Genomic DNA, 72,089 nt, shown 5'->3' with positions numbered 1-72,089 from the left:
ATTCCCCGTGGGACCTTGGGCCAGTCACTGAATCTCCCTGTTCCTTGGTTCTCTGCAACTGGGCTTAAGAATGCTTTCTCCCTCCTACCTTTCCTCAGTCTTGTCTATTACAATGATCGGCTCTCTGGGGATGCCTAGCCCCTCTTGTTGTAACCAGCAGGCCATTTTCCCTGCTCAAGCCCAGCTCCCATTTGCCTGCTCTAAGCACTAGACTGTGCTTCCCTGGCGCACAAATAGAAAAAGCAGTGTGTAATATTCTCAACTGCTAGGTGCCCTTCTTGTCACTTGGTTCATCTGGGGACTGAGTGAGCCACAGCCAAAGGTCCTGAAAACCCACCGCGGTCTTTACAAAGAAACGTCTTTCTATACAACCCCGCCCCCGATTCACAGTCATTTTGCAACCGCCTGTGATGGATCACCCCACTAGGCAGCTAAGCAATGTCCCTCATTACTGAGAGCCCTGGTGGCCAGGGTACTTTGCATGGTACCTGAGGCTACTTACCAATTGACTTCACAATCAGCCAGCAAAGAACTTCCAAGACAATGTACTCTATAAAAAAGAAGGCAGGGGTTTTTAAGCATTTTTAAGCCAGGCTGGGCTTCGCATTTCTTTCAAGAGATCCGTGTTGGGGGTTGTTATAACGGATGTAAAGCTGCCGATTAATGGGATAGCTTTCGCCACCAGAATTCTGAGGGGAAGAAATGCGCCTTTAAGCCCCAATAGACACAAAGCTATTCGAAAGTCTTCTCAGCGGATGCGCTTCCCGTCTCGCCATTTCCTCAGCATTAATTATTATTAATATTACTTCCCCCTCCCCCCACCGCTAACAAGAATTGGTATTTTTCTTGCATGTCTCCTGAATTACACACAACAACGAAAAAGTTAAATCGGGGGGGGAGGGGGAATACACAATGGTGCAGTCACTTTGCTTATTAGTTTACTTCCGCCCACCCCCCCGCTATGGGTGAAACTTATCCCCCTGTTCAGAGGGGCCAGGGAAAAAAACGGTTAAGTCCAAAGGGTTTAAGTGGGACGTGCCTTGGGCTGACTTGCTGTGCAGGGATGAATTTCACCAGTTGTGTGAACAGTGGTAATTCACTGACAGCTGTTCCCCACTCGCAGTCCGAACGCTGTTCTAATCACAGCAGGCTTCAAACCACAGAGCAGCTGGACAAGGCAGTGGGTCTTAGAAGAGAGCAACGTTCAGCCCTCAGCTCTGCCACTGACCTGCTGTGTGGCCCTCTCACCTTTTGTCCAGTTAGACTGTAAGATGGTTGGTGGAGGAACTGTCTCTGTTTCTGTACCGCACCCAGCAGAATGAGGCCCTGATCCCACCTGGGGCTTCCATGCTGCTACTAGCGACTCAGGATCCCATTCCTGGCCCTGCCACCGGCCTGCTGGGTGACCTTGGGCAAGTCACGTCCCCTCTCTGTGCCTCAGTTTCCCCATTGGTAACATGGGGATAATGATACTGACTCCCTGTATAAGGTGCTTTTAGATCTGCTGGGTATCATTACTGTTAAAAACTCATCTCTTTTTTCAAACATGATGTTCTGCACGTGCTGGCCTATCTTACAAAGGTGAAGCCCCTAAAGGGCCTGTAGCAAGGCAGGGCCCTCACTGGCACGGCGCCTCCTGCTGGTCAGTCCGGGAATTAGCTCACCCAGCTCCGGAGCGCCCTCCTCTGGCTGGTTTCTGCCCTGCCCTTACCTGTCCCTCTGCAGTCCCTTTATCTCCACCAGTTCAGGACCCGTGTCCCTCCTGGACCATGGTGCCCTTTACCTTGGGGTGCTGCCCCAGGGCAGTGTCCACACACTCTGGGTCTCCCCTCCCAGGGGAACCCCAACCCCTATACCCACCTTGCCTCAGTGGCTACTGTCAGTTGTCATCTAGCCCCTCATCACTGGCAAGGGGTTGGACCTGCTGCCTTTTCTGGCCCTGGTTGCCTCCTTGCAGACCTAGTACCTCCTCAGGCCTTTGCTACAAGGTCTCAGCCTGGGAGGTCGCCAGGCCAGAGTTCCCCAGCTCAGCCTGCCCTTTCCCAGTACTGTTCTGTCCAAGGTACCCCTGTCTCTACCAGGCAGCTAGGTCCTTACTCCATTGTTGGAGCAAGATAAGACTTCCTTCTCCCCAGGAGCCCTTCTTATACTGGCCCAGCCAGGCCCTGATTGGCTGCCTCAAGCCCGCTTGTGATTGGTTCCTTGAGGCAGACCTTTTCCAGGGCTGTTTTTAACCCCTTCCAAACCGGAGCGGGGTGATCTCCCTGCTACAGGGCCCCGCAGGGATACAACATGTGTCTTTCTCTCCAGTTGGATGGGAAAGACCATCATTAAAATGGGGTCAGCTGAGCTCTAGGGCAAAAGGAAAAGTGCAGGGTTGGCAGTAGGCATAGGCCATGAACAAGCACGCCAATAGGGGGCATGTGACCCACACCCATTCAGTGTGGCGCTCTGTCACCCTCTAGTGGTGGCTGAGCCACATTTCGAGGTCGATGAGCCTTTTACAGAAGGAGCCCAGCCATCGTGAGAGCAGGGTACAGTGCCATGCTGTGTGGGTCACAGACACCAATCAGAGAACCCCAGACAACACCTGCTGAGAAGACACAAAGTATCAGTGACGTGGCCTGGAACTGAAAGGTGCCCAGCAGACAACCGTGTACACTGCTGTCCCTTTGGACCATGGAGTGCGGGCGCCAATAACATCAGCCATGCAGGCTTCCGCATGCCGCCTGCCTAGGTACACAAACCCTGCATGGGAGGAGCCGTCTCTAGGGGCGAAAGAATAACTCAGATGCCATTTGATTTTGATGAATAGGGAGGAACCAGTTGAGAATTTGAAAGTGGAAGGCAGCTTGGGTGAAAGTGATCGTGAGATGGTAGAGTTCATGATCCTAAGGACCAGTAGGAGGGAAAACAGCCCCAAAAAGTTAATGAATTTCAAGAAGGCAGACTTTAGCAAACTCAGCAAGTCGGTAGGCAAGTTCTAAGGGGGAAAATAATTCAAGAGAGTTGGCAGTTTTTAATACTTAGTCCTGCTATGAGTGCGGAGGACTGGACTAGATGACCTCTCAAGGTCCCTTCCAGTCCTATGATTCTATGGACGCTTCTGCTTTCTGTTCTGGATGCCATAAATGATTAAGGGCCCAGTCCTGTAGGGTGCTGACTACCCTCAACTCCTAGTGAAATTAATATGAAATGAGGGAGCTCAGGACCTCACAAGATCATGGCCCTAAATTAGTATTGATTTATGGTGGTAGCTCTTGTGCTGTGAACACCAGTCCATTAGAACCTGGACTGGAGTCCCCAGCCCATTCTGACAGAAGTTAAAGAATCAGGCATACATGAAGCCCCTGCATGGAAGGGACCAGATCCCCCAATGGAGTAAAGTGATGTGGTTCCGTCAAATTGCCTGGAGCTCTGCCCAGATTAGAACAGCCATTTCTCACAGTGAACATTTTCCGTTTGAAATGTTTTGGATGAAAATTTTTGTTTTTCTGCTGGAACTTTGAAATGAAATAAACCTTTTGTTGTTGTTGTTTTGGTTTTAAAAAGTCACCTTTAAATGGGAATTGGCTGTTTTAACTTAAAATGTCATTCACAGATTCCAAGGCCAGAAGGGACCATTGTGATCATCTAGTCTGACCCCATGAGTATAGGCAAAATCCCATGGGAGACAAGGCTAAGGGGAAAAACAATTGAAGACAGTTGGCAATTTTTCAAAGAGACATTATTAAGGACACAAGAGCAAACTATCCCATGGCATAAGAAAGATAGGCAGTATGGCAAGAGACCACCCTGGTTTAACCAGGAGATCTTCAATGATCTAAAATTCAAAAAAGACTCCTACAAAAAGTGGAAACTTGGTCAAACTGCAAAGGGTGAATATAAACAAATAACACAAGTATGTAGGGACAAAATTAGAAAAGCCAAGGCACAAAATGAGATCAAACTAGCTAGGGACATAAAAGGAAACAAGAAAACATTCTACAAATACATTAGAAGCAAGAGGAAGACCAAGGACAGAGTTACTCAATGATGGGGGAAAGACAATAACAGAAAATGTGGAAGTGGCAGAGGTGCTTAATGACTTTTGGTTTTCACCAAGAAAGTTGGTGGCAATGGGATGTATAAAATAGTGAATGCCAGTGAAAATGAGGTAGGATCAGAGTCTAAAATAGGGAAAGAACAAGTCAAAAATTACTTAGACAAGCTAGATGTCCTCAAATCACCAGGGCCTCATGAAATGCATCCTAGAATACTCAAGGAACTGACTGAGGAGATATCTGAGTCATTAGCAATTATCTTGGAAAAGTCATGGAAGACGGGAGACATTCCAGAAGACTGGAAAATGGCAAATATAGTGCCCATCTATAGAAAGGGAAATAAGGACAACCCGGGGACTTACAGACCAGTCAGCTTAACTTCTGTACCCAGAAAGATAATGGAGCAAATAATTAAGCAATCAATGTGCAAACACCTAGAAGATAATAAGGTGATAAGTAACAGTCAGCATGGATTTGTCAAGAACAAATCATGTCAAACCAACCTGACAGCTTCCTTTGACAGGGTAACAAGCCTTGTGGATGGGGGGAAGCAGTAGATGAGGTATATCTTGACTTTAGTAAGACTTTTGGTACTGTCTCGCATGACCTTTTCATGAACAAACTAGGGAAATACAACCTAGATGGAGCTACTATAAGGTGGGTGCATAACTGGTTGGAAAATCATTCCCAGAGAGTAGTTATCAGTAGTTCACCGTCATGCTGGAAGGGCATAACGAGTGGGGTCCCACAGGGATCGGTTCTGGGTCTGGGTCTGTTCAATATCTTCATCAATGATTTAGATAATGGCATAGAGAGTACACTTACAAAGTTTGCAGACGATACCAAGTTGTGACGGGTTGCAAGTGCTTTGGAAGATAGGATTACAATTCAAAATGATCTGGACAAACTGGAGAAATGGTCTGAAGTAAATAGGATGAAATTCAATAAGGACAAATGCAAAGTACTCCACTTAGGAACGTCAGCGTGGGAACTCATTACAGAAAGACGATCTCACATATGAACCAAGCATGGCTGGGAAATATGTCCTGCTGGTTAGGACACAGGCACTGGGAATTGGTAGTTCTAATCTCAGCTCTGTCCTTGGCCCTGTGTAAGTCACTTTATGTTTTTTTTTCCCTTCCTGCCCTTTTTCTGTTTCATTTGTAAGCTCTTTGGGTTAGGGATTGTTTCCCACTATGTGTCCATATGGCCCCAAGGGCCCGCTGGATGCCATAATGATGATTATGTCCTTTCCCACCTAGGATCGATTCAGATTTATGACCTAGCGGCGAAAGGCTTCACACGTGTTCCACAAGCCCAAATGCTCTCTCCTTAGTATCGATATTTTCATTCGTATTGTGCTGCTCTGGACAAAACAAAAGCAATAATACAATAACACAAGATGCTTGGTTTTGAAATCTCCATAGATGGCAGAAGCAGAGACAACCATAGAATAAAGATATCCCCTTCAAAGGAAATAAATAAGATGTTGATTGGCAAGCTAAATCCTCCACAGCCTCCCTGCTTATATGATTGGAATTCCAAATGAACCTAACTGCATCATGCTGTCTGCTATTCCCAGACTCTAAATGCATTTGTAAATCTATTTCCAGGACCACTACCTCACATTCCACTTCCCATTTCTCTACCTGGATAGAAACACTCAATCTATTACTAGCCCTTCTCTATGCTAGCCCCTTTCTTTCAGTGTCTAAGCACATAGGCAGGGTTAGCTTGTGTTAACAGAGCCATTGTCAGGAGATAATGTGCTGCTATTAGAGCATCTTTTTGCTGATGGCCGCAAGCCATTTCTCTGTGATAGAAAATAATAATGGCTTGAGGTACCTGGATACATTAGTGGGAATCAACATTCTCCTGTCTCGCAGTTGTACAGCACAATCAATTCCTCGCCATCCCTCATGGGAGACAAGGTGGAAAAAAGTCACTAAGGGGTGACGTTATCGTGGTAAATTGAGGATGTTTAAGAGGGAACAACTGAACTGAGGCTGAATAAACTCTGGAGCAAAAAGTTAGCATCTTTAAAGCAGTGTGGTCCAGAGGATAGGGCACCCGGCTAGGAATCAGGAGACGTTGGGACTGTTTCCATCTTTGCCACTAATTTGCATTGTGACCTTGGGCAAGTTACCATCTCTGAGAATGGAGATGATGTTACTTGCTCTCCTTTGTAAAGCATTTTGAGATTTAGGGGCTCAAACGTGGTGTAATTATTTAAGCAAATAGACTCTGAGATCGAAGACCAAAAAGCTTATTATCTCAGGGTGTGGGTAGAGAAGACCCGCTCCTGTTGATAGTGGAAGGGCAGGGTGAGGGCAACTGACTGCAGCAGTGTTACTGAGCGTGCTCAGTATAAGTCAAGCAGCAAATCGGGAGGGTGCATGACCCCACATGCCCCCCTCATGTGTCACCTCTGGATCTGGGCTCAGATGTTCACCTCTAGGGGGAAAAAATATTAGATGACTGGGAAATACTGAAAGGCTGAGATAATCCCAACTACACATATACAATGATGGAGTCTAAAGTAGCTGTTACCACTCAAGAAAAAGATCTTGGAGTCGTTGTGGATAGTTCTCTGAAAACATCCACTCACTGTGCAGCGGCAGTCAAAAAAGTGAACAGAATGTTGGGAATCATTAAGAAAGGGATAGATGATAAGACAGAAAATATCATGTTGCCTCTATATAAATCCATGGTATGCCCACATCTTGAATACTGAGTGCAGATGTGGTCACCCCATCTCAAAAAAGATATATTGGAATTGGATAAGATACAGAAAAGGGCAATACAAATGTTTAGGGGTATGGAACTGTTGCCAAATGAGGAGAGATTAAAAAGACTCTGACTTTTCAGCTTGAAAAAGGGACCACTAAGGGGGAATATGATAGAGGTCTATAAAATCATGACTGGTGTGGAGAAAGTAAATAAGGAAGTGTTATTTACTCTTTCTCATAACATGAGAACTAGGGGCCACCAAATGAAATTAATAGGCAGCAGGTTTAAAACAAACAAAAGGAAGTATTTCTTCACGCAGCACTCAGTCAACCTGTGGAACTCCTTGTCAGAGGATATTTTGAAGGCCAAGACTATAACAGGGTTTAAAAAAGAACTAGATACATTCATGGAGGACAGGTCCATCAATGGCTATTAGCCAGGATGGGCAGGGATGGTGTCCCTAGCCTCTGTTTGCCAGAAGCTGGGAATGGGTGACAGGGGATGGATCACTTGGTGATTCCCTGTTCTGTTCATTCCCTCTGGGGCACCTAGCATTGGTCACTGTCAGAAGAAGGATACTGGACTAGATGGACCAATATGGCTGGTCTTATGTTCTTACGACAGACAGGCAAACATCCATTAGCTAGACAGAGGGGGACATATGGTGAGAAATAATTTAGACCTGTCACAGTCAACATCTCTGTAGTTTTGCCTGTGCAGGTGGAACATCGGTTGCATGTGTTGATTGTGTGCTCATCTAGTGGCTGGCCCACGGGGAGGATACGAGTCTACAACTACTGTTTGCTAATAACGTTGCTCCTTTAGTTCAAGTGGTGAAGGCCTGTGCTTTGGTACTGAAAACCCCATGTCTATTTCCTGCTGATGGCCCACGACAAGGATCATTATACAAGTAATTGATGTCATCACCATGTCAAGGGGAGTACAGAGAACATTGTAATACCATTAATCCTCTTGCAAGACCCTTTAGGCAAAATTTCTCAAGGATGACAGCCAGATAAAAGAGTAGCATAATGATCAGAACGGCAGTGGCAGCGCGACAGTCTGCTCAGTTCTGTTCCTGGCTCTGACATCGCCTCCTTCTATGGCCTTGGGGAAATCACTTAACTTCCTTGCCTCAGTTTCCCTATCTGACCATTTCCCTATCATATTACTACACACCAGTTACACACCAATGCAGAGCTGTAAAGAGCAAGCTTCATACACTCCCAGAGAACTGCCCGCGGCAACGCTTAGCTCTCAAAGAGTTAAAGGCGAAGGGGCTGGTTTTCAAAGGCCCTGGGATTTTCTGAGAAACTGAACGGGGCACGTCAAATTGGAAACCAGAAGTAAACATTCGCACTCATGGCCTTGGCCTGACCCTCCTGTAGCTTCATATTATCCATGGCCGCTGTAGATTTCTTGTTTGGTGGCTACAAGAAAGAGCATTGCACACACTGCGGAGGTTTTGCTGTTGTTTTTTTGATGCAAAGGTTAAACAAATCAAACATTACTGATCCCGTGCAAATGACAGAAGGCTAAACGGTGTTCTTGTTAATTACTGTCAGTGTCAAGGCAAACGCTGGAGCAAGTTGGGGGGATCCGGGCTTGCTGCCATCTCCAGCAGAGGTAGCCTCACCTCTCATTCGCATGCAAATGGGGACATCTAGTGTCCACGGTTGCACATTGCGCCAGACCCAGGTAATAGGATGCAGCTGCAAAGACAAGGTATTGTCAAAACAAGAATTAGAAGAGTCATTTTTTAAAGGGCCACTGACACTGCCAGGGAACCATCCTTTGACGTGCGCGCTCTGTCTCTCTCACGTTTGCTGTATCTCTCGCCTCCGGCGTATTATTCTTCAGAGGGCAGCGCGGCAGAAAAGTTGCTTCCAGCTGAGATGAACCAGCTTAGCCCTGCTGGTTTGCTCCATGGATCACAAGGGCCCCGCCACAGAGAGCAGCAGGGCCCAGGTGGCAGAGCTCCAGAATGTGCTCAACATGGAAAGCCCCATGATGGCTGGTCCTTGTCCAGGGCCACCAGGGACGGGAAAGAGGAGGAGTCCTCTGCCAGGCAAGGGCCGGACCGAGATTCAGCCCCTAGGAGCTGCTAGGTCCCCAAATGGTGAGGAGCTGGCCAGCCACAGGGGCAGGGCCGGCTCCAGGCACCAGCATTGGGGCGGCAATCTGCAAGGAACGGCACTCCGTGTGTTTTTGCCGCCCCAAGCAGCGCGCCGAATTGCCGCTGCGGATGGCGGGGGCAGTCCGTGTGCCGTTAGGGCGGCACGCGCGTTTCCACGGCGGCGGCAATTCGGCGGCAGCTTCTATGTTCAGCTGCCCGCGGTGGCGATTCGGCAGCTTCTGTCTTCCGAAGCTGCCCCCGAATTGCCGCCGCCGCGGAAACGCGCGTGCCGCCCTAACGGCGCACGGACTGCCCCCGCCGTCCACGGCGGCAATTCGGCGCGCTGCTTGGGGCGGCAAAAACAGTAGAGCCGGCCCTGCACGGGGGATGTGCTAATAAGGCCTAGCTCTTCGATAGTGCTAATTGTGCTTTATGAAGGAGGCCAGTACCAGGGCTGGTCAAAAAAATGGGGATGGCACAGGTTTTTTGTTGGAATTTGCTGATTCATTGAAGTCAAACTGTTCCACAGAGATGGTCTGATTTTGATGAAGCTCCTCTAGAAACCAGGCCGGGATCTGAAGAACAGAGGGGCTGGAAGCTCCCTGCTAAGGGAGGGCGGGGGGGGGTGAGGCATAGGAAGGGGTGCGAGGGGAGGTACTGAGACTCAGCTGGGGGGGGGGGGGGGCAGCTGGCTCCAGGCTGGGAAGGATGGTCCTTGGGGTTCCTCTGTGCTCCCAGCCTGTCCAGGTCCAGGTCCCGCTCCCTGTTCCCCAGCCCTGCGGTGGCTGCATCAGCCCCTTCCAGGTCCTGCTGTCACCTTCACACCCCCTTTGCCCCCAGCATGCATGCATTTATGTAGGGATGGAGCCCTACAATATTTCCATTGCTGGGGTGCAAGCGCTCCTCCCCTCTTCCCTCCCCCCCCCCCACAGTTCCCCACCCCTGCAAAGGAAACCTACCTTTCTGATTTCCTGCCACTCACCTACCTGGCTTCTCAGCAGCCCCGCTTCTAGGGTGCACAGTTCTGGGGCAGGGCTCCTTGTTCGTTCAGCCCACGGGCTAGTTTTTCCGAGGATGCCGTCTGCCAGGTTTCCCACTTTGAAGTAGCTCATTGTCAGATGGGCACCTAACAGGCAGGCCCCTCAGATACAACCAAGCCGTGCCTTTGAGCCCATCAACTGCTCAGCTGGGGGTGGTTGAGGAACGCGCGTTCTCACTACCAGCTCTGCCTAGATGTCCCCAGTGCCCTTCTCACAGGAAAAAGTGTCCGTTGGTTTGCTTGTTCGGAAAAAAAAACAACTTTATTTTATTAGCACCATGATGAAGGCAGCGCCAAAGAGCACAGGAAACTACCTTTCGTGTGTCTGTCTGTCTGTCTATCTCATGCTCATCACCATAGTATCCTAGCGCTCGTACCTACTACACACAGTCATCTCTTATGGAGACTTTATTTTTGTTCTTTCTTGCTGCTGGTTTTCCTGTCAGCTAAGATGAAAGTCATTCCACACTGAAATCATTAAGCTGCTCATTGTGCAGCAGACCAGGAAATCTCACAAAAAAACCAAAGAATGTTCTCCAGAGAGTCCCAACCCCGTCCTGCAAAGCTGTGAGGTTCAGATTGTTTCGATAAAGTCCAAATACTGCTGATTCTTCCAAGGCTTGCCCATTCCCCAGCCCACACTTTAAAAAGCTCGTGCGCTTTTATGTTCACCGTTACTCCTAGCGAGCAGGATCTCATGCCAAGAGGGATCCGATTGGTTTCATTGGGCCTGACTCATAAAGTCAATTCCTACTCGAAGTAAGAGCTGCAGAGGCAGTCTCTAAACAATTTGCAAGTACAAATCTGCGGCAGGTTGAGTGCAGTGCTAGCACTTACCACTGAAATGAGCACATGCCCAGCAGAATAACTTGAACGTGTTTTTTACTTTCCTCTGGTTTTTTATGATTATTTACGTGTTTTTCCTTAAGCTTTGGGGCCTCGGCTTTGTACAACACCTCACAGAGCTCCTCTGTCTCCCAGCATCCGGAGAACAGGGCCGGCTCTAGGCACCAGCAAAACAAGCTGGTGCTTGGGGCGGCACATTTTTAGGGGCGGCATGGCCGGCGCCAGAATGCCCCTAAAAATATGCCCCGGCCGCCCTAGTTCACCTCCGCTGCTGCTGCCAGGGCGTGCGAAACAGCTGATTCGCGCGCCGCTACTTGCCCTCCCTCCCAGGCTCTCAAACCTGGGAGGGAGGGGGAAATCCCGAGCGGCCGTTTCACGCGCCACTGCTCCCCCTCCCTCCCAGGCTTGGGAGCCTGGGAGGGAGGGGGAGAAGCGGCGCCCACGCCGCGGCCACTCGGAGTCTCCCCCTCCCTCCCAGGCTCTCAAACCTGGGAGGGAGGGGGAGACTCCGAGTGGCTGTGGCGCGGGCGCCGCTTCTCCCCCTCCCTCCCTCCTAGGCTTGAGAGCCTGGGGGGAGGAGGCAGGGCTGGGGATTTGGGGAAGGGGCGGAGTTGAGGCGGGGCCAGGAGTGGGGTAATTAAAGAACGGGGGGGGGTGGCCAAAATTGTTTTTGCTTTGGGCGGCAAAAATCCTAGAGCCGGCCCTGCCAGAGAACCCCCTCCACCGAGGTGGGGAGCAGCAGAGCACGCTAGGAGAAATGGGGGAGGGGAGAGACGATGGACCCATCAAGTGACCGCCATCCCTGCTGACTACAAGCCTCCCTATCATGTGACAGACAGGGCAGGAAGGATTGTGCTCTGCGGGGGCCAGGGGGAGAAAGGGGAGGTGGGGTCCGGGTGTGTAACAGACTAAGTGGAATGATCCAGACTGGAGCAGCGGTTGCCCGTCCCTAGTTGGCGCTGGGCGGCTTGTAGAGCTCCAGGAGGAGGTTGGAGAAGGTGTTGACTTTGTCGGCTCCTCGCACCTCGTGGGGCAGCAGCAGCAGCTCGACAATGTGGAAGTCTCCGTACACGTCCTCCATCTGGTCGAGATATTTGGACTGGATCCTGTGCCGGGCCTCGCACATCTTGCAGGACTTCTCAGGGTCCGGGAACACCAGCTGGTTGACGATGATGTTGTGAGTGTCGAACTTGGCAGCTCCTGGATGAGGCGTGCTGTCTCGGTGAGCGACATGTTAGCAGGCACAGAATTGCTTCTGTAACTAAGAGCTGGTCTACACTAATGCTGTAAGTCGACCTAAGTTACGCTACTTCTGTTATGTACAGACATTGACGGGAGACCACTCTCCCTTGGACTTGGCGTGTCTTCACCAGACCTGTTAACGGACACCGCTGCATTGATTGCAATGTAGACACGGCTTAATACTTTGGTTTTGGTTTTATTGATAAACAGAACTACGGTAATTATCAGTGTTTCCCTCCCTTCCCTTTTCCTCTTGTCCAAAACAACAAAAGGGCTCTCATGTCTCCAGAGTGAATTAGTCACTATTATGGGTTTTGTCATGATAATTAGACTTCGTTCATGAATCTCCATTGGTGGAAAGATGGGAACCTCCTAGGCAAGCCTTGTTTTGCATTTCCCCTCGTTTAATGACATGTTTGTCTTGGAAATAAATGCGCTGTGCCCTATGGAAAACCTCCCCCAGATGCTCCAGCTGTGAAGCCAATTTATGGAGCGAGTGATGTGGATTATAAAATGACACTGCTTTGGCAGAGTTTGGTCTCATAAAACACCAGGCGTTGCAAGGCTTCCGAGATGGCCTTGGAATTTTCAGACTGGCCTACGGAACTAATTTTCTCCACCGTCCCCATCACCAGTTCCTCCAAAATGATGCCAGCAAGTTCTCATCCCCCATATCCACCCGTCACAGATTATCTCTGTCCAGGGTCATGCAGAGGTTCTAGTGGGCAGGTCCATGACATGATTTTTTCGGGATACATCCCAAACATAATGGTCTTGTTATAGGCCAGGTTCTCAGCTGGCATAAATGAAAATCAGGGGAGTAATGCTGTGGAGCTGAGTCATGATATGTGGGAAGTGTTTGCGTGTGTGAGTAGTAGTGTGGGGGAGGGGTTACTTAGGTTCCTCCTACTGGAGAATTACAGTCCAGCCACTTGTGCTGATTGCCCAGTTCTTTAAAGAGTTTTGCAATGGACAATTATCCAAATAAAGTGAGAGTCCGAAGGCCACTGGACTCCCCAGCCATTGATGGGGTTTGGATGCATGTTGGTTCAATATAGAACCCTGTGCAAACATTATCTACTTAATGATCAGAAAACCCTACCCCACTAAACACCCCCACCTGACTCCACCGCCATTATAAAGACGGAACTAAGGTAGAATGCTAACATGCCCAAGTCTACACACACCATCAGTGTCAGAGCTGGTATTAGGAGTCCCATACTATCAGAACTATGCTTATTCTACTAGAGAGTGTCACTTGTCACTCGGTTGAACTGCTCCTCCTTGTAGCCAGTGGTGCTAATGCCATCAGCCCATGGCCACAAAGAACATCTGTAGAGCCCTGAAAATCTGTGGATATCCGCTTCATATCCGGGGACCATTTTTGTGGATCGGTGGCAGATACAAATTTTGTATCTGCGCAGGGCTCTACACTTCTGTAGAGACTCTCCCTGCTGGGGCATTGATGCAAACCCTGTCAAGTTTAGGGTGACCAGATGTCCCGATTTTATAGAGACAGTCCCGATTTTGGGGGGCTTTTTCTTATATAGGCACCTATTGCCCCCCACCCCCATCCCTATTTTTTACACTTGCTGTCTGGTCACCCTAGTCAAGTTGGGCATTGATCAAAATTTATGACTAGCTGCTCTCAGTTATGCCAGCTGCAAACAAACCAAAGGGTTTCTAGTGTTGTCAACTCCTGTGATTTTATAGTGAGTCTCACAGATTTTTTTAATCTTCCTTCAAGTCCCAGCTTCTTGAATCATGATCTGGCACATAAGAATCTCGGTGCTCATTTAAAAAAGAAGCAAGTTTGTAGCCCTCGTGATTTCTCAGACCGTGGGTCTCTAATACAGGTCCACAGGGCTCTGAAGTGCTAGAAAGTCCCAACCTGCCACCTAGTGACCTGCTAAGAGCTGGTAGAATAGCAGTTGGACTCTAACAGAGGACTCCAGTCCTGGGATCTGATTGGTGGAACCCCCGGAGACCTCATTGGTCCCCAGCCTCTATTTAACCCACGCCGGAACAGGATGTTGTCCATGCAACTGGATTCTCCCGGCTTTTGACTGCTTCCCCTGCGATACCTGCTCTTACTGTCTGCTGCTGATCTGGTACCCTGACTCTGCCTGCCTCCTGCCTGACTCTTGGTTTGCCATCAGGCCCGTCTCAGACTCTGACCTGCTGTTATTGGACCCGGCCTGACTCCCGACTCCTGGGCAGACTTCCCGCATTCTGGCGTGACATCGTTGCAGAGAAAAGCTTGGAAACATAAAGTGAGTGCGTCCTAAAGACTCAAAAGCCAGAGAGCAAAGAAAAAGAACCCACACATGTATTGCTTTAAAAAAAACCATGATATCTAAACCAATCTCATACTTCGGGGGATGTGAAGGCTGGATTCATGATTGTTTCCCCATTTGAGACTGGCACAGAATGGCCTCCTTGCAGCCAAGTACCTGGGTCCAGCCCCTCCAGTCCAGGTGTGAGGTCCACTGGTGGGTGGCAATGTGTGTGAGAAGGTTTGCCCACTCTTGGGATAAATAGGGGAGTTCAATGGCCAGGGCTGTTAATGGAGTATCTTTCACAAGCAGCAAATTTTCCCCTGCCTTTTCCTAAACCACCCTTTAGGCTTAACCAGCCTCTGATGGTTGGGAAAGTTTCATTTGTCTTGCATGAGTGGCTAGACCCAGGAATTTACCCTGCGTGATGTTCCGAAGAGTGACACTATAAAGTTGTTCGTACTGTTCCAGCATGATTTTAACCTGCCACCTGTTCAGACGGATGTGTCCCTTCATGAAAGGGGTGTAAAGCAAAGGCTGAGGGTTTCAAAGGCAGCGCTGGATTTGGGGGTGTCTCAGCTGTTGGGTGCCCAACTTCTGCCATCCTATAGGTGCAACACGAGGTCTGTGCTGGGCAACCATCCCCGGTAGTGTCTCAAGTTGGGCCCTGAAAAACAGGTATCTAAAATTACTCATCACTTCTGAAAAGCTGCCCCCGGAGTTCCTACACCAACCTGCCTGATCTGCTCTACAGTAAATCAAAGGGCCAAGGTCCTTCACGCTTGCAGCTGGGCCTTGAAATAAAACATCAGCTATCCAGGAGGAGGGATAGCTAACTGGTTTGAGCATTGGCCTGCTAAACCCAGGGTTGTGAGCTAAATCCTTGAGGTGGCCACTTAGGGATCTGGGGCAAAAATCAGTACTTGGTCCTGCTAGTGAAGCCAGGGGGCTGGACTTGATGACCTTTCGAGGTCCCTTCTAGTTCTATGAGATAGAGATTGGTGATAAACTCCTGGGAGTTGGCAACACTGGAACTACATATTTCGAAGAAAAAATCACTTTGGTCTTAACTGATCCCTTCGCATTTGCACCTGCAATACAGGCTGATAGACACAGACAGAAATATCCACCATCCCCAAAAGGTTACGTGAAAGATCTCACTAGTGTTACCAACACCAATAAGATGCGTCACCTGAAGGTGCTTTTCCCAGGCAAGACTTTTATATGACAACACAAGGCCGACAGCAATCAAATCAAACCCACTTAAAATTAAAAGTAAAGGCTTCTGGCTCGGTAACATCTTTCAATAGCACTTAGTGACACTAACGCTTTCTAATTGCTGCTAAAAAATGGTGAGCTATTGGCAGCAATATTATTTTCCTCAAATGAATGGTATGGTCTGAACCTTGTCTCAGAACTGCCATTAACTTACTGTCCCTTTATTTGAAGCAGCATCTTTCACCTATCTCTATCCTCAGCAGTAATTCACCTTTTAAGATGCTAATAAATTTATGTTGTGCAAATGACCATTTGTCATTTCATATCCGATTGGTTATCTGGAAAGATAATTCAACAGCCTGAAAATGATGATGAGAGTTATTCTGCATTTCCCTCTGTTGCCATATGTAATTATTTTAATGGTGAACTTTCTAAGGGTCAGAGTTCTGACAATACATTTAGAATGGCTTTATCATTTGGATTTTTTTTTAAATCAGTGCTAATGCTGGGAACTTGTGTATGTTTTTAGCAGTTCTGATACTGTAGTTTTCTGTGGCACTATTACAGTTTATTCTGTATATTAGACCAGAGGCAGAGATAATAGACCTGGACAGAGAAAGGTAATCACATTTTCACAAAGGATTTAATTATTTTGAAATGGAATGAAACCAAAAATTCTGGAATTCTTTGTGAAAAGGAATGGAGTCCCAGCTGCGGGGCAGTCTGCCTGTTGGGCTGCCCCAGAGCCAGGGACCCCAGAGCCCTAGGATGCACTCCTAGTTCCAGAACCTATGCAGGTAATTCCAGCAGCAAAGCACAGCCTTATGCTAGCTGGTAATAGTGGGTCACCTAGGGAGGTGGTGGAATCTCCATCCTTAGAGGTTTTTAAGGTCAGGTGTGACAAAGCCCTGGCTGGGATGATTTAGTTGGGGATTGGTCCTGCTTTGAGCAGGGGATTGGACTAAATGACCTCCTGAGGTCCCTTCCAACCCTGATATTCTATGATTCTTTGACCTGGTGCTTAGGTATTTGCACTCGACAGCAAAAGAGGAGGTGGTCTATTCCTAGTTCTGCTACTGTTTTGCTGTGTGACTTTGGGAAAGTCACTTCCCCTCATACTCTTTATTTATTTGGGGCAGAAATTGTCTTTTACTTTGCATTTGTACAGCTCCTAGCACAATGAGGCTGTGGTCCCGACTGGGATCTCTGCATGCTACCATAATATAAATAGCTGGCTCTTACACTCCATACACACAGGCCGCTAGAGGGACGTGTGACACATTCTACAAGCATGGTACACACCTGCACAATACAGGCCGCAGAAGGGTACATGGGGAATTCGCACATGTCAAGCACGGCCGTCTGGGAATACAAAAAAGTGAATATGCACTAGGGACTCACACATGCTGAAAGAGTCCCAGTGCCCTTTGGAAATTCACAGATTCTGTTGCTAGAGCGTTTAGGCAGGCATAAAATTAATAAACCAGACGCACAAGGGAAATGACTTTCTGACCTTTCCGGAGGTCAAACTTCAATTTAATCACTTGACACTTCTGTTTTCATCAACGTGCCTACAAATTAGTTACATCAGCTACCAGGAAGAAAGTAATTACTCGAGTTCCCACATAGTATGGAATGATAGCCAGGGCTATTTTGGGAAATAAAAGATTAATTTCAAATATATATATAGTAGGTCCTGATAGCAGCAGGTATAAGGGAAAAGGTAATTTGTTGCTTAAACCAGAGATAGGTGTGGGGAGAGAGATACCGTGTAAGGCGTGGAAGGAAATTTGGAACTAAGGACCAACCTTTGTTAAAATGTAGGGCGGTTAGGGGAAATGCCTTATCGGGGGTCATCTTATTCCATTAAAATTTCAGCAAAGATTATAAAACCAGCAATAATCCCTCTTGGGGAGAACGAGATGAACAAAGGAGATTTTTGCACCCTGGATGGACTTGCCCACATATTCAGGAATTCGATGGAAGTGAGATCTGGCCCTATGTCAACAAAACTATGCCTGGTTAAAACAGTGAATTGCACTAAGTGAGCATACCAGCTGAGGAGTTGCATCTCACTGATCCTGGATCATGGGGCAGATTCTGGCCAGGGTCCATGTGGCTGGACATGCAGTCAGTACAGACACTGTATCATAGTCCCTCTGGATTGCTAGGTGTCCGAAAGGGGGTGGAGTGAGGGTGTGGTCCTGGCTTCACCCTTCACACTGTACAATCTGTCACAGCTGGCTCCACTCGTTTGAATACAGATACATGTAAATGTATTCGTCTAGGTTCTCAGCCCTCAGGCCAGACTGACAGGCTGGGGGACTCTATCCTGGGAAGCAGTGACTGTGAAAAAGATTTGGGGGTCGTGGTGGACAAATCAGCTGGACGTGTGTTCCTAGTGTGATGCTGTGGCTAAAAGGACTAATGTGATCCTGGGATGCGTAAACAGGGGAATCTCAAGCAGGAGCAGATAGGTTATTATACCTCTGTATTTGGCACTGGTGCGACCGCTGCTGGAATCCTGGGTCCAGTTCTGGTGCCCACAATTCAAGAAGGACATTGATAAACTGGAGAAGGATCAGAAAAGAGCCACAAGAATGGTGAAAGGATTAGAAAACCTGCCTATAGTGCTAGACTCAAAGAGTTCGGTCTATTTAACTTAACAAAGGGAAGACTAAGGGGTGACTCGATCACAGTCTTTAAGTATCTACATGGGGAACAAATAGTCAATAATAGGCTCGTCAGTCTAGGAGAGGAAGGTCTGACACAGTAGTTCTCAATCAGGGCTACACGTACCCCTGGGGGTACTCAGAGGTCTTCCAGTGGTACATCAACTCATTTAGCTATTTGCCTAGTTTTACAACAGCCTATATAAAAAGCCCTAGCGAAATCAGTACAAACTCAAATTTCATACAGACAAGGACTTGTTTATACTGTTCTATAAACTATACACTGAAATGTAAGTACAATATTAATATTCCAATTGATTTATTTTATAATTAGATGGTCAAAAATAAGAAAGTCAGCATTGTTCAGTAAAAAAGTGCTACGACACTTTTGCAAGCAAATCGCTTTTAAATGAGGTGAAAGTTAGGGGTACACAAGACAGATCAGACTCCTGAAAGGGGTACAGTAGATTGGGAAGGTTGAGAACCCCTTGTCTAACACAATCCAATAGCTGGAAGTTGAAGCTAGACAAATTCAGACCAGAAATAAGGGTTACATTTTTAACAGTGAGTTTAATTAACCACTGGAACAATTTACCAAGGCTAGTGGTGGATTCTCCATCACTGACCATTTTTAAATCAGGATGGGATGTTTTTCTAAAAGCTCGGCTCTAGGAGTTATTTCGGGGGAGTTTTATGGCTTGTGCTATACAGGAGGTCGGACTAGATGATCACGGTGGCCCTCCTGGCCTTGGAATGTCTGAACTCCGATCTCATCTACATAGAGACGTAGGGCCCAGCTGGCCAGGGGGTGAATCTACAGAGCACTGGCTTGCCGTGCACTAACTGGCCAGGTGGACCTGTGACACCACACGGAAAGGTCCTTCGTGCACTTTGACCCACTCCCATTTGAAGGACGCTGTGGAACTTTAGGCTATGTCTACGCTGCACACCACTGGCGGCGGCAGCTACACGCCGCAGTGAAAAGCAGCTGTGTCCACACTGCAGTGTGTAGCTAGAGAGGTCAGTGAAAGGCTCTGCCAGTGGGGAGTCAGCGGGGAGAGGCTCCAGTAGCGAGGAGACAGCAGGATACTGCACTACTAAAATTAGCAGTGTAGAGGTGGGAGGCACTGCTTGACCATGTTGGGTACATACCCCAAGGTTCTGGCATGTCTGTACTCTACTCACCTAAGCAGTAACTCACTGTCTACACCGCTAGGTGGGCGGGCAATGTCTGTACTCTACATGGTGACGTAAGGCGTGTGCAGTGCAGACGTCCCCTAAGTGTGCCAGGGCAGGATCCATACAGCCAGTTATTGCGCTGCAAGCTAGTGCACTGGAAATTCACACGTTGGCTTGCCAAGCACTAACTCGCCGCATAGACCAGCCCTCTGTAAGGGGGGTGGGGTGGACACTCTGCAAGAGTTGTGCCGTGGTACATTGGTGTGTACTGACGGGGCGTATTCTGTCTGAGTCAGATTCTGCCTGACACTGCTCCACCTGCTCACTCAGTCATCCAGAATTTTTCCCAGGGACTCCATCCTCTGTGCAGACCCTTATCTTCTTTAGCAAGCCTGGTTCTACCTAAAACAGAATCCAACCATAGATAGACGACTTCTCTGTTAACAAGATTCAGCAGCGTGGAGACCCCTAATGGCTGCTAGCTTTGCATGCAGGCCGAGTTCTTAGAAATGGAGAGGAGCGCTACACAGAAACCAGAACATCACAGTTTCAGAGGGTTCCCTATCCCAAATGTCCTGCTCCCAGATGGGCTGGAAATACTTGATAAAATCTCATGGTGTTCCAGCCCTTTCGAATACAGCAAGGATGGTCCCACGCTCCGAGGAGACCTGTACAAAGGACCGGAATCTGTCCTCGCCTGAGTAGTTCTCACACACAAGCCCCTTAATTCTGTGGGGCTGCTGACAGGAGTAAGAACTGTTTGCCTGAGGGAGACCAGCAGGACCTTGATCAAAGTAACATGACTCCTCTCCTCCACCCACCTCTGGCTTCCTGTGGTGCCCTCAAGTGCCAAACCCATCACTTCTGGAAAAGTTCTACGGCCTCTGGAAATTCCCCATCTGGAGTTGAGGCAAAGGTGGTGGAGCAGAAACGTACCTTTCCAAGCAGGGAGATGCAGTACATAGGCAGGGTGTTGAGTCGGTGGGCATCAGAGTCACAAGAGATCATGGATGTGGAATGAGAGCTTTTGATCTAGCTAGCAGGTTGTGTATATATACACACAGGGCTCTAGAATAGCAGGGCCCTCTATGAATGTGATGGCCGTTAGTGCCTAAGGATACCACTGGGTACCAGTCAGTCCCTGCTTAATCCAGTACAGAGATGTGAGAAAAATAAAATGAATGGGGAGAAAAAGGTTCCCCAAATTTGGTTAAACCTCCTATCAAGACTGGTTGTCCCATCGCCATAATGTGTTTGAGCAGCACTGCCCTCTATTGGATGGAACTGAAACTGCTGCAGTGTGTCATAGGCCTTCTGCATCGAATAACTGCATCTTCTCTTTTAGCTCATGTGATACATCGTGTGATTTCAGAACTAGCAAATCTGAGTTCTGAATGGCCAACCTATAAAGTCCCAGGCATGCATACACTGTTTAGACATATATAGGAGATGGTGCAATGGTTGAATATGGTTTGGAGATGTGTGGAAAAGTCCAACAGAATTTGATTAACTCAGAAATGGGGTGGCTGAACCAGTTGGGAAAAAGCAACAAGCCAGCCCAGTCACTGAGCCTTTATGAAGGTTTAGATTTGATCCCTCCCATTCCTGATCCAAGATTTGTTCTTCCTGGAGTGAGAGATTTCTCATCTGGCATGTAATTCTTCTCAAGGTGAGCATGGGTAGCTTGGCCTTGCTATAGTCACTGCCCTATGTGTGTTGATGAATAATATTGTTACCTGTTTTTGACCTGAGCGGTTGGCTAAAACTCGGAGTACTGCAGATCATTCTAGATAATATTTAGTCCTGCCTTGAGTGCAGGGGACTGGACTAGATGACCTCTCAAGGTCCCTTCCAGTTCTATGATTCTATGATTTCCATTAGGAGGAAAACCTGATGCTGGAGTAAGATGTTTTCCCTGATGCAATCCTGTTGATTTACAAAGAGTGGACAAAGTTCTGTTTCCCTAAACCCAGGAGGAATCAAACAGTAGGAAGTAGTTTTTTTGCCCAAGTGCCACTTTTGAAAATGGGATGTAGGGTCCTAAGTCACTTGGAGCAAGATATTTAAAGGAATGGGTGTTAGGTGCCTAAATACTTTTAAAAATCTGGCCCTCGGGCATTTTGAAAACATTCCCCACTAGCAGGAGTAAATGACCTCTTACATTGTAGAATAGGGACAACGGTGCCTGCAGCACTCCACAAGTCATTTCAACCGACTCTACCAGCTACAGCACTCAAGCCAAATTCCCCTTTTATCTCTCGGTGTTAAAATTAGCCATCCAGTGATTTAAGAAATAAAGGTGCTAACTAGCGAGAGCCGCAATCCTATTGTTTATGCAAAAAATAATTATAGCTCAGGAGCTAATTGCTTTTGATCACACGACGGAGTGAAGGAAAAACAGCAATCCTGTGACGGGGGGGAAAGTGCAGCGAAAAGAGAAGCGCAAAAAGAAGAGGTAGGGGAATCAGGAAATGAAAGTGCACATTTCCTAGGGCTGAGTCGACTATCAGTCACATGTCAGATTCCAGTCGTGCAGTTAAATATGATGGGTCAGATTCTTGCCTCTGCTCCACTCTCACCCAATAAAAGACTTTTAAGGGGAAATGGCACTGGTGCAGAATCAGCGTAGGGATGATGTACGCAACTCTGTGCTGCCCTTCCGTGCAGCCCCAGGTGAAGGGGCGTGCTGGGAGCCAGGCTCGGGGAGGGTAGGGTGAGTGACCAGTGTTCTCTGCTCTGGCAGTTCTGGGCTGCTGAGAAGCCTATGACAGTTGAGGAAGGCTGCTGCTGGTTGGAGAAGCCTCTAGGATTATGCTAAACTGTGATCCAGAATCCACAGGGACCAACGGTGGCATAGAGCCACCTGTGTGCTTCTACCTCCAGCCTGTGCTTTGCCTCTCAGGAGGCACAGATAAGTAGATACTGTCTACCGATCCCCACACATGGGAGGGCAGGCACTGGCTCATGACAGGAACTGGTGCTTCCAAAAGGAAACCACAGCCTGCCTTGGGGAGGCATGGGGCAGCACCCACTAGCTCATCAATGGATGGTCTGGAGCAGGGCGCTGGGGCGGAGCCAACAAAGCCACCACATTGGTGCTGGGAAAGCCAATTTCATTTGGCCTATTGGAAAAGGGAGGCTTCACATCACCAGCCTGTATGATTTCCCCTGTATGGTGCGTTCCCCCTGGGTGGAGGGGAAGAGAGCTAGTTTAGACACTAGTCATGTGACCACAATTAACCAATGGAGTTTTAAAGAGATTTGGTCTGAACATTTTCACCATCATGTCATTCAAATCCCCAAAAGGCTGTTTTGTCAAAGCCAAAACGTTTCACAGAGACACGTTGGTGTTTGTTGGAGTCACACACACACACACACAGAGGAAGGGCCGCATCGCCAGTGCCAGTGCTACTCCTGTCTCCACCACCTGCGCCTGTATCCAGACAGACAACCTAGCCACGGATGCCTCTACCCAGATCCTGGTGTGGATTTGCCGAGACTGTGGCCTGCATTTCGCACTCACAGAAAGCCAGGCAGGGGGACCATCCAGTGTGTGAGGCGCCTGCTGGTGGAATCTCTCAGGAAGCAGGTGGGAGAGCTACAGGAGGAGGTGGCAAGGCTGAGGAACATCCATCCCATGAGGAATTCCTCGAGCGTATTTTATGTGGAGACATCCATGGCTGAGGAGGCTATCGAACTACAGAGGACTGCTGTCACGCCACCGGGAGAGGAGGATATGGCTCTGTCACAAGGACTGGCAGCTGGTTACTTCTGGCAGCAGGTCGTGCTCCACCCCTCCTCCCAACCCACCCACCATGGTGATGGAAAACCGATATGCTACCCTGGCAACGAGCGATGAGGAGTCACCCCCAGAGGAGGAGGAGAAGCCATGTACACCCAAGCCTGGGAAGATCGCAGCCACCACTGCCAGAAAGAAATATAGGGTAGTGGTGATTGGTGACTCTCTTCTGAGGGGTATCATGGAAAAAGTCACCCACGCATTGATTTTAGTTCAGACTCAAGCCTGAGGCCAGTTTATTGCAATACGTACCAACATGTTGGGGTAGCAGTCCAGAAACTACCACACTTTTTCCATCAACCAGCGGTTATCATGTTGCTAAGGCCTTTCACATAGCTTCCTTCCCCTCCCTCCTCTGGTCATGGCCCATGACCGTATTTGGCAGGGGATTGCACAGCCTAGTTTAGTTCAGGTTCTGGCCTGTACTGTTTTATGTAAAGGCCGTCTGTGTAGTCAGCTTCTGTCAGAGGGCCTGAATTTGGGCCTTCGGTGTTACTTTGGTTGTCATTAAGAAGGCTACCTAGTTCTTTTTCCCCACAGGGGGATGGAGGCACCCATCTGTCACCCTGACATGGCATCACGGGAGGTATGGTGCCCGCCAGGGGCCCATCTGCCACACATTATGGAGGGATTGTTGAGGATCATCTGGCCCTCTGACTACTACCCCATGCTACTCATCCATGTGGCACTAATGATACTGTGAGGGATGACCCTCAGCAGATCAGAAGTGATCCAGGGCTCTGGGAGTAAGGATGAGGGAGTTGGGAGCACAGGTGGTGTTCTCTTCGATCCTTCCAGTCAAGGGTAGGGACCCAGGCAGAGATTGATACATCCTGGAGGTGAATGCTTGGCTGCGAAGATGGGGTTTCCAGGAGGGCTTCGGCTTGACTACAGGATGCTGTTCCAGGAAGAAGGACTGCTATGGAGAGATGGGGTCCACCTATCGAGGAAGGGGAAGAGCATATTTGAATACAGACTGGCTAACCTCGTGAGGAGGGCTTTAAACTATGTTTGAAGGGTGCAGGTGACCAAAGCCCACAGGTAAGACAAAAACATGGAGACCTGGGAGAAGGGTCGGAATGTGGGGGGAGCATGGGCTGTTATAGCAGGGACAAGAGAGAGACAAGACAGAACTGCGGGGGCGGGAATCGAATCAGTATCTTAGATATCTGTTTATTAATGCGAGAAGTATGGGGAATCAGCAGGAAGAACTCGAAATGCTAGTAAACAAACACAACTCTGGCATAGTTGGCATCACGCATTACTGGAATATTGGAATAGAAGGTACAGTTTACTCAGGAAGGACAAGCAGGGAAAAAAGGGAGGAGGTATTGCTTTATATATTAAAAATGTATACACTTAGACTGAGGTTGAGATGGAAATAGGAGACAGACTTGTTGAACTTCTCTGGGTAAGGATAAAAGGGGCAAAAAACAAGGGTGATGTCATGGTAGGGGGTCTACTACAGACCACCTAACTGGGAAGAAGAGGTGGATGAGGCTTTTTGTAAGCGGCTAACAAAATCATCCAAAGCACAGGACTTGGTGGTGATGGCGGACTTCAACTATTCAGACATCTGTTGGGAAAATAACATAGCAGGGCACAGATTATCCAACAAGTTCTTAGAATGTATTGGAGACAATTTTTTATTTCAGAAGATGGAGAAAGCTACTAGGGGAGAAGCTGTTCTAGATTTGATTTTGACAAATAGGGAGGAACTGGTTGAGAATTTGAAAGTGGAAGACAGCTTGGGTGAAACTGGTCATGAAATGGTAGAGTCCATGATTCTAAGGAATGGTAGGAAGAAGAACAGCACAATAAAGACAATGGATTTCAAGAAGGCGACTTTAGCAAACTCAGGGAGTTGGTAGGTAAGATCTCATGGAAGAAAGTCTAAGGGAAAAAACAATTGAAGACACTTGGCAGTTTTTCAAAGAGACATTATTACGGGCACAATAGCAAACTATCCCACGACATAAGAAAGATAGGACGTATGGCAAGAGATCACCCTGGCTTAACCAGGAGATCTTCAATGATCTAAAAATAAAAAAAAAAGTCCTACAAAAAGTGAAAACTAGCTGGAGACATAAAGCGTAACAAGAAAACTTTCTACAAATATATTAAAAGCAAGAGGAAGACCAAGAACAGAGTAGGCCCATTACTCAATAAAAGGGGAAAAACAATAACAGAAAATGTGGAAATGGCCAGAGGTGCTTAATGACTTCTTTGTTTTGGTTTTCATCAAGAAGGTTGGTGGTGATTGGACGTCTAACATAGTGAATGCCCCTACTTCCCTAAGTAGTCTCTACCTGTGCTGATATATTTAGTTGCAGTATAATTTTTAACTACTCGATGTCACTCTTTGCTGTATGGAGACCCAAGCTGGGTGGGGTCCATGGTAAACAAAAGAGACAAAGCTGGGACTCAAATACTGTGAAAGCCTGTTTGATTGGCTACAATTGTAGCTGTTTTCTACAATAAATGACTCCTCTTTAAGACAGTCTGTGGTACTATATAGAATACTACCCAAGCAAGTAGCCCCATTGAAAGAAATGAATAGGGATTACTCATGTGATTAAGAGGGTTACAGGATTATTAGGGCTGGGTTACATGGGTATGATGCTGAAGTATGAAATCAGTGGAGTTACATCAAATTTACACCTGTATATCTGAGAGCAGAATTAGCCCTTTAGGTTGCAAGCATCTCAGGACAGGAACCTGACGTACTCTATAGACTTTCCCACACTGGAGCCTTTCCTGGGAGCCTTTCCCCTGACTCCCATTGGTGCTGGATTGACACCAAAGTCCAAGATGTCGCTATAAATCTGAGCGGAGAATCTGTCTATATGATTGAACTGCACATTTTTTGGCATTGAACAAATACATAATAGTATAAATAACCAAATAATTACAACCCGTAACACAAAACAGCCAGCCTTTCAAATTTTTGAGCAAACTTTTAATTTTTTCCTCCATCCAAAAACATCTTCTATGGTGACATTTCTGAACAGGCTTGTGTTATCTGAAAAGCTTTTTACATACTCTCAAGTATAAATATTCTGATAGGAAAAAAAATAATTCCCAAACCCAACCACTCATGCTCACATTTGGAGGGATGCGTAACGTGGCATGCGTCGCTGAGCCTGGATACTCCCTGCTTAACATCATCTGCCACGGAGACTGCGCCTGGGTGTGGCACGCAACGTCAGACACCTCTGGACCGTGCTGGTTGTTTGTATAGCCTGGGTCACCACCAGCCGGGAAGGGAAATGGGTCTAAACGTCTGGCACATTGCGATGAGATGCTCAATATAAGAAAAGCAGAGATGCCTCCAGACATGGGGCTGGAGAGGGAGCTGGTGGCCTGCAGGCAGACAGGGCACCATAACTGCATTTTTTGTGAACGCGGATGGAAGGAACCACAGAACCAAGCAGTCGGGTAGCGGCTTATCCCATGGGATTGGTGCTGGTAGCACTACCTTGGGTGACATAAAGCCGTGTATGGGCGGGTTCATTGTGCAGTTCAGGACTTCACCGTGGAAGGCCAAACATGGGACAGGTGCTGGCTAGCCAAAACACTGCAGGGGTATTAGTTGACTAGAACTGAGCTTACTTTCGTCTACTGTACAGTAGCTGTGGGTTGTACCTGGCTGCAGGAGTGTCCCATCCTGGCACATCTTCAATACCACACTCAGCAATCACTGCTTAGTTTCACCTACTTACTGATGAATGCTTTGTGCTTATCATAATACATTGGTTGTCTGTGAGGGCGGGTTTTCACACTCAGGATCTGAGTTGCTTTTAAACAACTTGATTCTTAAATAAAATTACAGTACGCACAGAAACAAAAGATGCAGAAGAACACAGCGAGGATTCACAGAACTCATAATCAAGTACTTAGTAACAACATATATATATATATATTAAGCTTTAGATTAAAAAATATATTTCTGGGTTTTTATATATGTATACTATAGGATGCAAGGGACGTTAACACATTTTGGCACGCAGTGATTCACAGTGCTTTGCCCTTTAATATGATGTCTGCTCTAACGTTATAATGTTTCCTTTTTAGAAGAATGCAGCTAGACTAGACTTTTCTTTTTTTTACGTAGAAAGCTGGATGGAGTGCTGCGGCTGAGTTGCTCCTGTGTATGCATGAAGGTCTTCTGGTACAATTCTGTTGCGTTAGGAAGGAGAAATATAATAGTGCTCCGGGTGTTTAGATGATCTTGTTTTCCAGGGCTGCGATCCTTTTTGTCACAGCTTCCAGTGAGCAAGAGTTAAGGGAAAAAATGGCAGTGCATTTCAGTGATTCACATGCCAGATCCTCAACTAGCACAACTCAAAGTCAATGGCGATACCCCAATGTATGTCTGCTGAGGACTTGGCCAATTCTGGTAATCTAGTCCATGGTTTCGCCACCTTTTCAGGTTGCTGACCCGGCATTCGAAGTCAAACATTTTTACAACTGCTTTACGTTTACTATAAAAAGCAAGAATAAAAACGTTACAATGATCTGTGTGTGTCTTTTGAGATGATGACCTTGAAGGATAAGGTTTTGTGGGGAGCACAAAGGGAGATTTTCTTTCTTTTAGATTCTCATAAAATTTTCAATGCCTCGCAACCCTCTGATTGCTTTTTGTGTCCCTTCTTGGGGTTGTGAGCCAGTGATTGAGAAACACTGATATAGTCCAGGGGTAGGCAACCTATGGCACGCGTGCCAAAGGTGGCACGTGAGCTGATTTTCAGTGGCACTCACACTGCCCGGGTCCTGGCCACCGGTCCGGGGGGCTCTGCATTTTAATTTAATTTTAAATGAAGCTTCTTAAACATTTAAAAAACCTTATTTACTTTACATACAACAATAGTTTAGTTATATATTATAGACTTATAGAAAGAGACCTTCTAAAAACGTTGAAATGTATGACTGGCACATGAAACCTTAAATTACAGTGAATAAATGAAGACTCGGCACCCCACTGCTGAAAGGTTGCCAACCCTGGATATAGTCTGACCTCCTGCATGACATCAGCCCTTGAATTTCACCCAATGATACCTACAGAGGGGGGAATTTATTCCGTAAGTGACACTGTGGGGTCTGGTAACTTGGAGCTGACCTATAACATCGGACTTAGAAAGACATCCAGGCTCAGTGGACAGACACCAAGTGGGGGAGAATCTACCTTATCCCTCCGTGAATTCTCCCAGTGATTTATCAATTACACTTACTGTTAAAAAGTTGTCACTTATTTCCAGCTGGAATTTCTCCAACTTCTACATCTAGCCACTGGCTCCTGTTCTGCCCTTGTCTGCTAAGTTGAAGGTCTCCCTATGATGCAGTGCAATGCTCCTGTTCTCACTGAAGTGAACTGGAATTCTGCCATTGACTCAGTAGGAACGGGCATCAATTGCTTACTTAAAGCAGTGTCTCCTTGTGATGAAGTGCTGGTAGACTTGTATTTAGCATGCACCTTGCAGCAGGGCCTCTTGTGAGCTCTCTGTTCTGCCCACTCCCCGCCTCTTGCTTTCTTCTGTCTCTTTCCCCCATTCTTGTGTGCTTCTTTACTTACCCACTCTTAGAGAGCCTCTCTTCTCTGACATGGCAGGAGAGGCTGAGGGAACTGGGATTGTTTAGTCTGCAGAAGAGAAGAATGAGGGGGGATTTGATAGCAGCCTTCAACTACCTGAAAGGGGGTTCCAAAGAGGATGGATCTAGACTGTTCTCAGTGGTAGCAGATGACAGAACAAGGAGTAATGGTCTCAAGTTGCAGTGGGGAAGGTCTAGGTTAGATATTAGGAAAAACTTTTTCACTAGGAGGGTGGTGAGGCACTGGAATGGGTTCCCTAGGGTGGTGGTGGAATCTCCGTCCTTAGAGGTTTTTAAGGTCAGGCTTGACAAAGCCCTGGCTGGGATGATTTAGTTGGGGATTGGTCCTGCTTTGAGCAGGGGGTTGGACTAGATACCTCCTGAGGTCCCTTCCAACCCTGAGATTCTATGATTCCTTAGTCCTGCTTCAAATCCCTCCTCAAACTCCCTTTGACTGTCTAGCTTTCCAGGCTAACTCCCACTCCACTGCCTCCTGTTCCTGTTCTCGGGCTGATGTGAGGCATGCCTCTCATGAATGGGAAAAATTCCCCATCAGTATCCCTAAAGGTGCCACCATAACCTCTTTCAAATCCCTCCTTAAAACCTATCTCTGCTATGGTGCTTCCACATCATTATTGGCTGGCATTGGTTCGGCAAGTATCAATCTATTTGTCTGTCTTGTCCTCCTGTCGTGTCCTGCCTGTCTCAGAGAAGGTGAGCTCCCTGTGGCAGGGACTGCTTTCTTTGTTAATGTCTGCACAGAATCTAGGTACAGAATGTGGTGTTTTTGAAAACAGTGTTGGAATTGTGTCTCTTTAATTTGTAAAGGGTTTCTTGGCACAATTTCCAGTCTAGGGGGCTCTGCAGGAAAGCACGAGATCAGAGTCAGTCTGCAGAAAGCCTAGAGCAAGGTGGGTTAAATTGTGCCACACCCTTTTTAGGGAGCAGCCTGCTTTGTCTCTCTCTGTTTTGCCATTCTTGTGCTGAATTCTAAGTATTAAAACAGTGTTATGTTGCTGCTTCCGGCAAGAGTATTTAATGTTTTTATCTAACTTCTCTGTGTACATGCCATGAATCTGAACACTGAAACCTAGTCTCCTGACTCCTACTCCAATTTCTTGACCACTGCACTAATCTGTCTCCCTGGTTGGAAGGTCTGGCTAATCTGCTCTCTAGAAAATGGAACCTGACATTGTGAAAATGAGCTTCTTCTAAAGGATATGTTTTCGTGTCAATGACTTTATGAGGTCTTCTACTTTTTTCTGGAACTTCACAATGGCTTTACATTCACATGGGTCCTCCTCTGTGGATAAGAGAACAAAGGTGATGATGAATCAGCCATCAGACAGAGCAAGAATGGAATATATCAAAACCTAAACCATGGTGACAAGTGAAATAAAGCGAAAGCCTTTTCTCCAGCCAGAGGTCTGGAGGAAATCAATACATCATTCAGCCAGATTCTCTGAATGGTTATTGCTGTGTTTAACTTTAAACTAACTAGAGGGTCGCACACTTCATTGCTTATGTAGGCCAAGCTCTGTGTGTTATCCAAATTTTTGTATTTCAGCAATGATTTACCTAAAACTGATTACCCAGATATGGCTTTTCTGATTTTCATCAGGGTTCTGTTTATTCATGCCTACGCCATTCCCTGTAATTTTGGAATTGATCAGCTGCAGTGTTTAAAAGTGATTGTGTTACAGACAGACAAACAGAAATATCGTCAAGGTGAATGTGGCGCCCCGCTTCTCTCAGCCAATTAACAGACCTAAGTCAGATACTTGGCTGTCGTCCAGTCTTTTTGTGCCACTCTGGTTGCAAAAGGGGTGAGAGGGCCAGTTTAACTGGCCAGTGATGGGGTGGTGCAGTTCAGGAAGGCTTGATGTTTTAATGAATTACTGTTTTAGAAGCGTGCTGAGACCTTTGGCTGAAAAACACGACGGCAGAAGTGCAAAATGCTATAATTTGGGCAGACTGACATTTTTTCAATCAAAGAATTTCGACCAAAAAAAAGAGAGAGAGAGAGAGAGAGAGAGAGAGAGAATCCAACAAAACCACACACCTACACAGAAACAAAAAATAACAACAACCCAACACCTGTGAGTGGAAACCTCGAGGTGTACTTTTGCCCCTTGCTTCAGGAGTCAAGTGTTTTCCACCTGCCCTCTGCCCCACTCACCGACACAGATTTTCGTTGGCAGTTCCTTCGCAATCTTGTTGATGGTACTGAAATCAGCAGTATAAAAGTAGTGTGCTGCCACTGGCTCTGAGGCAATTTCCCTTAATTCATCTTCAACGGCATTGCCCACTCCCACAGCGAACATCTCAAAGCCTGCAAGCAATGAGGAGTGTCAGTCCTACTGCGACCATCTCATTGGAACAGCAAAAGAACCCAGCCAGCTTGTAAATCCTTCTTTGCATTTACGTGATGTGCTGCGTACAAACGAGGACGCCCCCACTGTACGGAGCCATGGACCAAACGCTCAAAGATGGACACCCGAGAACACCCACATCATTTGCACATGGAGTCATTGTGCTTTCAAATCCCTCAGCTGTAGGGTCTTGTGGAATGGATGCGATTATGGCCATTGAATGCAGCGCGTGCATCCTGAGAATAGGCCACCTAAACTACAAGCGCACGTATTGAGCCATCGCAGAACCCCAAGGGAGAATTTATATGTTTATGTATTACAGGGACTAACTCAAACCAAAATCCCTGTAAATCTGGGAAAACGCAGCTCGGGATTTGTATCCAAGCTTCTCGCTACAGTGGGGCCATGCCGAAACTGCGGATCAAACTGCTGAACTCTGGGAAAGGCTGAAGCTAGATCTGAATTTTATTTGGATCCACCTCTAGGCTGTTCATAGGGCAGAGGTAGGTGGGTAAGTACATTTGCCTTTCATCTCCCAAGGCGGGTGTATTTAATATCCACTGGCAAAGGTTCTAAAGCGAGATTATATATATATATGGGTTGGGTGAAAAGATAAGGAAAAAAATCAAGAACTCTTTTAAACTGTTATCACCCCAAAATGACTCTGAAATGTTTGTCCCAGGCAACTGTGACAATCAGAGTCCAGACACTCCAGGAGGAGGATGGGGGATCTGAATGCCAAAGAATAAGCAATTGAATCAACTGACTTTATTCAATATTTATTGCACTATAAAAGAGCATTACGGTCTTTTATGAAAGCTGGTGACCCTCTGGTCATTAATATTATTGCATGATGTGTGTATGGCTAGTGTGTAAAGAGGTACATGTGCATGCTGGAAATATGTTACTAAAGTATGTTTGGGGAGCAGACTTGCTAAACGTTTATTCTAGACAAAGGAAGGTTGTTTTGCCCGTTTGCCTGGGTCTCCAGTGTAAATTGAGCAAGGTGATGCCAGAGACAATGGAAGTTACATTTACATACGAATCAACAGGGGGGTTGGGAAATCAAGAGGAAGAGACAAACAGCGGGGGAGAAGAATGCATTTCAAAGGTTTACTTTACTGAATTATAAAAAGAAGGGGAGCAAACCCCTTAGTTCTCCATCACTGAGGGGACAAAAGGGCCAGCACCTTTTGATTCTGTGAAAGTTGGCTCCCCTTTCCTGGCGTGTTGGAGATGCTAGTAGCTTGATGTAAGTAAGAAACTGTTTTAGGCAAAGACATAACTGGTTCAAATTACGTTTGAGGCACTAACAAGTGTGTGATTTTTGTTTTGTTTGTAACCCCGTTTTCTCTCTTTTATTCTTGCTTAGCATCACAAATCTGTGTTCTTTATTAATACACGTCTCCCTGTTTTATTTCAAAGCTATCTCAGTGCTGTATATTCAACTAAAATGTGGGACCTCAGCAAAACTAACAGACTGGTGGGTGCACTGTCTCCTTGGAAACAGCAGACTTAATAATTTCTGTGAGTGTCGAGTGAGAGGGACTGGACACTACAGAGAGACATCTCTGAGGGAACTTGGGAACTGGGGTTCATGGAATATTATCTGTAGGGCAAAGTTTAGACTGGCAAAGTCTCAAGGAGTTTGCTGGTAAGGCAGACAGACTGTTGCATCAGGGAGCTGACACACAGTTTAAATTCCAGAAAAAAAAAATTAAAAATCCAGCTCTCTCTTGCTGAGACAGAGGGGTGACACAGTGGCTTATGATTCTGGGCACCTCAAGCATAGCATCACAGGAAAGTTGCCTCAGCCTTTGTTCAACCTTTTCTAGAAGGGAGGATGTCATAATTCCTTTCAATCCTGTTCATTGCCCCCACAGAGGTCATGACCCCCCCGGCTGAGAACCTGTGGTTTAATAGGTACCCAAGAGGAAGATAGGGGAAGTTTTCAAAATGGGGCCCAAAGCAACTCACCATGTTCTCAATACTTATATCCGGAAGACAAAGTCACCCACTGAAAAGCAGACCAAATGCTGGAATAGGGGAGTAACAGGAGCGGGTCAGGAATTTTTAGATGAAATATTTTTGTCAGAAAATGGCAATTCATAAAAAGTGAAACTTTTTCCTAGGAAAAGGTTGATTTCAATCAATTTTTCAACTCACAAACAAAATTGAAGAAAAAAAAGGTTTGAAATTGTTGAAATGTTCCATTTAAACTTTTTCAAAATGAAAAATTCATGTTTTCCAGTTCAAAATGACTTTTGGTTTTGAAATTTAAACTAATGATGTAAAAAGAAATTGCCAAGTATAAAAAAAAGGCTGAAATAGAAACAAAATGTTTTGATTGACCCAAATTGATTTTTTTTTGTTCACAAAAAAGTTCAACTTTTTAAAACTTTTTTGTCCCAGTTTTGGATGGGACATTGTTTTTGAAATCTCAAAATGTTTTGCAGGCTGAAAAATACATTTCCTGACCAGCTGTAGTAGTAACAAACTGCTGGGTCTCCTTCCCAGGAAGACCTGTCACTCACTAGGGACAGGAGATCCTGTTGTGAGGGAAGAGGAGTTGTGCAGGTACTTGGGTGGTCTGCGGGGTCTCATATAAACTGTTTGAAGCCACATCTTGGGTGAAATCCTGGCCCCATTGAAAGTAATGGGAGTTTTGCCATTGACTTCAACAGGGCCAAGATTTATCCCCTGAACTACAAGATGCTTGTGTGAACTCTGACCCTATTTAGATTCAAGCATCGCTAACTTTTTCCCAACAGCGTTGCCTTAGTTCCTTTGGATCAAAACAAGCACAATATTTGAATTTTCAATGAGGCTTCTAAATTCCAGCTCCTGGAACATTTTCAGAGTGCAATAACGAGCAGCTGTTATTTTTTCCCCTGTAAGAAACACGATCACTGAACAGCTGGTAATAGAAAAAACAAACCAACCAGCCATAATCAAACAGAATTCAAGGCCTGTTACCATTATGTAAGATAAATTGTGTTGGTGAGTTACATCAAGATTTATATATACCAGCCAAACACACGCTGTACACGGCATCCCACGTGCCCTGGCAACATGCTTCTCAAATGTCAATTATTCTTGCCCTCATGTTTGATCTTCATTATTGGGCACCAGCCCTCAGTCAGGTCCAGCGGTCAAGACCAACGATTAAAAGAGGTGAAGCATTTAGCAACTCATGAGCATATCCCCAAGGGCCATGTTCATTTAACGCAGTAAAAAACAGGATACAAGGAACTTGGGCAGCAGTTGTTCAGCAAAAGGGGGCGGCTCGCGAAATATTTATGTTTCAAGGTCTTTAAAGTATCTTTTTCTTTTCTGGTTTTATTAACCCACTGGAAGCTGGCAGCAGAAATGTGTCTCCCGCTCAGTCCCCATCCCCCTTACATGTGCCTAATGGGTTATTAGTGTACGGTCCCTAATGAGTGCCGGCATGGTGCATACTTGGACGAAGTTCATCCATGTGTGAAGGGCAGGAGCACTGCCAGCTTTTCTGCCGCCTTAGGCAGCGGAAGGTCCCGCCCCGAAATGCCACCCTCCCCCCCTCACAGAGGCGGTGGAAGATCCCGCCGCCAAAATACCACCGTGGTCACCGCCCCCCAAATTGTAGCACCCTAGGCGACTGCCTAGGTCACCAAATGGGTTGCGCCGGCACTGGTGAAGGAACAACATAAGGCCCATGCATCCCTTAAGTGCCATTTAAGGCCTATTTTGAGGGCTGAAGTGGAATTAAAGTGGTGCTTGTTCCTTGTGCAGGTGTGATTTTTACCCATTGGTTCGTAATTGGACAGCTGGGCCTTGTGAGGGGACTTCATGGGTAGGAAGACCTTCCCTAGGTCTTACTCCTCCTTTGTGCATACAGGAAGCAGTACAATCTGCTACTTAATCTGTAGTACCTGTGGCACTTAGAGACGAACAAATGTATTTGAGCATAAGCTTTTGTGGGCTAAAACCCACTTCATCGGATGCATGCAGTGGAAAATACAGTAGGAAGATATATATATATATATATACACAGAGAACATGAAAAAATGGGTGTTGCCATACCAACTGTAATGAGAGTGATCAATTAAGGTGAGCAATTATCAGCAGGAGGAAAAAAAACGTTTGTAGTGATAATCAGGATGGCCCATTTCCAACAGTTGACAAGAAGGTCTGAGTAACAGTAGGGGGGAAAAATAAGCATGGGGAAACAGGTTTTACTTTGTGTAATGACCCATCCACTTCCAGTCTTTATTCTTAAGCCTAACTTAATGGTGTCCAGTTTGCAAATTAATTCCAATTCTGCAGTTTCTCGTTGGAGAAAAATAAACTTCAAAAACAGACTCCAATGTGGGAACTGACCATGTGAGGAAGTGCAACTGTCATGTGAGACAGCAAGAAACCAAACGAAGAAGTCAAAGCCCAGCAGTGCTCTCATGACTAGTGATGTGGTGTCCCTGGAGTAAAGACTGAGCCACAGAACTTCCATCCTCCCCGTGAAATGGGGGTCAGTAATCTGAAGCAAATTCCTTCCACAGCAAAGGCACCGAACCACACCCTGCTCTCAGTCACACCAACATGGGCCCCCAGTACGTCCCCTGAAGTTATCACAGTTACTCTGGTCTTACACTGAGGAAGGGTGTAGCCTGCAGAGCTTAGTTTAACTTTGCACTAGGACTGAGCACTGATAGCCAGAGAGGGGAGAGTTCACCGTTTAAAAAGGCTCAGAGGAACATAACCTCTATCATACAGGTGCTAACTGGCTCCTTTGCTGGTAGCTTCAGAAAGAGGCCCATGACTGACACAGAATAGAGACAGAGGATGGGCCTTCTAAAGGGACTATGAGAATTAGCTGTCCAGCTCCCATTGAAAGCCAAAGCCCCTTTGAAAATCTGCCTTGTCCACATCAGAGGCCCTCTAAGTCAGCACTGAAGCACGTGGGCAGGGGTTGAGGCAACTTAGGCCAAAGTTTTGCTCTACGGATGCCCATGTTCTATGGTGAATGGAGGACATCCATTTCTGGGACTGCCAATCAGCATCATACATAGACCAGTACTTGACCCAAAGGAAAACCAACGTCACTGAATTCTGGAGGCCTACCTGAATCCTTGGCTTTCTTGGCAGCATCGCTGATGTAATCTTGTGACCGTCCATCCGTGAAGACAATGCCCACCTTGGGGACGCCAGGTCTCGCTCCACTGGAGGGATCAAAGGACTTTTCAGTGAGGTGCCTCAGTGCTAGGCCTGTCATGGTTCCTTTCTCCATGTAGGACATCCTTTTCACTGCTGCCTTGATGTCCTTTTTGTTGTTGTACCGTTCCAGCGGGAACTCCTGCCTGACAGAGCTGGAGTACTGGACCAGGCCCACGCGAGCATTTTTATCGGAGACATCCAATGAATCCACAATCTGGTTGATGAACTTCTTCACAAGCTCAAAGTTCTCAGGCCGCACGCTCTTGGAGCCATCAATCAGGAACACAAGGTCAATAGCAGATCCACCACTGCAGGCTGGGGAGAAACAAGAAAACAGGGCAAAGGGAGAAATACAGCTCCCAATTAACCAGAGAGAGAGAGAAAACAAAAACCAGTATGGCTTTATTAATAATAATAACTCAACATCATAGTAAATCTCAAAAGCATGTCACTTCCCAGCAGATATAGCACCGCTGACATAAATCTTGACCTAGGTCCTTAAGTTGGTCTGGCTAAATATTCAGTTTACGCCATTGCTAGTGATTTTATCTCGCCGCCAAAGCTTTTGGTGACCATGTGGTGTCTGGCCGTGTAGCAGCATTCCTTGGTCATCATATAATAATAATTAATAATAGCTGTTTGAAAAAGGACAATTATTTTTCACACAACTGTTTAATATTATTTCAAAATTTCCCATGAACATTTTTATTTAAAAACCAAAAACCATTTTTTCCCCAGTTTTTGAAAACTGTTTTCAGTTAAAATTTTGGGTTTTAGTTAAAAAAAAATCAGTTTTCAAAACTCAAAATCCAAATTATTTTACTGGAATCCAAAAACTTGTACAGAAAAATTTTGGGTTTTTTGGTTTCCGTTTTTAACAACAAAAATTGATAAAAAAAGAATTTTTGTTCATTTTGGACAAAATTCATTTTTCCCTAAAACAAAAAGTTTGACCAAAAAATTCAAACGGACTCTAATAATTAATAGTAATAACACTAATAATAAAGCTTTTTACTGGCAGGTACACAGTGCCTTTCGTCTTGGGATCTCCATGCACAGTGAAGCCAATAATTGGTTGAGCCTCTGCGGTAGGCTAGGGAATGCAATTGGCTGAACCTCAAGACCCATTGCAAAGTCTATTTGTTCTCCCAGGCTTTCCATGAGGGGGATGTATTGGGCATGGGGGAAGAGATGAGGTAGGAGCATTTAATCTGTGTGTACTGGGGAGTTTTAACGATGGGCATTGGTCTCATCGGGACCCTCCGAAATCGCATCCTTGGTGAAGGAGTGATTAGAGCACAGGAGTCCGGAGGAGGCATAATTCCTGGGGCCACATTGTGGCCCCCCGGGGGGGTGTCCAGAAAAGATTAGCCAATCAGAATGGCGTGAATGTTTCCAAGGGCAGATTTCAGCTCTGCCACTAACAAACTCCTTATTTTGCAGACTCAGTGTGTCTTTTGTTCAAACTGGCAGTGACCGTCTGAGGAGTAAAAGGGAGCACTGAATGGAGCACACACCAAAAGGTTTTGCTCTGCCGGAAATCTCAGAGCCATGAAGTCACTGGACCCTGACACAGTGACTGATGGTAAATCCTCTTTATTGCCGTGAATCATGCCCCACGCTCAGTGCACAGCGCGGCTGCCGGCTAACTTCAGAGATGGCAACCGAGCCCCTACCGAAGCATCCACCTCCTGCCCCTCCCAGCGCTCCACTCTTCTACCAGGGAGGGGGTCCCACATGGGTCTATGGCTTCCTTTGGGCCTTGGGGCTCTGCGTGCTGGAGTTCAGACCCACAGATCAATGGGGACCATGATTAATCTGCTCCTGCATGGAGGGTGTTGGGTGCCTTCCAGGGAATATCTCTGCTAAGAGTGTAAATCAGTCCAAGAGCCTGATCCAAAGAACGTTGGAGTCAATGGAGAGAGCCCTATTGACGCCAGCTCTTCCTAGGAGAGCTACTTGGTTAAATTCTCAGTGGTGAGCAACTCAGGGGATTGGGGTGAAGGTACCGTTCTTTTACCCTGCTTTCATCCTCTTGCTTTTCTGAGGCAGTGCCTCGGATATCTCAACAACTCCCTGACATATCACCGCACTGCCATGTTCATATCAGGGATGCACAATGGGATTTACCACTGCAGGTTTTCCCATCGCTGTTCAATGTGAAGCTCTCTTTGCAAGCACAGGTGTATGACCCGGGTGTGCTGACACAGATCTGCTGACAGTCATGGTCTCCAGAGGCACAGAGGTCGGACAGATCTGTAAGGAAAGATACAGAATAAAAATATATTGACCCTGAAGGGAAAAGTGTCAAGGCCGCTTTGACCAAAGACAGCACGAGACTCGTGTTCCTCTATCTGCCTGCATAGCAAGTGCTTTAATGTTCTCCCCTTCTATGAACTCTAAGTCCTTATTTAATAACACATTGCTCATAGCAGGATGGATCACTCGATGATTGCCTGTTCTGTTCATTCCTTCTGAAGGATCTGGCATTGGCCACTGTCGGAAGACAGGATACTGGGCTAGATGCATGATTGGTCTGACCAAGTATGGCTGTTTTAACGTTCTTTTCTGCTGCAGATCTCAAAGCACCAAGGGAAGTAAGAGTTATTATCTTGATTTTTCAGATGGGGAAACTGAGGTACATAGAGACAGTGACTTGCTCAAGGTCCCTCTGGGGCACCTGGCATTGGCCACTGTCAGAAGACAGGATACTGGGCTAGATGGATCTTTGGTCTGCTCCAGTATGGCCGTTCTTATGTCATGCAACTCAGCGACAGAGCCAGGAATAGAGCCCATGTCTCCACAGTTCGAGTGCAATACCCTATCTACTGGGCAACTCTTTCTCCAACACCCACAGCAGCAGATCACAATTTACTTCACCATTCAATGTTGTTCAATGAGAATTTTGCAATTTTTGTTATTCTTTGAATTGATCACGAATAACTGTGAATAGCCAACGTTCACTCTTCCGGCCCTATGGGTTAGTTGTGATTAGTCCGATAAATCGCATGGGATCATTGCTGCTCTCTGGTTAGATTAGTGCGCAAGCAAACTTAAAGTTCATTTTACAGTAACACTTGCACATTCAGCTTTACGTTTGCTGTCTGCGAACACAAGCGCCAGTAGAACTCAACCTGGGCACTCAACCTGAGCAAACAAAACTGGAATTGAAGTCAATGGGCACATCCAGTACTCAACTCTGAAAATCAGGCCCCAGGGCATCAATGTTGGTCGAAAGGAAACACAAAGGTGAAACAAATCTGGTGGAAGCCAATTCATTTATAAATCAGGTGAGTATTTGCAGGAAATAGTGTATGCCAGTATTTACCTGGCTCTACCACAACCACAGTGCCTGATTCAAAGTCCATTAAATTCAAATGGGAGACTTTTCATCTGGTCCATATATATGGGGTGGGGGGAGAGACAGGGGGCGGGGAGGAGGAGGAAGACAAATACAAGAATGCTCAAGCCTTCTGATTGTTCTAAACAAAGCAATGTTAACCCCTAGCGTTTATAAGCAAGCACCATAATGAGTGGGTTAGCATATCTGCAATGTAGAAAAGGGGAAATTCAACCCTGGGCAGAGGATATAGACAAGAACTATGCACCATTTAAGTCCCACTTAAGTGCTCAAAATAGGCCTTAAGTTGCCTAGGCCTTGAGCTGTCCTGGTGCACCAGGGAGAATCCTCCCCCTTCGGTATGCATCCGAAGAAGTGGGCTGTAGTCCACGAAAGCTTATGCTCTAATAAATTTGTTAGTCTCTAAGGTGCCACAAGTACTCCTGTTCTTCTTTTTGCGGATACAGACTAACACGGCTGCTACTCTGAAACCTCCCCCTTGTGGATCTCTAAGACCTTCACGAAGGGAGATAAGTATCATCATCTCTGTGTTGGGGAAAATAAAGCACAGCGAGGTGAAGTGATTCTCCCAAGGTCCTGGGAACAGAACTCAGGTCTTTTGCCTCCCAGCCCCTGTTCTATGTACTAGCTTCTGCTGGCTTAGCTGCACATTAGCTCCATTTTATAGCTGGGGAAACTGAGGCAGCCACAGTCTCCATAACAAGTCAGAGGCATTTGACTTCGGGTAAGTTGGTTCCCATGTCTGTTCCTAGACTTTGTTTGTGTAGTTAGATTGTAAGCTCTTTGGGCCAGGGACTGTCTTCTTGTGTTTGGATGGTGCCTCTTGGAGCTACTGTAATACGTATTATCAGAGTATGAATCTCCTGCAAATGCCAATTCACACCTACAAGTAACACTTGTGGTAGTTGGGGACTGTGCTATTAAGGGCTGAGTTTCCCAGGCCAAGAGTCTGGGGAAGGTGTTGTGAAGCTCTTGTTGTCATGCAGAGGTGTTGCGTCTAGACACAAAATAAAGGAGATCTCTGGCAAGCACTGAGGCCCAGACCCTGAAAGGTATTTAGGCTCCAAAATCCCATTGATTTCACTGGAAGTTAGGAGCTTTCAAGGATTTGGTCTGGAGTGATCACCAAACACAACACCGAACCCCATGGGAGGGCATTGCTACTTCAAACAAAACCTGCAAGACTGTAGAAGGGAGCTGCAAAAATACTCATTTCCCGTGTCAACTGAACAGGCCCAGGGGTTTCACACACTCTTCCTGCCAAACACAGATGTGTGGCAACAGTTTGGGAAAGGTGTGACACAATAAAGAGCTGAAGGAGACATACACGGGTAGAGACAGAACTGTGAGATGCTCTGAGACTGACGTGTAACAGGTCATGATTCAATCTTTCTGCTGAAAATGTGTAAGGTAACTAAGAGCAGCCTGGTGCCCAGTTTGTGTGGGACGGTGTCAATGTTGAATCTAACGTGAGCCAGGGGTCTTTTAATCAGATGCAGTTGTGCATACGGTATTGAAAACCAGGTGTTCAGATACTAAGCCCTGGTCTACACTGGGGAGGGGGCTGATCTAAGGCTACATCTACACTACGGGGGGGGGGGGTCAATTTAAGATACGCAAATTCAGCTACGTGAATAGCATAGCTGAATTTGACGTATCGCAGCCGACGTACCCCGCTGTAGGGACGGCGGCAAAATCGACCTCTGCGGCTTCCCGTCGACGGCGCTTATTCCCACCTCCGCTGGTGGAGTAAGAGCGTCGATTCGGGGATCGATTGTCGCGTCCCGTCGGGACGCGATAAATCGATCCCCGAGAGGTCAATTTCTACCCGCCGATTCAGGTGGGTAGTGTAGACCCAGCCTAAGATACACAACTTCAGCTACGAGAATAGCGTATCTGAAGTCGACGTATTTAGGTCGACTTACCTTGGCATCTTCATAGCACTGAGTCGACTGCTGCCGCTCCCCCGTCGACTCCGCTTGCGCCAGCGACGGCTCCAGACACCAGCGCATCAAGCGCGTGCCTGGGACGGCAAGCCGCGGGGGGCAGCCTGCCGGTCCCTGTGAGGCGGCAGGCAGGCTGCCTTCGGCGGCATGCCTGTGGGAGGTCCCCGGTCCCGCGGATTCGGCGGCAATTGGAGGGCGGGTACGCCAAAGCCGCAGGACCGGCAGACCTCCCGCAGGCATGCCGCCGAATCCGCGGGACTGGGGACTTCCCGCAGGCAAGCCGCCGAAAGCAGCCTGCCTACCATGCTGGGGCAGCAAAAAAGCTAGAGCCACCCCTGACTTGCGCCTCTCGCAGCGGTGCAGTACCGGAGTTGACGGGAGAGCGCTCGGGGATTGGTGTATCACGTCTAGACTAGACACGATAAATCGACACCTGATAGATCGATAATTACCCGCCGATCCAGAGGGTAGTGTAGACCTGCCCTAAGGGAATGGACACCCAGATAAAACCTTGAGAGTGAAATCCTGGCCCCACTCAAGTCAATGGAAGTTTCTGAAGCAACTGAAGATTTCACCCTAAGATTAGAGATTTTTGAAAATTCTCCAACAGTTGAAATTTGAAAAAAAAATGGGCAGGGGGATACATTTTCACAACATTGTGACATTTCTGCCCCCCTCCCCCTTTTTTGGATTGGTTCTACTGCCTGACCGGCAGAGGCTTTCAAATTTGGAATTTTTCTAATTTGGGGGGAAAGAAAAGAGGGAAAGGTCAATGTTTCTCTTTTCATTTTTTCCAGCCAGCTAAGAGCGAGAGAGCTCAGAATACTTGTATTGAGAGAACACATAACGAACCTGTGGAGCTAACTGCCAATAGGCACCATTGAAACCAAGACCTCCGAAGGATTTTTTAAAAACAATTACAGAGGAAATAGAACACCCGCCATTATATTAGATACTATTTAAAATTGGAATTTAAAATTCCTGATTCCTAAACCTCAGAGCTGGGGGTTAGGAGGAGATTTCCCTTATGGGGCGATTATTCCATTATCCCCTCAAGAATGTCCTCCACCTTCCTCTGAAACAGTTGATAATGGCCACTATTGGACACAATACTGAGCTACACAGATTCCTGTTCAGATTCAGTCTGGTAATTGCTATGTTCCTTTGTTCCTGTCTGTTCACCAAGGAAGGTCTGCCCCCCACCTCAGATCCTCTTGCTACTCCTTTAGGACTTACCACAGAAGGCCTCTTGAAATTTCGTGGCCAGCTTCTCAATGACACTGTAGCTCTCTACATAGTCCACGTGCTCGTCCAGCGGCTCGGTCGCCATTTGCCGAAGAATGTTCTTGTCCACTCGGCCCACCCCGATGGCAAACAGCTCAATGCCAAGGGATCTTGCCCTCGCTGATACATCCTTCACGCCATCCTGGGGGCGTCCGTCTGTCACAATGATCGCCACCTGAGGAGAAGAGGGAGGGAAACAGAAAGAAGAGGTGATGGACTGTCCCCCTGCAATCCATCATGGTAGTTTTTCTACAACATGGATGTGAGCATAGTGTTTGCTCAGGAAGGAATCTGGCTCAATAACTAACTTCTTCATATCCATGGAGTTAAAGCGCTGTACAAAATGGAACCATGATTTCCCTTCCCCACAACACCAGAACGTCAGCATAGTCTATTTTGTCTGCCCCCATGGTTTGTTCATTTCTGGGCTGCAGGGGTTAAATTGACATTGTCTTAAACATCTTAAATAGGGGATGGCTGGATGATACCAGATTTAAGGAAAACAGAGTAGAGGCAGCCTTCTTAACACACAGCATTAACACTGGATCAAACGCAGCAGTCGTTGCTTACCCAAAACTCCTGCTGAAGTCAATGGGAGTTCTGACTAAGTAATGGCTGGAGGAGGGAGTTCGCCCAATAACAGTGCCTTTAATTCCATCTGAGGATATCGAAGCACTTGGCAAACATTAAGTGATTAAGCTTTATCTCCATTTTACAGATGGGAAAACTGAGGCATAGAGAGCAGAAATGGCTTGCTTAAGGTTAGTGACAGAGTCAACATTTTTGACTCTTAGGTCCCCGCTATAAACAGCAGGGGTAAGATACAGGCCCATTTAAGTCAATGGCAAAATTAGCATTGGCTTCAATGGGGCCAAGTGAACTACTAAGCCAAATCAAATCTGTTTCATAGGCAAATGTCCTTGGTAATAGAGAAGATAAAGAAACGTGAGTAGAAAAATGCAAGAAATAGCTAATTGAACCGCAGCAGTAGAATTCTCAGTGACCCATCAACACACAGGTCCTTAAGGTTAAGCTTATGTATTATTCACCTTCACATTTACACAATAGAAATCACAAGTAGAGCAGGGAAATGTTTTTGGCAAAGAGTAAATTCACCAAAAAATGCCATTTTTCGGGGTATCAAAACTATTCGTGAATTTGGGTAAAATCCAGCAAATAGTTTCAAACAAAACAAATGAAAACAAGAAATGTTGAAATGGTTCATTTTAAAAAAATGAAAAAAGAGACATTCTGAAATAAAATATGGAATCCAAATGACATTTTCTGAATGAAAAATGTCAAACATGTTTGAGGTGACATGTCATTTTGAAATGACATGTCATTTCCTTTTGACCTAAACTAAATGTTTTCAGTTTTTCATTTTGGCGAGAAAAATAGAATGAAATGTTTTCAGTTTCAGTTCAAAACAAGCCAATGTTTATTCATATCTTCGCTTCGGCCATTGAACCAAACAATCTATTATTCACTCGGGGCTAATCAGAGAGAATTTGGATGGAGGACTCACCAGTGGCCTAGTTAGGGGTGGCTTTAGCTTTAAGGCTGCCCTCCATTACTGTGGGGGGCAATATCATCTCATGCCAGGAGTTGGCCCTTGGTTTATATCAAAGATGAGCAAACCTCAAAAGACATGGGCCTTCTATTCTGATAAGTGCCCATAAATTCATGTGCTTAGTGGAACGACCTTAACCTTTTGGGAGCTGTAACATCTCAACACCATTTGGGGAGGTGGTTGTACTGCGTCACCATAACAGGGCTCTTAAATCAGCTGGAGACAACTTTGAGTGTAGACACGTGCACAAATAGGTCAACATAACATGTTGACCAGACATTAGTGTTAGCAACCTGCAGTTTACAGACAGCGATGATTTCCTGCTCCTTTCACAAGTCTGCATCAAAGTTAAGAACAGCAAGGCAAACGAGTAGGCACAAAACAAAGAAAACACCAAAATCTGATCAGATAAGAGTACGGTCTCAGCAAGGGGCCATGGTGACAGAACAGCATTCCATCGGCCACCACTAGAACCTAATCAATAGAATTTTAGCCGCAGATACAGTAGGATGTTACAGCCGATTGGAACATTTTTGGTTGAAATGAAATTTCGCTAAAAGCACGTTATTTCATCACTCCTCTTTGCAATGACATAGATATTGCTTTTTTCATCAGAGACAGAATGTCTCACGCTCAACAACTTGGTGGTTATAGCATTAAGCAAGGATGTGGGAGACCTTCAAGTCCCTGCTCTGCCTTATTCAGAGCAGAGTTTATCATCCCAGATCCTTCTAAGGGCAGGTCTACACTTACAACGCGGCATTGACACGGCTACACCCAAGTAGCTACACCACATTGCTGCTAAATGGTATTGTGGTCTTCTGGACAGCTCTATTTGAAACGTAACAAGAGCACAAGATCTCTGGCGTTTGCTGTTTCCAATGGTGGCAGAAATATTGCAAGCACAGTCTCTCGTGGTTCAACGCTTCTGCTTCTGGCCAGACTCTGGAAATGTGGGTGTGAAAAAGATTAATCTGTGAAAATCATCACGGCACGCTGCAAGATTAGTCTCTACCAGGAGAGAAATAACGTTCCATTGCCATGTAACTTTCTTCCTTCCTTTATTGACTTGCAGCTTTAATAGAAATATCAGCCAAAGTCAAGCAGGGCTCCCCTCCCTCCTGTTTCTGCAGAAATCACCCATGCAATCCATTCTTTTTGCCAGAAGAGAGAGCCATTGATTCAGCAACTCTGCGTGAAAAATGCCACTCAGCAAATGGCAGCATAAACATGCTTTCATGTGCTGGGGCTCTGAGATGCGTGCTACTGATTACAGCTTATCAACATGAGTCATTATCAGCTAGGTTTAGCGAGGGACACCACACAATGAACAGGGTTCTGTCAGTGCTTAAGTGTCTCTCTAACAGGATCTATCACTAGCGGTTGGATGCATTCCTTGCATTTTCTTTGTCTGAGGCAGATAAGTGAAGTGAAGCTCCCAGGCTAATCAGTAATTCCACTTCCTTAAGCCCACTGACAACCTGCACAGATCGGAGATGGGCCTGAACCAAAACCACAGACCCGATCCCTGGGGGTGTCTGATATCCAACCAGAAGCCTGGATCCAATGGAAATTAGGGCTCAAGCGCCGAGCAGCTGTGGACCCCAAATTCACATCAGTTCCTGACAGGGCCGGCTCCAGCTTTTTTGCCGCCCCAAGCGGCGAAGAAAAAAAAAAGAAAAACCCGATTGAGCTGCCGCCGAAGAGGAAGAGAGGGAGTGAAGGACTCTCCCCCCGCTGAATTACCGCCGAAGACTGAAGCGGAGCGATTTGAGTTGCTGACAGCGAAGAGGAAGAGAAGGACCCGCGGCCGAATGGCTGCCGCAGACCCGGGCGTGCCGCCCCGACAACAGACGGACGTGCCGCCCCCTTCCATTGGCCGCCCCAGGCACCTGCTTCCTTTGCTGGTGCCTGGAGCCAGCCCTGGTTCCTGAGCTTTGCCACTTGAGCCTGTGCTTAGGGCAGGTCACGTTTTAGGACCGTGTGGCACGCTGGGGATGCAGCATGGCGCGGTGGCTAGAACTCAGGCTGGGCATCAGGACGCCTGTGTTCTTGTCCCAGTTTTGCCACTGACCTGCTCTGTGACTATGGGCCAATCAGTGTGTCTCTTTCTCCTTCCCCCCACCCCAGCGTTTCTCTGGCAAGGTGGAACTGTCTGTGGCTATCTCTACATCTGGAGCTACGGGGCCCCAGCTCATGTAGACATACCCATGCTAGCTCTTATAGGCCAGCATGCTACAAAACAGCATCGGTGGAGCGGTGGCGTTCCAGTGGGTTTGTACGCAGGACAGATAGCCCCTGCCCCAGCTACGCTGCTATTTTTAGGGGACTAGCTCAATGGGAGCTAGGGTGCGTATGTCTACACAAGCTGGGAATCACACCTCCGGCTCCACATGCAGGTGTATCCTCCCACTCTGCATCTCCAGTGCCTGGCACAATGGAGCCCTGGCCTCAGCTGGGGCCTCTAGTTTATAGGAATAGGATAATAACTCTTTGAATATATTTTCTGAGTTCTCTAGCTGTGCTCACTGTATGCGATGTGGTAGAAAAATGGTCAGAAGCCAACAAGAGCAGCAATTCATATGTAACTAGGCCCTTGTGTTTGTGTCTATTTGGGATCCACCTGAGTCTAGCAACCTGTTGCAAAAAGGAAGCATTCGGAGGAGGCACCAGGAAGTTAGTCTGTGTGCACATGGCTGGAACACTGGCTGGAGTTGCAGCATCTCTGTCATTAGTTCTCTCAGCCAGTTTTGTTTTACAAATGGGGAGTCACTCATGTTGTTGCCCAGCATGCGATACATGAAACACTGAGCCTGTGTGGTTTCTTTGCAGTGCTTTTCTTGGGTAAAGAGACAAAGACACACCCGGGCCACTAGGTGATGCTGCGCTAATAGTAACATGGCAGCCTTGCTGAGTGGGCCGAGAAGAGGGTCTGTAGTAGGGGAGCCTATGACAAGTTCAGAGGGTCATAATCAGAGAAGTATTAGGGATGGATAAACTGGTTTGATTGTTAACATAGCTGAGCTGAATCGCCACCCTAGCTCCCGACTGACTCTGAACTGAACCTGTGTGCTGTAGTGACATGATCTAGGTCTAGTGAACTAGGATAAATCCCTATTTGCAGCAATTCCTAGGTATTCCCCGCATTAGTATAGGGACATGGAGGCAATCCTGTGGATTCTGAGGCAGGCGTATCTAATGATTGAAGGCATAGCTGGATGTTTTCAAGGGCTCTCACTGTAGCAATCAATGCAGTCCCCACACCTTGGGAGGGGAATGGATATGTGAATACCCTCCTCACTTTTGTAATGATCTTTGCAATATGATGATCCTATTCTTGCTGTTCCTAAAGGAAGACAGTAATACGCCAAAGTCCCTGCAGCCTTTGCTGGTGGAGTAGCCAGACCTTAGCTTTGGGCTACAGGAGAGAAGTAAAACAAATATATTTACTGTGGTCCTTTTGTGCCCCTTTCCTCTGGGAGCATAGCTGGGCCAATGCTCTTGGGGTCCTCCTAGCACGCGTGCTAGATATCTGGAAACAGTAGTGTGGATTTTCAAAAGCATGAGGTTTTGGCCTTGCTCTGCTCCCGCTGCAGTCAATGGCAGTTTTTCTATTGACTTTAACAGAAGCAGGATTGGCCCAGCACTTTCCATGTTTAGATTTCTAACCGGTCAGACCCACTGACTACAGTGGGTTTAGCCAGGAGCGGAATTTGGCTCACAAGATGGGAAACCGTGGCCTTCAGGCTAGAAAGATGATGTTAAAAAGAACAAAGCATTTAAAAAAAGGAAGTAAAAAGTCTGTTGTCTATGAAGTCCCTCCCACAACAGGCTTGGAAGCTCAGTAACAGTGGAGAATGAAAAAGAAATGGAAAGACCCGCAATGAATAAAGAGCTGGTTGAGAGATAGGAAGATAAAGGTAGGGGGAAATGGCGGCGTGCTCAGGAATCAGGACTAAGAATTGGGTAGTTGACTTAAGGGGCTGGGTCCTCAGTTGACGTAGCTCAGTGGGATGAACTGTGCATTAGCCTGATTTGCTGAGGGGTGACATTTTTTAGGCTAGTAAAACTGAAAGGGAATTGTGAAGAACTTCAGAAGAGCCTGGGTGATATGGATGGCAGCGCAGACCAGAGCGGGGCAATACTGCACATTGGAAAGAATTCTTTTAAACTACTTGGAATGGATTAGTGGGATAAAGATCCTGACATTTTCATGGCCAGCTCAAGAAAGCTGTCTCTTCAGGGTGCACAATGGTCAAAGCAGCATATAAACGTCAGACTGTATTAAGCAAAGGAACAGAGAAGGATACAGAAAATATTATAATGGCATTATATAAATCAATGGTACATCCTCACCTTGACCCAGCCTTGGTCTCCTTGTCTTAAAATAGAGAGCTGAATTAGAAAAGGGCTGAAGAAGCTAGAGAAAAATGGAGAGAGGTCTGTGGGGCAAAGTCAGATTGAGTGATGGGTGTGTTTCATATGAGAAGGAATTTAAAAGCCTGTAGCTATTTATTTAATTTGAAAAGATGTAGAGGAAGAGAAGATAAAGTGGAGGTATATATAATAATGGTATAGAGAAGGCCAGTCAGATACTCCAATTTATCCTCTCATAGGCACCCAGTGCAATTACACATCAGTAAAACAAAGGCACAGATTTTGGCGGGAAAGGGGATATTTTTTGACCAAGGAACCAGCCAAGGTCAAAGGAAGCCGGCTGGAGCAGAGAAAGAGAGCAGACAACAAGCTCCAGTGGAGAAGCCATGCGAAGAGAGGTCCAGGAGAGAGGATTTGGAATCCAGAAAGGACACTGCCCCAAATCCTGAAGAATGCTCCAGAGAAGTGAGGAAAGGGCATACAGGTGTTTTATGGTTTAGTCTGGATCTGTATATTTCTTGTGCTGTCTGCAGAAGAGAGTGACTGGTTTGGGAACCCATTTGCAAACCCTGTGTGTTATGTGCTTCCCCGGAGAGGTCTGTAAATCAGAGTGCCCGTGAGGTTGGAGCTCGGGGAAAGGGTGAGCTTGAGGCTACTGGGGAGTCTGGAGGAGCCAGCAGTAGGTAGCTAGATGGTGGGGGTCTTAGCTCTCAGAATAGGGTGCTCCCCAGAGGATCTGCCCCACAAAAGTGTTCCTAGACTCTGCTCAGACTCAAGAAAGCTTAAAAACACATGGGATCCAGGACATGGGATTCAAGCACAGAATCCTAGTGCGTATTGAGAAGGGGGAGCTGGACAAGGGCTTTGACACCGTCCGACAGCTGTTTTGTGGCCTGCATAAGGCGAGTTGGATGGGTTCCAGCTGACATGAACCCAAGTCTCAAAAACCACCACCACAATTTGGCACTAACTGGCACTCTTGCTGGCACTGTCAGCAAAGACGCCAAGAGCCAAATGGTCCATAGAGATTCAAGTGCCCCTGCCCCCATCCTGGATTAACCAGGAGACCTTTAACGACCTGAACCTCAAATATATGTGAGCGGGGGAATGGTCCTGCTATGGCGGGGGACTCTTCTGGCTTATAAACTACCCGGTGAAGGGGACTAGCAAAAGGATTTGAGTTTTCGCTTCTACTCCCTTTACCCAGAGGCCTGCCTGACCTCGAGGGCTCCCCATCCACTCTCCTGTGTGGCAGAGTCCTCGTAACCCCAACAAGGCTGGGCCCAGGATTCCTGGGGGGCTCGACCCCCAACCTTGTCATGGTCACTTAGGGCAGGGGCTAGGGTGTCCCCACTCCGGGGGGCTCTCTCTGCACAGGATGCTTCCTTGACCCACTGATCATTGCAACAACTCAAAGCAAATACTGCACCAGCCCCAGCTCCAGCCTCAGCTCCAACCTGCCCCAGCGCTGCCGCTGCTGCTCTGCCTCCAGCCCCCTGGGCGGCTTCTCTGGCCCCTCTGGCTCTGTGGCTGCAGCTCTGCTCCCAGCACTGACCTGCTCCCTGGGCTGCTTCTCTGGCTCTGTGGATCTGGCTCGGCCCTGCTCCCCGGCTCAGCTCGGGCCCCTGCTCTCCCCTTAGCTCGGCCCCACTCTGTTCTAGGCAATTCCAGCTCACATGCAGGACGGGACCCTGCTGGCCTCCTGACTCCCTCATTGGCTGCCCGCCCTGTCAATCTGGCTCACCTGGAGCACTGGCCTCTCCCCATTGTTCCTGGGGACTGTCAGCCTCAGGGTCCTGATTTCCCACTGACCCTCCCCCTTCCTTTTGGTACTGGGAGCTAGCCACCAACCCTCCCGCCCCCCACACTGAATGTTAGTAAGGGGACAACAGTCCCCTTTACATATAATCATACAAAAAAATAGAAGCTAGGTCAAATGAGGGTGACCAGATGACAAAGATGAAATATCGGGATACTACCAGAAAACACAGCAATGACCAAAGTGCCTTTTTTTGTTTCAGTTTCCACCAAAAAGGTTAGCCGTGATCGAAAGACTAACATAGTAAACATCTGTGTAAATGGGGTAGGATCTGAGGCTAAACTAGAGAAAGAAAAAATTAAGTATTACTTAATTGGATGTCTCCAAGTCTCAGAGCCTGACAAAATGCATCCTAGAATACATACTTAAGGAACTGGCTGAAAAAATCTCTGACCCATTAGCGATTATCTTTGAGATCTCATGGAGGATGGGAGAGATCCCAGAGGACTGGAAAAGGGGAAATATAGTGTCAATCTATAAAAAGGGGAATAAGGACAACCCAGGGAATTCCAGACCAATCAGCTTAACTTCAGTAACTGGAAAGATAATGGAGCAAATAATCAAAAAAATCAATTTGTAAGCCCCTAGAATAGAATAGTGATAAATAACAATCAACCTGGGTTTGTCAAGAACAAATCATGTCAAACCGAACTCATATCCTTCTTTGACAGGATAACTGTCATAGAATCATAGAATCTCAGGGTTGGAAGGGACCTCAGGAGGTCATCTAGTCCAACCCCCTGCTCAAAGCAGGACCAATTCCCAACTAAATCATCCCAGCCAGGGCTTTGTCAAGCCTGACCTTAAAAACCTTGTGGATGGGGATATATCTTGACTTTAGGAAGGCTTTTGATACTGTCTCACATGACTTTCTCATAAGTGAACTAGAGAAACATAGGCTAGACAAACCTGCTATAAAAGGGGTGCATAGCCGGTTGAAAAACTGTACTCAGAGAGCAATTATCAATGGTTCACAGTCAAGCTGGAAGGGCATATCAGGTAGGGTCCCACAGGGATCTCTCATGGGTTTTATTTAGTAGCTTCATAAATGATTTAGCTAATGGCATAGAGAGCACACTTATAAAGTTTCCGGACAATACCAAGCTGGGAGGGGTGGCAAGCGCTTTGGAGGACATGATTAGTGTGACGTTGCACCCCACAATGGTTTATAGAAATATGCTTATGAGTAAATATGACATAACTGGAATATGTTTTATGCTAGATATGTCATGTAACATATCTTTGCAAAGGTTATGTTCTTCTGCATGTATTCATCCTATTTGTATGCATGTATCATTTTTATATCTGAAGTTATGAGCATTGGCTCTATGCTTGTATTTAAAGTGGTTGCTGTAGAAAGCACCTAAGGCAGATTTGATCAACATTGTGTGAAGGGATCCTCGATAGACGCCAATCCACATATGAGCTTTCCTGGGAACATCCTGTAGAAAACTGAGTCGTGCATGGACATATGACTTGCCCATGTGACTCCAAAACTCCATTTTGTAGCTGGATTCTACACAGGGGGGAAGAGGGGTTTCCACTCACAAGAGAGAAACTATATAAGTCCCTGGAAACCCCTCCATTTTGTCTTCATCTGGCTCAAGAGATAGCTTCTCCATCCCAAGGAAATGCCTAAAAGAAACTGGAACAAAGGACAGTAACTACTGGGGTGGGAGTGATTGCTGGACCCAGATTAGAAGGAGGATAGTCTGTAAAAGAAGCTTATTGGAACATCTCTGAGGGTGAGATTTCATCTGTAATCACTTTCTTACTGTATTAGGCTTAGATTTGCATGTTTTATTTTATTTTGTTTGGTCATTTACTTTGTTCTGTCTGTTATTACTTGGAATCACTTAAATCCTACTTTTTGTATTTAATAAAATCACTTTTTACTTATTAACTCAGAGTATGTATCGATACCGGGGGAGGGGGGGGGGGCAGCTGTGCATATCTCTCTATCAGTCTTATAGAGGGCAAACAATTTATGAGTTTACATTGTATATGCTTTATACAGGGTAAAACAGATTTATTTGGGGTTTGGACCCCATTGGAAGTTGGGTATCTGAGTGTTGGAGACAGGAATACTTCTTAAACTGTTTTCAATTAAGCTTGCAGCTTTTGGGGGATGTAGTTCAGACCTGGGTCTGTGTTTGTAGCAGGCTAGCATGTCTGGCACAACCAGGCAGGGCACTGAAGTCCCAAGCTGGCAAGGAAAACAGGCTCAGAGGTAGTCTCGGCATATCAGGGGCAGTCCCAACGTGGGTTTCTGTGATCCAACCCGTCACAATTAGAATTCAAAATTATCTTAACAAACTGGAGAAATGGTCTGAAATAAATAGGATGAAATTCAATAAGGACAAATGCAAAGTACTCCAGTTAGGAAGGAACAATCAATTGCACAAATACAAAATGGGAAATGACTGCCTAGGAAGGAGTACTGCTGTAGAGATCAAAAACTAAATATGAGTCCACAATATAATACTGTAGCAAAAAAGAGAACATCATTCTGGGATGTATTACCAGGAGTGTTGTAAGCGAGACACAAGAAGTAATTCTTCCACTCTACCCAGCACTGATAAGGCCTCAAATGGAGTACTGTGTCTGGGCACCACACTTCAGGAAAGATGTGGATAAATTGGAAGAAATCCAGAAGAGAGCAAAAAATAATTTAAGATCTAGAAAACATGACCTATGAGGGAAGATTGGGAAAAACGGGGGGGTTGTTTAGTCTGGAGAAGAGAAGAGTGAGGGTGGACATGATAAGTCTTCAAGTACTTAGAAGGTTGTTATAAAGAGGAAGGTGATAAATTATCCTTTTTATCCACTGAGGACAGGACCAGAACTAATAGGCTTACATTGCAGCAAGAGAGATTTAGATTAGACATTAGGAAGAGCTTCGTAACTGTCAGGGTGGTTAAGCACTGAAACAAATTACCTAGGGGGTTGTGGAATCTTCATCATTAGAGGTTTTTAAGAACAGGTTAGACAGACACATACCAGGGATGGTCTAGATCAGTGGCGGGCAACCTGCGTCCTGGGGATTGCATGCGGCCCGTCAGGGTAATCCGCTGACGGGCCGCGAGACAGTTTGTTTACATTGACCATCCGGAGGCACAGCCACCCACAGCTCCCAGTGGCTGCGGTTCGCAGTTAGCTCTGCAAACATGAGGAATGAAAATCCAGTCACTTTCCAAGGTCCCTAAATATGACTGTAAGTGCCTAATTTTAGGCAGCCTAGTTTGAACGAGTTGGGCTTACTTATTCTGTTTTTCAGCTCCCTTCAGCTTTTAAATTAGAAAAATGGTCCGTAATAATCACTGGGGTAACTCTGTGGAGGTTGGTGGAGTTGCGCTAGGGTTGATTTTGGCTGTGAGGCAAATTTATAAATATTTGCAAAGGGCCCAGGGATCCCTAGATGGCAGGTGCCAGAGAAAATACAAAGTCCAGATTAGAATTGAAAATGACCTTGACAAATTAGAGAATTGATCTGAAATCCACAAGATGAAATTCAACCAAGACAAGTGCAAAGTACTTCACATATTGAGTGACCCGTGGTTCTTGTGTTATGTGAAGGAGTAAATAACTCTTCCTTATTCACTTTCTCCATGCCGTTCATTTTAAGACGGCCAGCCTTAGGAAGGAAAAATCAAATGCAACTACAAAATGGGGAATAACTGGTGAGGTGGTAGCAGTGACAAGGATCTGGGAGCATTAGTGGAGCACAAATTCAATGTGAGTCAATAATGTGATGCAGTTGCAAAAAAGGGTTTTTTTTAACAGGAGTGTTGTATGGAAGACACAGGAGTGACTGTCCTGCTCTTCTCAGCCCTGGTGTGGCCCCAGCTGGAGAACTGTGTCTAATTCTGGGTTCTGCCCTTTAGGCAAGATGGTGATAAATTGGAGCGAGTCCAGAAGAGAGCCACAGAAACCATCAAAGGTTTAGACAATCTGACCTATGAGAAAAGATTTTAAAAACTGGACATGATTAGTCTTGAGAAATAAAACGGAGGGACCTGAATACGTTAAAGGCTGTTATAAAGAGGACTGTGATCAATTGAACTGTAAGCCACTGAAGGCAGGACGAGAAGTAATGGGCTTAATTTGCAGCCAGGGAGATTTAGGTTAGCTGTTAGGAAAAACTTTCTAACCAGAAGGGGAGTTAAACTCTGGAATAGGCTGACAATTGTGGAATCCCCGTCACTGGAGGTTTTTAAGACCTGGCTGGACAAATACCTGTCAGGGCTGGTCTAGGTTTATTTGGTCCTGCCTCAGCGTAGGGGTCTGGACTTGATGACCTCGAAAGGTCCCTTCCAACCTGACGTTTCCATGATTCTATGAAATCCCACTGCTCTTCCTTTGTCATCCTATTCCTTGTGGCAAATTGCCACGCTCCCTCTGTCACCCTCTAACTCAGAACCTGGCCTCAGAACATAGCAGGGTTAAATTAATTCAGTAGCACTTGAAAACTGAAAGTGAGTTCAGCTTAGTCAGTGCCTCTGAAATCTGTCTGTGGGAATAATTCCTTTTGGTTAATACTGTCCTACATTGGCAGGAGAAAGACAGGACTGGGGAAGAGATGGGTTGCAGTGACATTGGCTTGAATGGTTTACTTGCGGAGGACACACACAAGTGAATTGCAAGGCAGCTGAAGTTTCTGCCCATCTGCAATGATGCAGCAATAGCACAAATCTAAGTCCTGGTTTCTGTTTCAAAGACAAGAACTAGGGAATTAAATAAGAGTCCCTGACTTCTATATATCAGTCCGTATTGTGTGTGTGTGTGTGTGTGTGTGTGTGTGTGTGTACACACTTATACAACACACACTCAGATCCTTCAGCTGAATTCTGATTATGGTTGTAAAAGAGACTGTAAAACAGGACCTTCTTGCATGTCATGGACCAAACTGATCCCTGGCATAACACCTTTAACTTCAGCAGAGTGAAACCAGAGATCTGCTCTCCATCCTGTGAGTCACAACTGCTGATCTCATTTGCAAAAGCAAGTGTTACTCCCAGTAGTCCAGCAGGAGTTGATACAGCTCTGGGAGCTGGGTTCTGTACTCCCTCACCCTGCCCATTCAGTTCCAGCGGCAGTTTCCTGGTTATCAATAGAGGTGTAAAAAGCAAGACAAGTCAAGCTGGATTGTTCAGCTCAGTGGGGTTCGTGGAGCTTTTGGTTTCGAATCAGGGCACTTGTGATCTGGATTCATTGAGTGAGACTTGATCCTCCATACAGCAGAGAAAGCAATGCTAATGTTTTGTGTGGTGATCTTCAACTGTTGGTTTTTCTAGATATTTCCCAAACTTTTGTGTTCATTTCTTTTTCAATGAATAACCAAATCCAAAAACTGAAATACTGGGGGGGAGGGGGACTGGAGTTTTGAAATCCAAACATTTGATATATTTTTTTCTCCCAGAAGACAAAAAAAATCGAAACATGTTTGGTTTACATTCTCTCATTAAGATGACCAAACTGAAAACGTTCAACCAATGAAAATGTATTAATTTTTTAAAACCACAAATTAATTTATCAGTTAAAAATGTGCATGCTCTTTTAGTACTAATAAACAGGCATATTTTGACTAAAATGAAAATTTTCCACAAAAATGTTTCTTTGGACAGAAAAAACATTTCTCTTTTTAAAAAAATGTTTAAGTAAAAATATTTTGACCCCATTTTAGTCTTGTATCATCATTATTACAGAATGGCTTCTCAGAGAAAGGGGGGGGGGATAATTTGTGATAGAGCCAAAAATAACTAACTAGGTAATTGCTAACTTTTTTCCTTATCACAAAAATGGGACCAAATCCATCCCTGGTATAGAGACATGGGGCATCTCCCATTGACTTACACCAGGAAGGAATCTAGTCCATTGTTTTCTGCTCTGCTTTGGGTTTTTGCAATGGCTGTTCCTAAGACCAGACAAAAATACCGTAGCAGGTGGTTGCTGGGTTTTCATTTTTTTAATTATTTTATTGTTACACTGTGAATTATCCATTGTAGACAGGCTAGGAGGAATGTCAGTATCTGCTTGGCATTCTTTTCCCAAAGGCCAGTATCAGACAATAGAGTGCACTGTTCTTTAGCACATAATAAAGTAAAATCATATTACACTGAGCACAAAGCTACCTAAGAGTTCAGAACATGCCCAGCCATCTCTCAGTGAAGTAACAACTGTGTTTGCTAGGGAGACCCAGCTGAAAGGAGGCCCTGTCTTTGTCCCTATTTCATTGAGTTTTCACAGTCGAGTTTGCCACCTCCAAGCTGCGCTGGGCTACTAGCTAACTGACAGGAGAGCTTTGTGGGAAACGTTAATATCCTTCCCTCGTGTCCCCTGCTCCCACTGCTACTACTGTCTCTCCCTGGAAAGGTCTTGCTGGGGATAAACTTTTTCATGCGAGAAGCAGAACTGCTCTTTAGGGGGTGAGCTGTAGGTCAGGTTCAGAGAGGAGGGAGGCTTAAACCTGTCCTAGGAAATGTTTCTTCTGAAGCTATTCCCAGTTCCACAGGACCACTGCCAATTCATTCAGGCTGCCTGGCTTCAGGGAATAAAGCTCTGGGAGGGGGAGAAGAGTTCCCTAGCAGATTAAAGCAGGAATTTTGATGCCCCAGGCTCTGCATTCAGAAGGAGCCTTCAAGTGTGGGATGAAGGAGCAGTGGGCTCTAAGGAGCTGCTCTCTGCAATGCAGGAGTTTCCTTATCACCCCTGTTGGGCCTGGAAGCTGGCAATGCTAGACATGTAGCGGCCAGTCAAAGGATGTGTGTGCACAGCACTGCATTCAGTGACAAGGGCCCGCATGCCCCATCCGCAGGCATGGAGTGCATATCGAACATTTGACATGGATTTTCTTAGACAAAACAGGGCCATTTTCAATCACTGGAAATCAAATTTTACATTTTTAAACTGAAGAATTTGAGGGTTTTGATTGTTTGGATAAAAACGTGAAAAATGTTGGCCAATCGGGGGAAAAAAATCATCCACAGGGATGAGGACTGGAGAAGTGATGGGCTTCTAAAAGCTCACGGGGTGGAAAATTCCATACATGGAGGGAAAGCAGAGATGATAAGGTGGGAGATGCAACCGATGGGTTTTGTGCATTTCCAGACTGCTGTTGGATCTGTGCCTTATTTCATTTTAATCAGGCCCTGGGAGCAAGCGAGAAGACTCTAAAATCTCCTCTTTTAACCCAGTGATGGACAAGCTCCAAAAGGCCCGAAGGACAGTTGAGTCTGAAAGAGCCGAGATGAGTCTTGGGCTGCAAATACCATTGAATCAGCACCTAGATACTATGTTTCAGCGAACGGGATAAACACAATTGTATTGTATTGTATAAACAATACATTAGATAGCTGTCCTGTTTCTAACAGGAATAGATACATCACCCCAGGTTGCCTCTCTTGAGTAATTTACCATTTCTGTTTCCATTAGTAACACCTGAAAGCAGTGAAAGACAAAATATACCTGTGGGACAGAATGAACAATTCTGAATCTCCAAAAAAGATTAAAGTTGAGTCCATTCTTACTCTATTTGCACGAACTTGGCCAGAATCACAACCAGGATCATCCCAGGATTTCAAAGCACTTTACAAACATTAATTATTATTAATAATAATAACAGTAATACTAATAATACCAAGGTATTATGCACTGCCTTATATCCATTGGTGAGATGAGTGTCATTACATTAGGCATGAAGTATCATTAAAATTAGGCTTGGTAACACCCTGTGTGGGAGAAAAAGGTTATTACACGTTACGCCATTTTACACCTGGCCACATTTCGTCCCTAAGTGACTTGCCCAAAGTCACACACTCAGTCAGTGGCAAAAGTGAGAACAGAAGCCAGGAATCCTGGCTTCCAGGCCCCTGCTTTCACTTCTACAGGAAGGATGTTTTTGTGATTATGGCACCGGACTGAGCTTCAGAAGATATAGTTCATTACCTAACTCTGCCACAGACTTACTGTGTGACTTTGGGAAAGTTAGATTTTCAAAAGTGCTCAATTTTGGCACAAATGTGCTCCCACTGAGTCAGTAAGACTTAGACCAAAATGCTGAGTGCTTTTGAAAATCCCGCCTTCAATGTCTGTGCCTCAGTTTCCCCTCTGTGAACTTGGGGATAAAAGAGTGATGTGAGGTAAATCCATTCATATTTGTTAGGTGTGCCAATGCTAGAGGTATGTGGAGAGATCTGATCCCCACCCATTGGCATCATTGTTCAGTAGTGTCTGGTTAATTTCTAGCTATCACAGCCTTTAAAACAGGCGGTTGATTTGTTTTTTCAGGTGTGGTCACATTTTTACTAGAGTGCATTTCTTGCATTTAGGCTTTGTTGGTTGTTGGGTTTTTTGTTTGTTTGTTTTTGCTGCCTTTGGCTTCTTTACCCTCTCCTTTTTGCACTACTCCACATTGCTGGCTTCCCCATTCCTCTGCTAGCAGCAGAGGAGAAAGGAAAGAAACTGACATTCCCGAAATTTTAGAGTTGGGGGAAAAAAACCTTCTTCAAACAGCTGGTTTCCTGATTGGTTGGGACAGAAGCTCTGGTTGCCCATGTTAAGCCCTTGCTTATTTTTCTGCTCCTGTCTTGCTAGCAGAGAGCATGGGGAGCCAGCATGCGGGCCTAGGCTGCGTCATGACTAATGTTTAGTTAAAACGCAAGCTGTTAATGAAACGAGCTTTCTGCATGCACAGAAGGGAGAGGTTTCCCCCGGCTGTCACTGAGTTGAGGCAGGTGTAGCCAAATTCAGAGGTGACGAGTCCGGGGAAGGCAGATGCTGTTGTTGTTATATGGGAGGGATTCAAAAAAGAACTAGGTAAGTTCGTGGAGGATAGGTCTATCAATGGCTATTAGCCAGGTTGGGCAGGGATGGTGTCCCTAGCCTCTGTTTGCCAGAAGCTGGGAATGGGTGACAGGGGATGGATGGATTACTTGATGATTACCTGTTCTGTTCACTCAGAAGACAGGATACTGGGCTAAAGGGACCTTTGGTCTGATCCGGTATGACTGTTCTTATGTTCTTATGTTAAATACCAACCTAGACCATGATCTCACTGCCCCACATTCACTACATGCACAGAGAAAGAGGTGGTCTCTGCCCCACAGAGCTTGAATCTCAATAGTCAAGACAGACAAGGAGTGGGCTGGAGGGTGGGGGAATTAAGGTTTCCAGGGCAACCTTAATTGTGACATTTCCTACCTTGTGAGTTCGAAGTGGGGGGTTTTCAAAGGCACAAAGAGGAGTGAGGCACCAAGGCCCAGATTGTCAAAGTGAGTTAGGTGCCTAATTCCCATTGAAATAAATGGGAATTAGGCGCCTACATTCCTTTGAGGATCCGAGACAAAGATCCCACTAACTTTCAATGAGAATTGAGTCCTCAATTGCGCTGTCTGTCTTAGAAAACCAGCCTCCTTGCCACTGCAAAATTAAAGGTCCTTTAGTGTAGTTTCCTTGGATGGGATATTAGTAAAGACGGCCATTGCCACAGAGATAACAATTACTTTCCCCCCGTCCAGAATATTTTGTGGGGGGCTTTGGCCATTTTCTTCAACGTTTCCAGTCTCTGATTAGACAGAAGGAAGGGGGATGGGTGGGAGGGGTATCGTCGTCAGCGAGAGTAACACTGACTTCTCCCAGTGCAGCAGCTCATCAGATAATTCACTTACCTTGTTAATCTCAGGAGACCTCACCCGGGCCCCTTCTGAGTCGCTGAACGCCCTATTGATGGCAAACTGGATCGCCAAGCCCGTCATGGTGCCCGTGGAGAGCGGCTTGATCTTGCGGACTGCTTGCAGCAGGCTGGCTTTGGTCCAGTGGGTCTTGAGGGAGAACTCGTTCTTGACTGTGCTGGCATAATTGATCACCCCCACCCGAGTGGCATTGGGGCCCACATCGAGGGACTCGATGACCTGGGACAAGAAGACTTTGACCTGCTCAAATTCATGGGGGCGCACGCTGCGGGAGCTGTCTATGATGAACACCAGGTCGGTGGGTCTCGTCCTACACAGAGCACCTGCACGAGAAAAGTGGGAGGAGAAAGAGGAAGAAATAAGGCTCCGGGAACAAATAGTGAAGTTCGGCAGTCAGAGCAGGATGCTGGGGATTCAAGACTTCCTGGTTCTTGTGGGGAGACAGGGTTCTACTGGGTTATGGAAGAGACCTGGGTGTCAGGACACCTAGGTCCTATTTGTAGCTCCAGAGAGCTTACAACCGAAACAGATCAGACAGATCCAGGGTGGGGGAAGGGTAGAACACACCAACAGAGTGAACAATGGGGCAGCAGCAAATGGCACCTTAGGGGCTGGTTTTAGTTAGGAGGGAATCCACTAAATAGAAAGAAACGTGAAGGGAGAGGGGACACTGGAGAGAAGGTAAGTGAGGGGGCAGGAAATTGTGGAGAAGAGGGTAAGCGGGACAGATGCAAGTTACAACAGAGGATTCTGAATCAGGGCTCCTAGCTCCTATGCATGGGTCTTTGTAGGTGACAGGGAGTGAGGTCTCATGGGTCAAAGCTGGGTCATTGCTCTGCATGACACTGGGCAAGTCATCTCGCCTCCCTGTGACTCAGTTTCCCCATTTGTAAAACCAATGGGATGATGATAAATATTTACTTATCTCATGAGGCAAAGTGGGAACTAATTAATCAATGTTTATAAATGTTCTTTTACTTTGTGTACAAGAAAAATATTTTTATGGGTTAAAAAACATAACACCATGTACAAATACGCGTACTTATAATGCACAGAGATAAGGAGATAATAATATTTGGCATTTGTGGGGCTGGATTCACCACCCCAGTTTTATGCTGTTATGCTGATGAAACTCAGTGCAGTCACACTGGAGTAAAACAGCAGTGGAGCAGACCAATTGTTCGAAGCACCTTTCTCAGATGCCCTTCAAACACTTTGCAAAAATTAATACATAAATTCCCACAACAAGTCTGTGCAATAGGTATTGTTATTCCCATTTCAGAGATAGATAAATAGAGGCACACTTAGCCATTAAATAACTACCTCAAAGCTCCAGGGGGTCAGTAGAGGTGGAAACAGAACCCAGGAGTCCTGACCCATACAACCCCCTGGTATAACACTTAAAGCAGTGGTTCTCAACTAGGGGTGCATGTATTCCTGGGAGTACACAGAGGTCTTTCAGGGGGTACATCAATTCATCTAGATATTTGCCTGGTTTTACAACAGGCTACATAAAAGCACTAGCGAAGTCAGTACAAACTAAAATTTCATACAATGACTTGTTTGTACTGCTCTATATACTTTACAATGAAATGTAAATACAATGTTTATAGCCCAGTTGATTTATTTTATAATTATATGGTAAAAATGGGAAAGTCAGCAATTTTTCAATAACAGTGTGCTGTGACACTTTTGTATGTTTATGTCTATGTAAGTAAATAGTTTTTAGTGAGGTGTAACTTGGGGGTACGCAAGACAAATCAGACTCCTGAAAGGGGTACAGTCATCTGGAAAGGTTGCAAGCCACTGCATTAAAGCACAACTTTTCCTATTGGTATCACTAAGACTAAATATTTCCCATGTAACTTCTATGTTTCCTTGGTAAGATCAGTAATAAACACGATGGAGAAAACTATTGGTGGTCAAGATGCTCTGGAGTGCAGCGGGATGGAATTTCTCAAAAACTGACCATTTTGATGACATTTTTCATCATTTCAAACTGTGACCAAAAAAAATAAAATAAAATAAAAAGGGCTGATATTTTTATGAACATTTCCAAAAATTGCCCCATTTAGCCTGCCTCTGTGAGGTTCTGTTCTCATGTGCTCTGTTAATATTTCATTTTCACACAGGGGGAGGATACAGGTTCTGTGATACAGGGGGAAAGTTCTGTCAGACTTTGTTGGCAGATTGTTACATGCAAGCTTTTTGACCAGCAAGTCTGTCTAAAATTAAGACATAGATTTAGAAGTTGGTCATCAGTGTGAAATGTAACTGATCTCTCACGCTATTAGACATATGAAAACAAATATCCCGCTTACATCCATGAAGACAGCTCATCAGGTGAGTTTCCTGAAAGATGCTAGGGCTGAATGTGTCACTGGCTTCAGAATAATGTATCTCTAAACAACGCAATGTGCAGAAGGGATTCAAGGAGGAGTTAGTCAGTAGGACACAGTGGTTGCCATTGAAAAGTAACCATTTACCTCAGGGGGTTGGTTTCACTTCACTGCCATATTTCATTGCAGGAAATAGAAGACATCTGTTTATAATCAGGCTTACATAGTGCTTCAATTCTTAGACCAAAAAAGAACTTTATGAAGTGTCATTATACCTATTTTACAGGTAGGGAAACTGAGGCACTGAGCTTTGCCCAAGGTCATGCAGTATGTCCCTGGTGGATCAAGGAATGGACAATAGGTCTCCTGATTCCCACTCCAGTGACCTAACCACCATTTTTTTTTTTATTGTTAACTGCTGCCAAGAAAGAAGTGTGGTACCAAAGCATTGAACTGTGGGATAAGGAAAGACTGAGCAATAAAAGATTTTGGAATCAACTTTTTCGCAAAGCACTTTTGTATTTTTGTCCCAAGCAACTTTTTTTTTAATCTCTTTTTATGAAATTAAAATGTATTTATGGGGAAATAAAGAGAGAGTATTGGAAAATCAAAAGCAAGTCTAGCTAATTGTGTCCAGTCCCAGAAGGCTCCCTAGTCTTAGGGCTTGTCTACACATGGAGCTATTCAGGAAGAGTCCAGAACAATTAGTCCTGAATAGCTCCACATATGGACACTTTCATTCTGGCATAAGAGTGCCTTTTTCCAAAATAGCTTAATTGATTTTGGAAGTGGATTAAATTAAACCAAAAACAACACTTATATTTTGGAATAAGAATGTCCACATGTGGACTTATTCCAAAGTAGATACTCCACTTTAAATCCACTGTCTACTTTATTCTGTAATAACTTTTAAAATAGTCAAGCCCTTATGGCAATGAAACAGAGTTTGGGGAAGCACCATGGTGCTGTATTAATTAGAAGAAACAGAAAACTCTTGATAACTCAGAATTAAAACATGTTTATGTTGCAAGCAGCATTCAGTCATACTAGAAATATAGTGGATTGGATGAATGGTCCATCTGTCATTTCCTGACTCTGGTAATATCTTGTACTGGATGGTTCAGGTATATCAGGTATATCTCTATACCTTCTCTTCACAAAGCTGATCAGTTAGGCAGCCTGGAAAGAACGTTCCTTTCTCTAAGTGGCTACCTTATGCCCTACAGCATATAGTCACATCACCCTGATCATTGCTGTGAGCTGCACAGGTATAAATGTTTTAAAATGTCCTAAAATCACTCAACCCTTTTACAAATCCAGCCCCAATATTTGTCTTGACCACCTCCTGCAGCCATGAGTTCCGCAGGTTGGCTGAACATTAATTGTCGTCTATAATTTCATCCAGTCCCTACCGGATCAGTTAATGGACTGATTTCTTTACCATTTTTACAAATCTTTTTCACTGTTTGCTTTTCCTTTTGAATTCAACACTCGTTCATTTGTTATATATTATTTGTAATACCACAGTGCCTAAGAGCCCCCAACATGGGCCAGAACCTCACTGTACTAGGTGTTTTACAAACACAGAACAAGCCGACAGCCCCTGCCTCAAAGACCAGAGATAACAGGTGCAGATGGACAGACTGGGAGAACAAGGAAACAATATGACAGTATTGTTCAGCATGATAGGCACTGAATTCAGCACACTGGCTGCCTACCATTGTCAAGTATTTTGTAGCTGGGAAATGGGGATTTGCAGACATTAAAATTAACCGTCCTTCTTTGAGGATGCTCACGGGTTATCTCTTGGGCAGCTTGTCTCTAAGGCAAATCCTGTCATCCCAATTCAGGCAAAATCTACCATTGACTTCAACAAACTGAAGGGAATTCACTGGAAGTTTGCTTGAAAAAGGACTACATTAAAACCTTAATAAGGACCAACCTCAAAACCAATCCATTCCACTTTACTGGGAAAGGTGAACCAGAGCTAGGAATGTCTGATCAATCCAGGCCAATTCGCTCCTTGAATTCCCCAAACAAAACCAGCGTTTTGAGGAATGCTTTGAGAGAAGAAGCGAGTTCTGTTCAGGAGATAAAGAGGACACAGGACAGCCCCTTTAATGGCAGTGCTTCCTCCAGCTAAAAGGAACTGGACGTGATACTATGCTGAAGACACACTGAAGCAGCTTTCTGTTAACGGTGTCTGTGCCATTCACACAGCTATTATTCCTAAGGGCAGGTCTTCACTACGGGGGGGGGGGTTGATTTAAGATACGCAAATTCAGCTACGCGAATAGCGTAGCTGAATTCGACCTATCGGAGCCGACTTACCCCGCTGTGAGGACGGCGGCAAAATCGACCTCCGCGGCTTCCCCGTCGACGGCGCTTACTTCTACCTCCACTGGTGGTGTAAGAGCGTTGATTCGGGGATCGATTGTCGCGTCCTGACGAGACGCGATAATTCGATCCCCGAGAGATCGATTTCTACCCGCCAATTCAGGCGGGTAATGTAGACCTAGCCTTAGTAACGAAGCAAGCAGGAGAACGCAGCACAGACATCAGGATTTTGCTGCCTTGATCAACTATTTGCAAAAGATTCTTTGCACAGCCCTGCAATGTTTGGTGTCGTTTTTCTCCTTTTCTCCCCCCTGTGTTCGCATCTGCCCTAGCAGGATGGCTTCGGGTGACGAGAAGGTACCACAACCAAACTGACCTCTTCACTTACCTCTGGGCTGAGGGGGAGCCCCATAAACGCCATGATCCTGGAAGAGAAGAAGCGCAGAGAGCAAGAAGCCAGAGAAAATCCTGTCCATGGTTGCTCAGAAGCTGGAGACAGAGTGACAGGCAAGAGACTTGGGCCAGAGGTATTAACATGCCACTCCTCAGAGGCAGCAGGCCAGCCTCTGACATACCTGGGGGGAGGGCAAGGTTGGAGACGGGGAGGGAGAAAAAGAAGAAAACTTTGAATGACACGAAGGGTCGCCTGGCTTTGCCCCGCCCCTGGGGCTTTCCACAAGGGGTTCATTGCTTGGCTAGGGGATGGGAAGTAAGAAAGAGGACCCGCTACTGCCTGGAATGTGGAGAATCTGAGACCTTGACAGTGGGGCCAGTGAAACCAGGTTGGAGAAAGGGGTTAACCTGTCATTCACTGGCTTTAATCTGCACAGCCTGATGTTTGCTCCACTCAGTAAACGGTCTGCAGTGTATGGGGCTAGCATCCTTCCTGAGCCTGAGACTGGAGGGGGTGGGAGCGTGGGACACGAAAAAGGTCACACAAACCATCCCTTAGACATCCAGCTCGGCACATGAAACACAGACCTCGGGCTTTAGGAAACATCTGCCTTGTGGTGGGCCCCCCCTCCCCTGCCACACACACTTCTTTTTAATAATCTGCAGGCCAAAATATCAATCTGCTAAAGTAGGAGTGGGGGAGCAGAGGGGAATGAAAGGATTGGAATCACAGCGTAGTGAGACTCAGTCCAGGTAATGTGAAACAGAATGAGTTAATTTCAGGGGGAAATTGTTACATCCATTATAAAATTATACTCTTTGGGATACCGAAAAGAGAGAGAAGTAAACCAGGAGATATCAATAGCAAAGGATAGATAGGTAGACAGATTAGTAAACCTAGATAAATAAATATATTAGAATACTGTATGATTTATTGTTTTTAGCAGGGGGCACGGTTCTGCCCAAACCTAGACAAAGATACCGTGCCTGCCACAAGCAGCTACGATCTAAATAGACAAATAAAATAGACAAATAGATGCGCTGGGTGAATAGGAATCAGATGTCTTCAGTATCCATAAAGCACTATGCAGATTTAGCGGGCTACATTAATAGTAAGCGGATGGATTCATCACAAAGTAGTGCAGTATATTTTTTAACTATAATAACACTTCCATGCTGGTTGATAAATGCCTTTAGGCTGCAAGTGATCTGCCAGTCTCATCTCTCCAGCCATCCATTCATGTCCTTAAGCATTGATTCATTTCACCTGCGCTGTATGACCCCGAGACTCAGCAAACCACCTTCACGTCCAGAGGAGGCCAATTCCGCCACCCTTATGCTGAGTAGCGATTTACTCCACAAATGCGCTTCCCCCCCCACACACACTGAAATCAATGGGACATCACACAGAACAAGGCGCTACTCAAGTGAGTCGTGAGTAAGGGAAGCACAGTCTGGCCTTAGAAGAGCTGGCCAGGACATTCCAAAGCCATCCATGTCTTGATAAGAAATGGATAAACTCGCCAACCAAACTTTGCAGGAGGGAGCCCGGGCTCTGAGATCGTCCCATCTCGGCAGGTTTTAGCCCCACTGCTATTTTTAGCCACATCGCAAGATCCCCGTGAGCCCGAGTCAGTTGGCCCGTGCTCCAAAACTTGCTGCAGTGGGCTTTTTCTTTTCAGTGTCGCCATACCCCGGGGCCCCAAATCTGCTGCTCTCGCTCACGGTGAGTAGCATCTTATTTCACAGGTCGCGCCATTGAGATAAATGAGGCTGATTCACAGAGGAATCGCTATTTAAGGTGAAGAAGGGGGGAGAATTTGGCTGCAGGTTATCATGGGAAAACACACACACATATATGTATGCATGCACACACAAAGCTCTATATAAGAGCTAGGTATTAGTATAATATCTGCATTGGCACACACAAATATACATCCACACAATGCATTTGTACACTCATATATACATTCACACACATACACCCACACACTTGCAGACACACACATATAACCCCCCCCCCATACACACACACACACATATAACTACAAATAGTATCAGGGAACAACATGGAATTAAAAGACGTGTTTTTTGCTTCCACCCCCATTTTTATATATATAAAATATATATATTTTTTCCTTTTGCTCTGCTCGGCACACAAAGAACTATTGGTGCAGACAGTATTGCTGGCCATGAATGGGGATCATTCAGATCCCTCCATAAATGAAGTCTCTATGGCCGTTCTTGCCGAAGAAAATATAAAGTTTCTCTGTGTCATTTTTCTGCTAATTAGCAAAGAAAGATAAATACATTTCAGGTGAAACTTTTCACTACGGAGGTTGGGGCACACACACGACATTAAAGCTTTGAAAACAGGGTGAGGGCAGAGGCATTTTGGATACTCTACGTCTGCATTTATAGATCTTTAAAATAAATGTTTATTTTTAAAATATGAACCATAATTTTTGCCTGGGCCTCAGAAAACTAAAACACTGGATCCAATATTTCCAGAGGAAAATATGCATTTAGGGCTCTTCCCAAGGCCACTCACAACACAAACAGACAAACCATTAAAGGATTAAGCTGGCCCCATTCTGTAGTGCAGCTATTGTAGGCTTCATGATTCCAGAAGCATAGAAGATTGTTCTCTCTCCCTCTCAAACGCACACACACCTCTTTACTGAAGACGCACTTGTTTCAAATACTAGCTCCATCTCATTCCTTCTATTTCTAAGGAGCTTTGAATCAAGGTACTACATCAGGACCAAGCCTGCCTTCATTGAAGTCAACTGTTTAGAGCTAATAGCAAAGTTCATATGCATTAGCCCCTCTTTACCAAGGAAAGCAGAGTGTGAAGGTGGTGGGAAATGGCAAAGAGAAATACATTGCCCAGTGTCTTAGTCTTAGGGGTCCCTGTAGATCTTAGTCTGCAGAAGAGAAGAATGAGGGGGGATTTGATAGCTGCTTTCAGCTACCTGACAGGGAGTTCCAACGAGGATGGATCTAGATTGTTCTCAGTGGTAGCAGATGACAGAACAAGGAGTCATGGTCTCAAGTTGCAGTGGGGGAGGTTTAGGTTGGATATTAGGAAAATCTTTTTCACTCGGAGGGTGGTGAAGCACTGGAATGGGTTACCTAGGGAGGTGGTGGAATCTCCTTCCTTAGAGATTTTTAAGGTCAGGCTTGACAAAGCCCTTGCTGGGATGATTTAGTTGGGGATTGATCTTGCTTTGAGCAGGGGGTTGGATGAGATGACCTCCTGAGGTCCCTTCCAACCCTGATATTCTATGATTCTATATTCTATGATTTTACTCAAGAGTTCAGTTCAGGAGCAAAGTTCAGTGTCACGTTCCCCAAGGAACCAGGCAAGAGGGGATCAGCAGCTTTGATGCATGTTTCCAACCTCCCTAAGAGTTCACAGACTATACCTGGGCTCCTTGGAGAAGGCACAATAGCAAAAGCAATGAGCTGGGCACATTGTGACATGGACCTTTCACATCTCCTGAAGAACGTTTTCTACAGAGGGGCCAACGTCTCTGTTCCAAAGAGAGCTCAAACTGCATTTGCCTAAAGACACTAACTTTGCAGCTGACCCATGAGAAATCCTGGTTACACCACATGGGTGACGTCAGCCTCTATTGTCCACTTGTTAAATTTTGCAACAAGCATATTCGTGCTTTCTCCCCTGCTGCCCCTCACGCTTGCAGGGGGGAGCTCCCCATAAACACCTGCAAGGCCACCTCATTCTCCACCTTCCAGTCCCTCCCTAAAACTCTCCGTTGCCGCGATACCTACAAAAACTTGTCAACGGTTAGGCCTGTGCTGAGCTAACAGCCTACCATGCCGACTCTTGTTTCATTGTACTTCACTGCCTGTTTGCATCTGTTGTCTCTTCCCTTATACTTAGATGGTCAGTTCTCTGGGGCAGGGACTGTCTTTTTGGTCTGTGCTTAAACAGCGCCTAGCACAGTGTAGTCCTGGTCCATGACTAAGACTCCTAGGTGCTGCGGTAATAAAAATAATAATAATAATGAAAAGTTCCTAGTAAGGCTGTGGACCCCCAGGCATGTCCATAGCCAGCAATCCCACACTGCATAATCATTGCCCCGATTTCTTCTCACAAGTGAATGGGAGACAGAATTAGAATGAGCTTCCCGGGGCAGAGTGGCTTAAAGCATAGGGCATTAGCTTAGGACGGGGAGGTCAAGAAACCTGGATTTTATTCACTCATTCATTGCCTCAGTTTCCCCATCTGCGCCATGGAAATAACAATACTTCCCCTTCCTTGGTAAAGCACTTGGAGATTTGTGGAAAACGCTGCACAAGAGCTTTGTAAGTATGATCATTATGAGTTCATTTACAGTTCTGTTTCTGATCTGCTCCTTCAGCCGTCCAATTCCCTTGAAACGTGCCAATGAATCCACATTTTCCAGTCATCTAAATCTGCTGTGCTGTAGTTTGAACCCGTTGCCTCTTGTCCTGCCCTCTGTGGCAAGAGAGAACAACATTCCTCCATCTTTTTTATGGCAGCCTTTCAAGTATTTGAAGACTGCTATCATGTCCCCTTTTAATCTGCTCTATTCCAAATTAAACATACCCACTTCCTTCAGCCTTTGCTCATATCTGACTGGCATTCCATCCCTTTGATCATCTTTGTCGCTCGCCTCTGGATCCTTTCCCATTTCTCTACATCCTTTCTACAGTTTGGTGACCAAAATTGGACACAGTTCTCCAGCTGAGGCCTAACCAGCACCGAGTGGTACTTTCATCTCCTCTGACTTTCAGGCTATGCCATTCCACCACAACTCCCAGACCCTCCTCAGCAGTGCTTCTGCCAAGCCAGTTTTCCCCCCCATTCTGTATTTGTGCATTTGGATTTTCTTCCCTAAGAGTAGCACCTCACATTTGCCTTTGCCGAATTTCATTTTGTTGTCTGTAGCCCAGTTCTCCAATTTATCGAGATCCATCTGAATTTTAGCTTTGTCCTCCAAAGTGTTGGCAAACCCTCCTCCCCCGCAGCTTTGTGTCATCTGCAAACTTGATCAGTGTGCTTTCTATTCCTTCATCCAGGTCACTAATAAAGATGTTAAACAACACCAGACCCAGAATGGATCCTTGTGGAACCCCCCTTGAGACCTCCCTCCAATCTGACATCATTCTATTAATAGTTACTCTATGTTTGCAGTTGTTTAACCAATTATGTATCCATTAATGGCAGTTCTGCTAAGCCTGCATTTCTCCAGTTTACTCATCAGAATGTCATGTGACACTGTGTCAAAAGCCTTGCTGAAGTCCAGGTATATTATGCCCACCACATTCCCCCATCCACAAACCAGCTACCCTGTTACAGAAGGAAATCATGCTGGTTTGGCATTATTTGTTCTGGGTAAATCCATACTGGGTGCTACAGATCACCCCTTTATCCTTCAGGTATTTGCAAATGGGATATTTTATACAGTGATCTAGTAACTTCCTAGATATCAAAGTCAGCCTGACTGGTTTATAGTTTCCTGACTCCTCCTTTTTACCCTTTTTAAGGATGGGCCCTACGTTAGCCCTTCTCCAGTCTTCCGGGACCTCTCCTCTCATCCATGAGTTTGCCAATATTATTGCCAGTGGCTCTGAGATGTCTTCAGCAAATTCCTTCTGTACCCGCAGGTGAATCGCATCAGGCCCCACTGATTTGAAAATAACAAAGTCAAAACAAAACATTTTTACCTTATTGAAATGAAACATTCAGACATTACTGCGATAAGATGATTTGACATCATTGATGTGAAACATTTTGACATCGTTGAAACACAATGTTTTGATGGTCTCAAATCAATTCTTTTTTTCAATGTCTATTTAGCTGGAAATTAAGAAAATTTAGCTTTTCATTCTAGTTCAGACCAAATATCTGTTTTCACAAAGCTGGAATTTTCCATAAAATGGACATTTCTGATTTCCATCCCACTCTAGCTGTGAGGCATTGAACATTTTATTACACTTTTAAGCAAAGAAAATCTTGTTTTCCCATCTCCACAGACCCTGACTCTTCAAGATTAAGACTTCTCGGTCACCTTTTTGAAATGCGCACACAAATACATGATGTAGGCTTAGCACTGTTATCATTTACGTTATTTTTCTTTTACAGTAAATGTAAAAGCACTATGAATTTTTTTTTTTTTTACTTCAAATAAGGGGTCACCATCAAGCTGAAAAAGTTGAGAAGTGCTGGCTTCAGCTGTAGGTTTTTGGATCCAAACTTCCCCAACGTTTAGGGAACTGTCCCCTCAGAGTTAGAACACAGGCAGCCATGTGTAAAATCTAAGTCCTCAAACATAAATACTTTCTAGGAGGAATCCGGAGATGTGGCTAAAGTCATGTTAATTGGCCACCTAAGTCGTGGAGTAAAGGAGAAGGCTCCGGTTGGGAAAGCCAGCCAAACACTGAGTAGTTTACTGTTGATTTTTATTTTAGTCAAAATAAATATGGTTCCTCTGGTAAACATAACTTTCTTCCCCACAAGCCACCAGAAAAACGTGATGGTTTTAGCAAAATACCTTAGCACTCTTTTAACAGTTAAATAAAAAAAAAAAGACTTCCTTTGATGTTTACTGAGCTTGACTCAGCCTCAAAAATACACGGGGAAATTTTGTGTCTGATGCTTCCATTTACCCA

General features: G+C 45.8%; 1 protein-coding gene across 1 annotated transcript; it reads right to left on the bottom strand.

The window, feature by feature from the left end:
* Window positions 1-26,097: 26,097 nt before the first annotated feature.
* MATN1 (matrilin 1) lies at window positions 26,098-65,626 on the bottom strand. Its single transcript, XM_005286207.4, has 8 exons — window positions 65,422-65,626; window positions 60,334-60,680; window positions 42,855-43,077; window positions 38,442-38,567; window positions 36,219-36,626; window positions 30,929-31,081; window positions 29,972-30,052; window positions 26,098-27,431 (listed from the first exon to the last, which is right to left on the bottom strand). The coding sequence occupies exons 1-8, from the start codon at window positions 65,507-65,509 to the stop codon at window positions 27,382-27,384; spliced, it is 1,476 nt and encodes a 491-aa protein (XP_005286264.1). The 5' UTR covers window positions 65,510-65,626; the 3' UTR covers window positions 26,098-27,381.
* Between the last annotated feature and the right edge of the window lie 6,463 nt (window positions 65,627-72,089).

This window comes from Chrysemys picta, chromosome 23, assembly GCF_011386835.1.
Source record: "Chrysemys picta bellii isolate R12L10 chromosome 23, ASM1138683v2, whole genome shotgun sequence".
NCBI classification, from domain to species: domain Eukaryota; kingdom Metazoa; phylum Chordata; order Testudines; family Emydidae; genus Chrysemys; species Chrysemys picta.
Note: the sequence above shows the minus strand (reverse complement) of the source record. Positions and strands in the feature narration are given on the sequence as shown.

Excerpts from the sequence above, each read along its gene's own strand:
- MATN1 (XM_005286207.4), bottom strand. The coding sequence starts at position 65,509 with ATGGACAGGATTTTCTCTGGCTTCTTGCTCTCTGCGCTTCTTCTCTTC. Across the intron at positions 38,568-42,854 it reads ATTTCAAGAGGCCTTCTGTG|ATCTGTCCGACCTCTGTGCC; the intron begins GTAAGTCCTAAA and ends CTTTCCTTACAG. Across the intron at positions 31,082-36,218 it reads CAAGAAAGCCAAGGATTCAG|GCTTTGAGATGTTCGCTGTG; the intron begins GTAGGCCTCCAG and ends CATTGCTTGCAG.